General features: G+C 38.7%; 1 protein-coding gene across 1 annotated transcript; it reads right to left on the reverse strand.

Annotated features, from left to right (window-relative positions):
* Nucleotides 1-6,704: 6,704 nt before the first annotated feature.
* Nucleotides 6,705-55,634, reverse strand: pdzrn4 (PDZ domain containing ring finger 4). The gene is made up of 10 exons (XM_028451502.1): nucleotides 55,496-55,634; nucleotides 55,165-55,394; nucleotides 24,970-25,235; nucleotides 24,236-24,338; nucleotides 15,322-15,420; nucleotides 12,859-12,921; nucleotides 10,217-10,318; nucleotides 9,908-10,027; nucleotides 8,578-9,618; nucleotides 6,705-8,488 (listed from the first exon to the last, which is right to left on the reverse strand). Exons 2-10 carry the CDS (start codon nucleotides 55,231-55,233, stop codon nucleotides 7,916-7,918), a joined length of 2,436 nt encoding a protein of 811 aa, XP_028307303.1. The 5' UTR covers nucleotides 55,234-55,394; nucleotides 55,496-55,634; the 3' UTR covers nucleotides 6,705-7,915.
* Nucleotides 55,635-72,089: the final 16,455 nt, after the last annotated feature.

Raw genomic sequence — 72,089 nt, forward strand, 5'->3', positions numbered from 1 at the left:
ATTGTATATAATGAATAAATAATAGGCCTTAATTAAAAAAAGTAAACCATAAATAAACATGGTCCTGGTTTCATTTACATAGAAATAAGTGAGAAAAGGATCAAAACAACGAAAGGAGAGTTAACCGCTGTAGAAGTTGTGCTACCAGGTTGGCTTTAGAGTTTCTGAAGGAGGTGTTGCAGGCTAGATTTTTGTGGAGTTTTGACAGTTTATGTGTATAATTACTAGTTCTATCTGGCAACACAGGGCGGACTGGACTGTTTCATGTGTGAAGTACAGTACTTCAAACAAACCCCAATCACCAAAATAACTTCGCTAGTCAATTTAAGGGGTTGGAAATGCTAAATGAGTCCCCTGTTTTGATAGCTTTAGTAACATGGGCTACAAACCTGAGCTAATATTAAGCTCTAGTTAAATAAATCTATTCCTATTGTGTCCTAATGTATGAAGCTTTTACTTTGAGTTCTTGGCCTGAAAACACGTTATAGCATGTTTTTAGGCTACTTAAAAATATTGGACCTGAGACACTGACTATGCTCTGTATGAAACGCTACACTAAAACTAAAATATTTGAAGTCATGATTTGTTGAATTTTTAATATATGACGTTTGATACAGTATCGCAACTATCTTTTACTCCTAGTGTTGTTTTATGTCCTAAACCTGGTCCTACTTGTTGTGTTATCAAAATGGCCACCCTTTATACGAATAAGTAAAGCATCTCAGCAAAGAACACCTGATTTTCTCTAGCTCTGCTTCTTCCCCGCTGCTTCAAAGCCATCGTTAGATTAAAGAGAGCTGCCTTTTTCTTTTCTTTTTTCTCGGTGCTACAATGCAGCATAGCAAAAAGCTTGATATGCTGCTTTCACTTGTTGAAATCGATGAGAAGAAATGCAGGTTTATTAAAGTCTATTTGGGGCAAATTCTATGACATACTGTCATACAGTCATATTCAGCTGAATTTCAATCATCATTTCCTAAAATAACTGAAAAAGAACATATAGTCTATGTCCAATTCTGAAGAGAATGCTATACTTCAGTTTGACACAAAACAAACACTTATTAAACCCATTTCCAGCATCCTGAGGCTTTTATTACCATTACCATACAAATGCATTTAAGTCTGTATAAAAGCAATGAAGTGTCCACGTCTACATTTATGTAAGTGTGTCTGAGTGGGAAGCTAAATCAAAGAGTGTAGGCTAATGTAGGTGCAGTCCAATTTCCATTTGCTTTAAATGGATTTCACAGCTGAGGCGCTCTCCATTAGAAGAATTCAACTTTCACTTTACTGGGTTTTACATAGTGTCCTATAGTATTCTCTATACTAGGCATGAAGGGTTGTAAGATGTGGGTTGTTTGGTCATTTAAACTGACGCTTTTTAATCTCCAACAAAAACAACCTAGCTGGAAACATGAACTGTTTCTTGGCATTTCGTGTAGGCAGACCATACTGAGTCTGACCCGTTCTGTCTGTGGTGTCTTTTAATGCAGGGGTTCTCAACCTTGGAGTCGCAAGACTCTGGGAAAGGGTCGCTAGATGTCTTCAAAAAAATAAGAATATTTTCAAAACATTTTGATATTTGCTTATTCATTTTAAACCATTTTTATGCAACTAAACCAAACTGGCCATATTTTAACCTATTTTCCTCACTTTTTCTTGCCATATTTTTGCTCCTTTTTTTTTTTTTTTTAAAGGATTTTCTGGGCTCTCGTGGCCTTTATATGACAGTTGCTTGACAGGAAAGGGATCAGAAAGAGCAGGGAATGACACGCAGCAAAGGGTCCCAGGCCGGGAATCGAACCTGGACCGGCTGCAGGTGAGGAACTACAGCCTCCGTACATGGGCGCTCAACCCACTGAGCTACACACCACCCCAGTTTTGCTCCTTTTAATGCATTGCTGCTACATTACTACCATTTCAATGCATTTTTTGCACAATTTTCCCACTTCCAAGACACCACTTTTCCCACCTAATGTCACATATGTTGACCCATTATTGTCAGTTTGAACCTCTTTTCACCATATGTCATGCCCATTATTTGCCCGTTTAAACTAATTGTCATAATATTGACACTTTGAACCTTTTAACCACTTTTTCTGTCTGTTTTTGGCCACTCTAATGTGCAACTTTTAACCAATTTCTTTGGTTTTTAAAATCCCATTTCACCACCTTTTTCACCATTTTTGATCACTTTGAATTTTATTTCTGATTAAGACAAGGATTTACATCTTTAGGATGACTATATTTATTCTACGGCCCAAATAATAATAAACTTCCTGGATAACATCAATAGAACATCATTTTGCTGACTTTATGAATGTGCCCCAAAAAGCTCTCCCCTTATTCCCCCCTGTTTTAATGTATTATAACATATCTTATACAGTCTAATCAACAAGGCTACTAACTTCTCAATGCACAGAATTCAGCCCTTTAAACCTGATGCTTCCCAGTATTTGACTTGTCATAAACTCTAGTTTTTCCACAGCTTTTTTTTCACTCTATTGCAGCTTTCCCACTATTCACTATAGATCTATACATTGGACCGTCTTCAGCTCACAGGGTAACCCCCACTCCTTCAGCTTGACACTCTGAACCTCCAATGGATCCATTTATGTATGGTAAAACATCCCAGGGGAGGACTACTTCACTTGTATGCCTTTTCTTACTACACCATATCACCTCAGCCTCATCGATACCATCTTGTCTCTGTCATCGCAACCATATTTTCCTTATTCTTGGGTCTTTATTTGAAAGACATCCTGCTTCATCTTGTTTTCTCACCTGGTCATTTATATTTCGATTAGCATTGCAAATGTATAAATATGATTTAATCGTATTTAGCTTTTATGTTCTTTTTATCTATCATACCCATGTGCTACATTTAGCTAATTAGTCATAAGAATTATTACTATTATAATATTTTTATCCAAAGGGTGGGACTTTGTGTGAATCATAATGCACTATAAAACAATACACATTTTTTTTGGACGCAGTGTCCTTCATTATTCTCTCTGTGGCAGCTAACTTAAAAAAAAAAGATACCATTAAAGTGACATATCTGTCAAACTTTTCAAAGAAACATTAAAATGTCTGAGAATGTCAAACAATATTTTTAAGTTTTATGCACTGTATCGCTATGAAAATTCATGATGTGAATCTGTTAAGGATGTGACTTTATGTGATACTATTTCAGGCAATAAATGCTACAGTGGCTGCATCAACCATACATTTATCAGCATGATATGAAATTTACAACCCACGAGCCTGTCACGCATTTATCAACTAATTCATAAAAAAATGTAAGTGTTTTCTTTCCCAAGACAGCAATATGAAACTTTTCTCTTGTCATTTGATGCTAATGTTGGTAGGGTTCGCAACTCTTCTACACAGTCTGAAGATAGTGGCTTTTTGGCATGGACCCACAAGGGAATGGTTCTGTTGTTCTTCCTAGGCCTGTTTTCTTCAGCTGGTCTGATTTCCTGGTTATAATCAGTAACTATATGATAGGATTGACTGGGAGTCTGTAAATAAAATGGGCATAATCAATTATACATGATCGTATCTAAATTAATAAATTCACCTAAAACGAGTCTGTTTGACTTTTACAGTTTTCATTTGATCACACATTCCTAGTAAGCGGATCATCTCCCTGTGTACATTTAGTTAATTAATTCTACTTTCTCTCAGATTGCCTTGCAGAGTTAGGACATCTGATTACCATTACTGCACTTTTAGCACCACCTGAGTAGTTCCAAAGTGCTCACACACACACACACACACACACACACACACACACACACACACACACACACACACACACACACACACACACACACACACACACACACACAAGTGGTAGCAGAGTGACCATGCTAAGCTAAGCCGTTATTCTCAGTGACCCTCATGCAGCTACCAGAGCCTTAGTTGCGTCATTTGGTAATAATTGCATTCACTCTCCTTTATCACTCTCAGCCACCTTAGCGGAACAGTTTCTAGCTTTGTGAGGCCACCATTATGTTTGGGGCCCCCAGTTTGCCAAACTCCAAATCCATTAGGTGATCTTTGAACTGCAGTTACTCTTTACCAGTTAAACAGGCTAAAGTCATGACAAACTCTCTTTAAAATTAATCATTTTAAGTCGAGCAACTCAATCGAAGACAGTGAGTAGAGAGTAGTGATCAGTTTTTTCCAGTAACAATGGCTCTAGTGGTATTAGTGTTCAACCACAGTGATACCTCCAAGCATTAAATATTACAATATTTGTTTACAAACACTAGTATAAGAATTGGAGAAATAAATTGAGCTCCCTCTGTCCTTGTGTCTATCTTTAAGTTAAACAGAGCACATGTCCAATGGTGTATCCTTAAGGCTCAAACATACTCGGGCGGACACCGGCAAAGCTGAGTCCACTAGGCCAAATAAATGCGAAGCTCAGATTTTACTACCACAAGGACTTCTCCGTGTAGTTTGTGTCACACAAAACACTGCTCGGCATTGTATCGACTCGCATTAAATGTAACACCGACCTGTATTTCACCCGCCTGGTGAAACAGAGCAGGAGAGATGAACACAAGCTTAGAGGAGAGGCTGGCAGACGAGCTACGACAGTAGCGACACCTTTAAAACACGTCCCAGGAGTACAAGGACTACAGAGAAGCGCTAAGAATCATGGGACATGTAGGATTTTAATGGAAACTACTACGCGGCAGTGCACCCGGGTATGTAAACTCTGAGGAGAGTGGACAGTCCACGCAGTCTGTTATGTACAGGGTCCGCACGAGTATGTTTGAGCCTTTACTGTGCCCAGTGTCGTCTGAGATAAGCTTCAGCACCTCATGACATGAATCTAAAAGTTATTTCCATTAGTATTGCTGATACTCTTGTATCTTTCCAGCTTTAAACTTCCAATTTGACTAATCTCCGCACAGCGAATTTAAGCAATGTCTTTTGGTCATGGTATTGTGCTTTGTTGAGTAATTGAAATCCAAGCCTATTTCTGTTTAAGCTAGCTCAATGCCACTGGTGTGTAATACATCATCATTCAAATACATTCAATTATCTCTGCCATGCACATTGGGATTAACCATTGCAGTAACAAATTATTTTCCAATTTCTATGCCACTTCTGACACAGAGAAGGAACTGCTTAGTTATTATACGGCTAGCCTTGTGAAAAGAGGGTGCAGTGCTTACCTGATTTAATATCATGCACACCAACTGTGGTAATAGGGATGCAAGTCTCTCATTAATTCTTCAGTTCAGTGTGCTGGGGACACACAAAGCTGACTGACAAGTAAAGAAGAGACTTCAGCAGCGTCTCCCTCAATGCTTTGAAATGGGAGTATAGTTCAGCTTTGATGCCGATGACTAAATGGACACGCACACCCCCATTCACATGCACACACATCACCATGCACCCACTGTCAGTCAGTTAGTCATCACAGTATGAAAACATGAATACCTTAAAATGCAGTGACGGGATAAACTACGGCTTGCAGAACATTAAATCTCAGAATGCTTTAGGATGTTCTGTGCATATATGCATATCCAGAGATGAGACGGGGGAGGGAATTGTCAAGTTATGTATAAAAGAAAAGAAAAAAGAAAGAAAATATGACCCGATTATTGACAAATACAAGTTATTTTTCTCGAATTAAACTGAATACACAGTACCAGAGGTGAACAGTAACTAATTATATTTACTCAGGTTACTGTAATCAAATAGATTTTTTGTGCTTGTACTTTTACTTGAGTGTTGTCAAGTTATGTACTCCTGAAGGCTTGTGTAGAATCATTGTTGGTGATTTGGTAAATGTGTAACATACACACAGCATTTGTAAGAAAGTGGTATTAATCATTGAATAATACAAGGATATCAAGATGGATTCCAGGCTACATGAAGGCATGCTGATGGTTATTACAGGACTAGCAAATGTTGAAGAATTGGGGGGTTAAATACCCACCTCTGGACTCTGAACTGTAGGTGACAGAGTCAGACTGAAGAACAAGGGAATCAAATAGTCTTTAGCCTTTGGAGCAGTCTGCTGTAAATGAAGCAGAGAATCACGATTGTGCTTTTCTCTTCCTTTTTCAGCATCTTTATCTTGTACTCACATCAGCCCAAGTCTTGTCTTGATTGGTCCAGGGTAAGCTTGAGGTTGGAGATTTCCTCCATCTGGATTTTAAGGATGGAATCTGTTTCCATTTTCCTATTCAGACTCATTGTTCACTCCTCTTGTCATTGTTTTTTTCTGCTCATGTGTGACCACAAGGCTGTGGCAAAAATGAGCAAGTGTGAAGGATTTTACACTGGACAACACCCTTGTACCTGCCAATATGCAGGCAAGACATCCTAAATTGTCAACATCAGGAATAAACTGAACATCTATTGTTTTGGTTAAAGAGTGACTAAACCCCAAAATCATTTTTTTCTGCTGAAACCAAATGTATTTAGGTATGAAGTAATGTTGTTGATTGATTATTGTATAACACTTGACAAAAATGTTTTAAAAATGTAATTGAGTCACTGCTCTCTATGGGTTGCAAATGTAATGAAATCTTCCATTGACATAATCCAGACAAACACACATATAATAAACGCCAGTGAAAATAGAATGAAATAGAAATATCACATTTTTCTTTTTGCCAAAATCTTTTTTATTACAAACTTCACCATTAACAAATGCTGAGCTCAAACCTTTTGAAAGCAACAATAAACAATTTTACTCAAAGCCTGTTGAAAGGTATTTTTTCCAAGGCTAACCATTTAATGTAAAACATTTAATTGTTGAAATGTAAAAAATAATTTACAATAAATACAAATAAACAATATAAATAGAGATTTGTTTGACATTCAACATATTTCATACTATATTACTTCAAAGTAAGAATCAAGTGTCAGTAGAAATTAGATGCCAGTGATTTCACATATGTGAGAAGTGAGACCATGGGTGCACGCTGTCCTTCATAGACCTAGCATGTATGCCACCACCCCCACCATTCCACAATAATTATACATATCGCCCTTCCATTCCAAAATAAATAAAATCGTATAAATATTCGAATCCACCAATGTCCCTCACACATTTCTTACACCTCGAAAATGTTTATAGTTTAACAGCCATATAGTTATGACTTTTCCTCTCTGTGTATAATTGGAAGGAGAAAGATGGATTCACACCTGCACGTTTGGTTAACCAATCAATGTTACTATGCGGTGGGTAATAAAATGACCTTTCCATTGTGATCTACTGGTCAATTACGATATATAAAATGAACACCACTGATTCAGACAACAATTTGAGGCAAATGTCAGGCAAAACCACTGTTACTGAAATAAACCAACAAATGAGCTTCTTAAATGGCATTAGAATCATTTCTATACTTTGAAAATGAGGACTGTACTTATCGTACCTAACAATCAAACTGGCCATCACCTGGCATTGATGGTATTAGTTGTACAAAGATAACCAAGATACAATACAATGTTCATAGTCAATAACAATTCATCGTAGAAATCCCGCTTACAAAAGTTACTGGTTTAACAAAGTGTTAAAAATATTGTACTTTCCTCATTAAAAAAAAAGCCACTTGGAACGAGGCAAGAGAAGTTGCTTCAACTCCATTGTTCACATAGATACATATTTAACACGCACTTAATGTGTTAGCTCACCAGTCTTCTGTTTAAACCAACCTGCTACCTAAAGCCATTGTTCAAGTGTATAAGAGAGTTTCAGATGCTGAGGTTAGCTGATTGAAACATTGTTCAAGTGGTAGTAACAAAGTTACCTAAGGAGTGCTACAATAATCATCAGATAAATGCTTTAAAATGAGCTTTTTGAAACCAAGCAGTAGTTGCCTTAATCTGAGCCACCAGATATGAAAGTGTTCATTGATGGAGTTTTGTGTGTCTGCTAAACAGTTGTGACGGATAGGAAGGCATTGTGTACTTTGGAGCCCTCTGGGACTCTGGCTCCGTGACTCATCAGCTCCTGGATGGTCATCCAATTATCCAAAATCTTTTTATTTCTTTTCTTCATCATCTTTTTGTGACTAAGCTCTAAGATGTTGATCTCCTTCCTGCCCTCAGCGCCACTCGCTGGCCCCTCTTTTAGACACTCAAGCCGACTCTTCTGCATGAACTCCCTCCTCTTTCTCTGCTCTCTGGCCCGTGCTAAGTGTTGCTTCCTCTCCTCTTTGCTCCAGTAGCGACCCATCTTCATCTCACTCATAGCGTCGTCATCTGTTGTCATGCCTCCACTCCTCTCCTCTCTGATCCTGAGCGCTCGCTCCCTCAGTATACGATCCCGAGCAGGCCTTCGAGCAACGTAGCGTGTTCCATCTGCTCGAACTTTGACCTTCCATTCCAGGCGGGGCTCGCCAGGACGACCACTCTGGAGCATAGGATCCCGACATACGCTGAGGAGACTGAGCTGGCTCTGGGAATACTCCAAGGATGAGTGCTGTTGTAGAAGTTGCATGTAGCTCTGGAACACAAAAACACTTTTCAGTACAAATCTTAAGGGTATGGTGGTAGACGGACCTTACATTTTCTGCTCCTCTTGGAGGTACATACCTGGAATTGTCTTGATCCTCTTTGGCCATAATATGGAGTAGTCTGGTAAGGGGAAACATAAGGAAGTCCTCTGCTGGAGTCTCTAGTTCTTCCTTTTTTCTCACACCTCTCATCGTCCGCAGGCAATGCTGGGTCTGACTCTGATCGAGAAGGGTTGCTCTGATCTGGACTGCTGGAAATAACAGGGCCTGGATCTGCTGGTCTGCATCGGATGCTGGTGCCAGGGGGCTTGGGTATGGGAATTGGACTGGAAGACGTGGACGAAGCCAGTCTGAGGTTTTTCTGGTTGGTGATGCTGATGCGTCTCTGTAGAGAGTGATCAGGAGATCTCTCCATACCCAGTGGTGTTGACCTTGCACTCTCTGCTGTGTTGTAGGCACTGGAACTGTTATTTTCACGCATTTTGTCACTGTCCGACCGCTCCGGATACTCATGGATGTCGGCTAGCCTGCCATACCGCTTATGACCATCTTTGGGACTCCTTCCAGGCGAACAAGGTGTGGACAAGGAATGTTCATTCTGATGGGACTGGCGAAGCTGGTGGGCCTGCATAATGCTCTGGCACTCGAGCTCAATGCTGCGCAGTTCATCGTTTAACATTCTCAACTCCTGTTCCATCCCGCCCTCACTTTCTACTTCATCCATATTGTCCTCCTCCCGATCCCCTGACTCTGTGAGTTTACACTCTATGCTGTGTCTAATGGAATACACCCCACATTCACCACCATTTCTGATTTGACACTTTAACTCCAGGAGTTGCTGGAAGCGATTTTCCAAACCTAAAACTCCTCCACCACTATTTCGAATACTCATTACCCCTTCATGGCCTTGGTTGGTGGACAGGGATTTTGCACTGCTGTTTTCCTGTGTCCCAACAGCTCCTCGCCACCGATCCCTCAGGCAGTGAGCTGGGCTCCTCCTATGGAGTTTGACCAACAAGGGTTGGTGTTCAGGACTGTCTGTACTTCGTCCAAACCCACTGTCCTGATTGTTGGAGGAACAGGTGGCTGTGTCTGTTGTCATGTCTTCGTCACCTAGAAACTAGTGGAAGAGAAGAAATGAGATCTATTTCATAAAGGTTGTCTCATTTGTTTTAAAGACCAAAAACTAGAGGTGTAATGTTTGTTGTGATAAATTCTTGCAATCAAGGCAGTGTAACATTCACATGGTCCTTTGACCCATGCTCAGCTTAACCAAAACTCTGCCCTCAACATTTTTTTCTGCAAATATTGTAATGATGTTTATATGTCTGCTCTTTTGACATCGTCTGCCTGCTGAACAGATGATTTTTGTCAAGCTTTGACTTAATATACCCAACTCGCAGGCTTACCTCATCTTCTTCACCAAAGTTTTGCTCCCTCAGCTTCCGCTTTTCCTCCAGCATCTCCACCTTCAACTGTTCCACAAGCTCTTGTTGCTCCTCATCCAGCCATACACTGTCTTCCTCCAGCTGAAATCACAAACTCATGTTAGAAAACTCTTTTCCTCTGGTTTTCTATCTCCGTGTGGGTGCACGCGTGTCTGAGACCAACAATACCACTGACGGAAAGGCATCTTGTAGGCAGCATGTTTTCTTTGTTATGTTGTTGCTTGTCAAGATAGGGCAAGTAGGTGTGTGCGTGTGTGTGTGTGTGTTTACCTGTGTGTCTGGCCTTGTCACAAGCAGAATTATGCTTCGTGCTTCTTCACTTGATAACAAGGCAACGGCTTTCTCCCTGTCTTGCACTTCACAGCCATTTATCTATATATAGGACACAAATATAGGTGTCATGTTAATAGTGGCATAGGTAACAGTGGAAGGTTTAGTGATGTTATAAGTTATTGGATTAATACAGTTTCTAGTCACACAAACTTATCTATTCACACTTCAACAAAGGCAAAGCTGTAAGGCAATTTTTCTGTTCTTCCCTTATGGAAACTTAAGCCTCAGTGTTCTACTCAAGGAATCTTAGAGCAGTTGGAATACATTATTGCCTGTTGGCAACAGGTTTTCCAGGCCTTTCAGTAAAAAGATGATTCAGTGCTTCACCGAAGCTGCAGATCTCCTGATATCACACGTCTAATGATCCAAATTTTCTCCTTTCACCAGACTTAGTTCAGCATTTTTTTTTTTGAAACCTCTTATGTATCATCAATTAGCTTTGTTACTATCTGCCAACACCTTGTCCAACATTGCACACCCAAAGGAATAGGGCAGGGATGACACCCCTCTGGTGAAAGGTTGGCAATTGCAAGCGCGTATAGTCCGACTGCTCTCACTTCACCATCGAGACATACAATTAACTGTTCTCTGACAGGCAGCGTTCATCTTTTCCTCACTAGAGTAATGGGGCTGTCAGACGAAGATAATAGGGCCTGGAATACAGCTGGGCCTGCTACCCACTATCATTCATAGAACAGCAGAACAGAAACACTATCTTGAGACAAGGCAGGGCAGTATACAAAAAATATGAAGAGGAGGAGGTAATGTTGGTACACTCCTCTTCAGACAGAGGACATCAATATTTTTAATATGGTCCTTATCTTTAAATGTCATACACATAGCAATCACATTGTTAACTTTGGCATGTTAAAAACTCACTTAGCAACAAAACATGACAATATGTACATTTTCTAACATAATAAGTAACCTTGAAGCCATTATAAATGCATCTATTGCATAGGATAAGTGCAAGCACGTATCCTACCACACTAAATATTGATGTTTTTGTGTCGCATTTCCCTGTTAAAGATGCGATTAAGTGAATGAACAGACGTATATTGTCACTGCAACCCCCCGCCACCACCTCCAACAAACAAGAACACTCAAATCTCCCTAACAATCTACCCTTCGGGCAGGAGAAATAAAATGTGAACACTAATAACTAAAGCTTTGGAGGCAAATATATCTGAAAGCAATCAGGACATCTTACAGACTGAGTGGCTCTGCAGGCTTTAATGGACTGCTAGCTAAAGCCCATCATGGGGGAGACTCTAGAGGTGAAACTGGTGAGCGGAAATATGAATAGATGCACACAACAAGTAAATGTCACATGATTGAGCTCTTATGGGTGTAAAGTGATTACATATGAGGCATAAAACCTGCGACATACAAGGGATGTTTACCATAGAGCAGACATAGGAAACTGGCAGTCCGGGGGCCACATGTGGCCCTCAGTTGAATTTTAGTACACAAATGCACAAAGTACACAAGAACACTTAAAAAAATAGACAAAATGATTGACAACAGCAAAGACAGACACAACAACCACCTAAACAAATTAGATGACTACAAAAACAGAGTAGCTCCAAAGACACACAGACTGTTAACAAAATTACACAAAATGAGAGGAAAATACAAAAAACAACAACAACAAATGACCCCAAAATCGACAACAAAAATGCAGAAAAATACACCCAATTACACCAAGAACACCAAAATGAAAAAAAAAACACAAAAATTCCAAAAATACACAAAATGATTCATAAAACAGACACACAAAAAGTAACCCCAAAGATGCACAAATCGACAACAAAAATGCAGAAAAATACACCCAATTACACCAAGAACACCAAAATGAAAAAAAAACACAAAAATTCCAAAAATACACAAAATGATTCATAAAACAGACACACAAAAAGTAACCCCAAAGATGCACAAATCGACAACAAAAATGCAGAAAATGACAGAAAAATACACACAATTACACAGAGACAAAAAAAAAAAAAAATACAAAACCCTTTTTGTTAATGCTGACATGAATATTGAACATGTGGCCCTCGGATCAGATACAATCACGTTTGTGGCCCCCGCTGTGATAGAGTTTCCCATCCCTGCTATATAAGTATAAAAGTCTAACACTTTCTATCATGTCTACATGTTTGGCTGCTCTTGTGTGCAGAACTTTAATGTTCTATTTTTAATGTAGGTGTAATTTATGGTGAAAATGGAGCTTCCTCACAATCTTGAACACCATACGTGTTTCCACATAATGAAAGAAAGAAGCTGGGGAGCAGAGAGTGGATTCCTGCAGATGATGTACTGCCTTTCGTAACCGCAACTAAGGACTTTAATTTCCCTTTTAAAACGAGGTGATTAAATATACATATTATTGCACGGACTGGAGGCATGTGCTGCCTGGATGTTCCCCAGTAGAAGCCAAAGGGTCTACTTTGTCAATTGTTTTAGGAAAAATACAAATTATGGTATTTTCTGAGCAAATTTGAGAAGATTCTGTTATTTTAACATAATGTGTCCAGTCTAAGAAAGTATATTTGGGAAAAATGGTTGTATTTCATCACCTGTAGAATACGATCTCCTTCCCTGATGTGTCCATTTCTCGCTGCTATGCTGTTTGGCTCCACCTGCACAAAAAAGACATGGGAATTGATGTTGACAGCTTGTCATTATGCAAAAAAAAAAATCTAATGTCAGGATGTTTTTACAGCTGCTGTGAGTAGAACTACCAGTAGTCAGCTTCAGAACAAAATGAAAGATGCTTACCTTCCTGCCTGGAAAAGAAGCATCTTTCATTTTGTTTTGAAGGTGACTAGCTGAACAATCACGCTAATCATTACAATAATCAACATGTGAGCGACTTAGCTATGGTGTGAGATAGCGTGAAGTCATGAGGATGAATAAACACATTTTTTAGATGCATCCCAGTGGATGTGCATACTAGGATATGCATGAGTACAGCACTCAAAGGCTCTACAATCATTCTGTAAAACTTTTTTGTTCTTGCATTAAAGATCAAAAGACTCATGTGGGAACTCGGTGGAAAACGAGGTAAAACGAGATGCATTTCCCTAGAAGCACCAATCTGCTCCATACATGCATTTTAATGAGCCGGATTAGCATTTTCATCCTTTTATTAGACATACAAAAATAGATGTGCTTTATCAGCGGGAGACCCTTTCCCCAATCTTTTAAGGTTTGGCAGGTGCAGATGTTGTCAACATTTTTTGTGTCTGGTTCAAGAGAAACAAGTGAAAAAACAAGTGACATCGCACTAGTTGGCAGGATGTGTCTGTAATCCTGTTATTAATGTCGTTCTGGTGGCAGGATCATCCTCGAGGAAGCCTGAGCTTTCACTGGCGTCTCTTTGTGTTCACTCATATAATTTTTATAGTTCTGTATGGAAATGCTCTGAAAGCTCATAATTAAGGTTAGTCTGGCAGTGTGAGAGAATGTATTTCAATTCTTCTCTGTCGTTGGTATTTTATCAGCCATAATTCCTGCAGTGTGTAGAAATACACTGGTGATATGTGTCTGCTTTGCTCTTTACGTTTGGTAAATGGGTTTCAATGAATGTGCAATCTATCACATTGTGAGGAAATGCTGGATCTCTGCTCAGAGCTAATTACAAGCTTCAATTAAAACATGTTAAAGGAGGAGGAATGTTAATAGCTTTTTAGAGCTGACTTCTTCTTTGGCGATGCGTGTCTCACTCTGAGGTTTTTGACTAGCAAACATGTCAGTCCTTCCTAACTCGGATCCACTTATTTTCTGCTTCAGTGTAAGCGCAAGGTTGTATGTGATTCCTTATTGCTGCAAATAAAACCAACTTCACCTAAATAAATCACCCATTTTATCATGAGCCAGTCCTTACAACTTTACGTTGTAGGCGTAGGCAGAGTTTGAGTGAAGCAATGCTTCCCCTGTCCCCGCAAACTCTGCATATGGTTGTTGGGAAAGTGTCTAGATATACGTTAAATGTAGCCATAGCCCCCGGGACTATGGGTACGTTTCCGGACCTTTTCTACATAAGCGTAGTGTGCATTTGTTTTCACCGTGTCAGGATGGCCGAGTGGTCTAAGGTGCAGCACTCAACGATTCTTCTTCTACTAATGTAGGTTCGAATCCCACTTTTGACATATAATTTTTTTTTTTTTTTTTGGTAAAGGATTTTTTTGGCTCTAGTGGCCTTTATATGACAGTTGCTTGACAGGAGGGGGGTGAGAGAGAGCAGGGAATGACACGCAGGAAAGGGTCCCAGGCCGGGAATCGAACCTGGACCCGCTGCAGGTGAGGAACTACAGCCTCCGTACATGGGGCGGGCGCTCAAACCACTGAGCTACACACCGCCCCATATAATTTTTTTTTAACATATTTAACACGTTAAATTTCACTTTTAAAAATACATATCTGACAAAAATAAACAGTTTATGGTATTTTATGGGTTAGGGTTTGGGTAAGGGATAGGGTTAGGGATGGGATAGGGGTAAGGTTAGGTAAGGGAATGTGTTTTCTCGATGAGACCCCCCGGAGGGATTCAGGAACCCCCCCCCCCCCAATTTAGTAGGGAATCAAAGGCAGGCACGGGCCTATGCTTGTTATTCGTGTTCCTCTCTTCCTTGTGGCACTGATCAAACAGGTTTTGTGAGTTTGTATCAGTATAATGCAGTGTTGTAAATATGGGACAAGGCCCAGAGTGGGGGGATGGTTGCACCCTCTCCATTCATGTGTCATCTGGTATGGTATGAGGGTTCACAGAACTGTTAGCCGTTGGGTTAGGGATAAGGCTAAAATAAAAGGGTTAGCAGGGTAGCTAAAAATAAATATGAGCTAAAATACAACTGGCAGAACTTTAAGTCATGTGGTATACCTATCACGTGACCTAAACTGGCCAATGAGGGGCGCTGCGTATGCATGTATTATTACCCACAACTGGCCGTGGCTATGGATACGTTAGCCACGGGGGTTGTGGGTAATAATAAAATGAGTATTTTGATACAGTAAATCTTTGACAGTCTTTTTCTTACCTGGCTGACATATATTCCGATGTCCTCCTCATCGTCCGTCCTGTAGCACAAAGTCAGACCAAGCTTTTCCTGACTGTTTTGCCGACACAGCTCCACTTCCTGTTGTAAACACACAAAAAACCCAAACCGTCAATTAATTTCTTATTACCGGTAATAGCGATTGAATGGAAAATTATCATTATTTAATTAGTATTTACCTTCTAGTTAAATTGTTGTCAGATCATTTATACAAATAGATTTTTGTGTGGGGGCACCATATAGCATAATTGTATATTGTAATTTATAAGGAGGTAAAATTTACACCTGCTTTTATAGCATTATGTCAAAAGTACTTAATGGATTTTGTCAAAATTTTAACCAAATATAGACCTTTTGCAATGGAAGCTTCCATCATTTTTTGGAGGGTGTCTGTATCAGTTAAAACAATCAGAAAAACCTCCTCAGAAAAATATCTCCTCTTGGGTGACATTTCAAAAAAATCATATCTCTGTTCGTAATTGACCAATCTAAATTTGACTCACTTATACTTATATAGGACACTATTCAAATCTGTGCACGCACACAGCTCAAGAGCGAGTCGTTTTGTTTTTTAACATTATTTATTCATTTTCCAGAGGCCAACCATCGATTCAACTCCTCAGCATCCATTTGTGCATTTTGCTCATGCGTTTCAAAACACATCACCTGATTACTAATTTAAAATGATAGAAAGTAAGACTGAAACTGGCCGGGCCTGTTGGGTCTTCAGCTCTACCTCCATTACCCCAACGAGTTAAATTTGGATCGGATCCGAATTGCTATTTAAAAAAAAAAAAAAAATGTTGGTGTCCATACATTTGGACCTACTGTATCGTTATTAATTGGGTTATAAATTTCTTCCAAGCCTTTAAAGTGTGAATGATAATGGTACCATTATCAGGATCACTGATGCAGATAACTGCCAATATCTGGCGAAGAGGATATTGGATGCTTGGCGAAGGTTTGCGCTCTCTGAGAGCTCATTTATCCTTTTGTTGTGGAAAAAAAAGTCCTGTGGTGCAAAAAAGCTTAAAAGCCACTAATTTAAAGTGTGGTTAGACAAAGACAATTATCTCTTCTGAGACAAAGAATCATTTCGATGTGTGGCAGCACTAAGACTTTGCTGTACATGTTTTAGAAAGCTGGTACCAGGTTTTGGTAGCTTTTGAGAACAAAAGGTAATGAGCGCATAACGGTATAATCATTCAAAACACCAGAAACATTCTGTTTTATCTAGGAGCAAAGTAATCTAAGGTCCTGAATATCTACCACTGTTGTATGACAAACAAAGATAAAATGTTACTAATTTCTCTTATTTCATGAATTTGAAAATAAATTCCACCAACTCTGTTGTGTGGCCATTAATAAGTGATTCTGATTCAGATTTTTTTAGTCAGAGATGCAAATGGTACTGATCTGTATATCCTACTCAAGTAGAAGTACTGTTACTTGATTGAAATTGTACTCAAGTACAAGTAAGTCATACATACAATACTCAAATACAAGTAAAAAGTAGCTCAATTAAGTACTCAAAGTAAAAGTTACTACCATAGTTCCTTTCACCCCCGACATCTCATGTATAAACTTAAAAAGGAAGAGACAATCTTGCACAATTGGAACATAATTTATTATCAACAAAAGGCATCTGTATAAAATAAAAGGTTTGTCAAAATGCACAATTCTTCTTTTTAATTAAATAACACCAATGAATTCAATTCAAAATAAAACCAATTCTCAGGCTCTAATTTATGAGCTCTGAAACTCAAAACAGTCTGGTTGGTCGGCTACGATGTGATGCATTTGATTGTTGTCTGGTCATTTCATTTATTGTAGTTTCACATTGACCACGGTTACATGATGTTTTTTTTAAATTCAGAATTATTTATTCCGAATTAAATCATTCGGAATTGAAGTGTTCTGCTTCGTCTTTACATGGAAATAGTAATTCCCGAACTGAGGTTTACATGGAAAACTGGTTTATTCGGCTTTAGATAATTCCGCTGTAGGTCTGGGTGTTGGGAAGGCTCTGATTGGACAGGGGGACAACATGACATATCGGGAGAACCACACAACAAACCTTTTATTGTCGGCTGTAACACAGAAGACTACATGAGAACTGTTTTCACCTTTATTTTGATTGTAGTTTTGAAGCAATAGCTCGAAAATAACGCACTGAAGAGAGATATGAACTAATCACCATTAAAAAAGCCCAGTAAAACTCCAGACAACAATAAAGAGTTGCTTCCTGGTAAAGATAGTAGCTCTATCAACCGTTACAATGATTAACTTGGTGATATTACAGCCTGTGCAGCAGTACGGGAACGGATTTACTCCGCCTCCGGGTCTTAGTATCACCCGTCCGATGCAGCCGTTCCATTTGGTGATCTCCGTGTGTCCATGTTTATGTCTCTTTTCATTATATCCATGTCTTTTGAGACTCTTTTTAAATAGTGTCGGCTCTATTCCGGGCTGCCATGTTGAATTATGTCGTCACAAACGCGTCATCGTCGCAAGTCGCACATGCGCAAAATGACTGGAATTAACTTAAAGTGGCTTTAAGTGTTGTTAACTGTTTGCAAGAAAGAGGAATTATTTAATTCGGAATTAAAAACGGAATAAACCAGCCACCTAATTCGGAATTGAATTTAATTTGGAATTAAATTAGCATTAGGAGTTAGGTGTTTGCAAAGTCAGGTTAAAGAGGAATTACATTTTATTCTGAGGAATTAAAGCTCCCATGTAAACGATGCTAATGTCCGTTGATCATTTAAAAACAAAATAAATAAGAAATGTAGAAATGTAACTAATTACTTTACTTCTCTTAAAACTTACTTAAGTACAAGTAAAATTACCGATTTAGGAATATACTCATAAAAGTACATGTACACAGAAAAGCAACTCAATTACAGGAACGTGAGTACTTGTAATCTGTTACTTTCACCTCTGCTTCAAACTACAGTTTTGTGATAACTTTGCACTTCTGTCAGATGAGACAATTTACTGTCCTAAAACCAATATCAGTCAACATATATGAAATGGACCTGTTAATTGATTTTTAAATAAAAGCCAGTCAGTTGAAAGTGAACCCAGAAAGCTGGCCCCTTCCCACAGGAAACCATTCTAATTTCCCCTTTCCCGCCATGAGTTCATTTCATCTCTGCTGTTTATAAATGTAATCACATAAAGATAACACGAGGGGTAATCTTTATTAACCCCACTCTGCCCAATTCATTTCACTGCTGTGATTTTATGAAAGAAGGGGTGTAAAGGGGAGCGGGGAGGTATAAAGTGGACAGAGAGGAGGGTGGGAGGTAGAAATTAATGCAGAGCCATGGAAACTCCAACACACACACACACACACACACGCACACACGTGCTCTCTGGTGCCAGGGAGCTCAACGATAGCAGAGATTGACAGGGGGAGAAATTAATTTCTGTGGCATTTAACCCCCTGTGCAAACAGCCTCGACCTTCAAAGGAATGGTCTGTGTAAGGGTTTTGTTCAGTACGTATTCTGGTCCTGACTGCTCACACACACCTTGCCAGTTCACTACACTTCCCAATTTGTCCAAACACTGACAGCTGCTCACAGCGGGATCAGGGAGCCCCCACTGCCTTAACGTCAGTGTATATTGTGTGCTTTGCAAAGTTCCTGTAGATGATTGATTGAGTGAAGCCGTAGCCATATAGAGAAGCTCAATCGGAGATGATTGGATGCTAATCTGTGCTAATGTGGAGTATGAAATACTGCACAGCCATGACTTATTATTGACTTATTATTAACTCATTTAATCTAGCTCACACTACGTGGGAAATAGAAGGAATTTATCGTTGCACTGAGTGGATTTCTAAAAAAAAAAAAAAAATAAATTAAAAAAAACACATCAAGACACATTACCAATGGATATTCCTATCATTTAGAAACACATTGAACATCTGGTTATGGCGTTTCATTGTATTCTGCACTTAACGGTTACTTCATGTTTCATTCAAAGGAAATAACTGCCGACTCTAATGTTCCCTGGCTCATTGTTTCCTCGAGGTAGATGATGATATCCTCTCAGCTGTGACTACTTCACCACAGCTGCCTTTCACAGTGATAACAACTCAATCATAGGAAAAGGAAAAAGCTGACAGCTCACTCTACACTGGTATATTTAGGGTTCAGGGTGTTTTCATGATAGCATGAAAAAGAAATGTTTAAACCACTCGTTCTTCCTTAAAGTACTCCTTACTGGAGTCACGGCTGCTTATCAGGGGCTAATAATCAATATGAACCCAGACCAGTTGAGAACCACTGATAAAGAGACTTGCTTTGGGATTATTGTTTTCTCTCTAACATTTACCATGAGTCACCCCATTAGCTGAACTGGTAACTCTGATGAGCCTCATTTGGCTCGCAAGCCATATATTTATATTCATGCTCCATTGTTTTAGTGCTCACTGCTGACCAGTGTTCATGACTTCCTCCAACATCAATAAAAAAGTGGAGTCAGTGTACCACTAGAGTAATTAAATGGTATAATATATACATTTTAATGCCTTTTGTGTGTTTTCAGACCATCAGAAGTTTAATTTGTTCCATACTTTAGTTCAGGGGTTCTCAACTTTGAGGTTGTGACTCACAAGACACTGGGAGGGCCATCAATGAACTACAAATATTTTAAATTTTTACCCTTTTTCTGCAACTACACCAAACTTGCCAGTTTTGAATCTATTTTCATCACTTTTTCTTACCATATTTATGCTCCTTGTAATTCATTTCTGCCACTGTTCCATGAAATTTCAATGCCTTTTCTGCACATTATTTCCACTTTCAAGACATTTTCAGCACTTTTAAACCCTTTCCACCACTTTTACCACCTAATGGTGCATATGTTGACCCATTATTGTCACTTTTAACCTCTTTTAAAAATAATAATGATAATAATAATAATTCATTTTATTTAAGAAGCGCCTTTCAGGCCACCCAAGGGCACTTTACAATAAAAATAGAATAATAAAAACAGTGCAATAATAATAATACAAAGAAGTGAAAATAAAATCATGTAAGTATACTTTTTACCATATTCCATGCTTATTTTTTTTTGCCAATTTAACAACACTATTCACTATTTGTCATGCCCATTATTTACTAGTTTAAACTAATTGTTCCAATATTGACACTTTGAACAGTTTTTACTACTCTTTCTGTCTGTTTTTGGCCACTCTAATTTGCAACTTTTAAACAAATTCTGTGGTTTTTAAAATTCCATTTCTTTTGGTCACTTTTAACCCATTTTATTTCTGATTAAAACAAGGACTTACATCTTTAACATGACTATATACTATGGCACAAATAATAATAAACTTCTTGGATAACAGTGGATATTATACAGATAAATAAATACATGTGGTTATCACAGATTCATAGAACAATGGACCATCATTTTGCTGACTTTATGGATGGACCCCAAAAATCTCTCCCCTTTATTACCCCTTATAGATGACCCTGTCTCCACATGACTGTTCTTCATTGTACATGTCTGTGTTCAACCACCTTCAGGTGCACTGGGGGGTCTCTGGCACCTTTATTTTGGGGTCGCGGGCTGAAAAGGTTGAAAACCACTGCTTTAGTGGATCAATAGCTGTTTAAAATATATTAATTAATTATCACTACACATGGTCGTAAATGTTGTCTTAATTTTCATACAATGTGAATGAAATTCTTTGAAAAATTAACATTTATTGTCTGAAAATAAGAGCATAGGAGATGATGTTTTAATTCTCTGATCAGAGAATCTCATCAGGCTTCCTTTAGCGTAAAGTGGTTTGCTCCGCTTGGAAACTTTAGGATCCACCGTTATCTCTGGCTCATTAAAAGGTAAAGGAGTGCATTTTACAACCGGATTCAAGTCTCCCTACAGTTGGGACAATGCAATAATAAAATGAGGCATTCATTCTTAATTGCCTTTTTAATGAGCTACTTCTTAATACATAAACTTTTGCTTTATTGTGTCTTGCCTTCTGAACATCTCTGAATTTGTTCTTCTCATTGTCAGAGAGGACAGCTTAAAGTGTGTCCTTTTTTTTAATGTAAAAAAGGGTGAATTTAGGAAACTTTTGCTTAAAGCTGCAGTATGTAAGTTTTTTTTTTCTTTTTTTTTTTTTTTTCTCACGTCATTTGGTCAAAAATTCATAATCACCTTTAAGCATATTGTAATCCAAAGTGTTGTGAGTAGACACCAAAACTTTTCTCCTTCTCTTGGCCCTGTAAATCAGCTTTACAAATCCAGGAGCATGATGGATTTCAGCCAATCTGAGATCTTTCTACAAACAGAGTGCTCCATGAGCAGTTTTGGGCTTTACTATTGGCTGCTCGACTGAAGTCAATGAGCATTCACGTACCATTGATGGTAAAAATCTACATTGCGGCACAGCGGTTACATGACAAAGCAAGCGGCAAAAAGAAAAGACAGATGTGGAGAAGTAACAGTCTAAAGATCTAACATGTTCGGGCGGAAAGGAGTCCGCGTAGGTCCCTCTGACTCTGTGTGTTGGGCGGACTGTGCGCAATCTCCTTTGTGGCAGAGTAGCAGCTCTGAGGCTCCTACTGTCCTAACAGCAGCTAGTGACATGTGCTTTTATGTCTCTCAAACATCAGAAAACTTCAATAACACAAGATAAAGTCCCTACATTTGTCACTAGTCTTTATTGAGAAGTCGCTAAGAGCTCCACAGTTGTGCGCGTTCATTAGGATACCGGAAAGGGACGATAGGTTTTGAAACAGTGAGGGAAGGGGACAGTGTGCTTGTCTCACGATTCTACATACTGCAGCTTTAATCTTCTTTTGGTTGAACTTTTATTCTTAAAGATTATACTAACCGTTGTGAGAAAAAGGAAAGAATGTGCAATATCCCTCGTGAAGGGTTTAAAAAAACTTAATAGTGACAACTCAAGGTAAATGCTAATTTTTATGGCACAGAGAATCCCCTGAGTACAATCATTTTGCAGTGAAGCTGAACTTGTCAGTCAGAAGTAATGTTCCTGGGAATAGCAGCCCTATTTGTGTTCATCCAAGAAGAAAGCCATCCATGCTTCCGTTAGATACACATGGATGGAGAGTGAAAAGTGTGGACAGCTGATTTAGGACGTGTACAGGTGTGGCTTGTTGTACGTGTGTGTTGGCCTTGCTCTAATCCCACTGCTGACACACACACACACGTGCACCCTCTGCGATAACTCCAACCCTGACAGAAGACTCTTTCACCCAGGAGATGCTGAAAGGTAAAGCCACAGCTGGCATCAGAGGAAGCCTAATGACCCACAATGCAGCTCACTGAACCAGAAAGTGTCTATTAAGCCAAAGAGCATCACAGACAGTAGCAAATGTCAGCCATTATTGTCACCTGGCCTGACCTCGAGGTGCACTGACTCACAAGCATCGTGCATCCATAACAATGGACACTCTTGTGGCTTCAGACCAGGAAAACTCGTCAGTGCAGAAGAATTTGTTAATGGATTTTCAGAGACAAGGAAGGTACGGGATATTCAAAGCCTTCAACATCTAGAAAACTTCACATGTTGCTTTGCTCCATCTGAAGCCTTAGACTTTTTAACCTCCTCAGAGTATTTGTGGAAGACACTGCTTTTATAGCAATTTTCTGGCATTGTTTTGCTGCAGTCTTTCTTGTATTGTTGTGAATTTTGTCACAGTCATAAATCAGGTGGGTTTTTGTATTATCCTTTGGGATTGTGAATTACACAATGGAGCCCATTTGATCCACTGCATTTAGGAGACAAAAGAAAATCAATGTTTCCATTCTTTATTCTGCATGCATGTTTTTTTTCCCTATTCTGTATCTAGCACTTTATCCACAACCCTACTGTTCTGGTGACAGGAATATCAGTTACGGTACTTGATGCTTTGTCGTGAACTGATACATTCATACTGCAAGGATAGCAAATATACTACACACATGTTAATGTCCAAAAGTTTACAACACTTTGATGTAAATACAGCTCAAAGTTTAGAAGAACCAATTATTACATGATTTAACTTCACCCTATATGCTTCAAATGCAAAACTCTGGCCCTGGGACTTCTAATTAGTTGCACAAGATCATCATAAGTATACTTTGTTGATAGCCATCAAAGGAAATATGATCAAAGCTAATATGGTATATGATTAGTGTACAGAATTTGGGGTTCATCATGCATTTTTCTCATTTCTCCATCCTTAAAGAGTAACTAAACCCTGAGGCTGTGTCTTGACTGGATTATTATTATTCAATTTTTTTTTAAGTCTTGATTATGGGCGGGACTCCTGGAGAGGAGTTAACACCCTCCAGTCTTTTCTATAAAATCTCCAAAGAACAATTTATGCAATGCTAACTACCTACTCAGTACTCACTGTACCTCTCTATTCATGATTCTCTCAATCCAACCTACTGTCCAGAGATTGCAGAGCATAGTTTTTGTAGAAGGAGCGGGGCCAACAGTGGCGGTTGGTGATGTAAGAAGCCACCAAAATGTCAAAAACCACCATTCTAGTCCAATAGCAAAATTTGATTGTAATAGCCGGGTTATGCCATATTGAAATACTTTGACTAAAATGTCAAGAGTTGGACAAGAATCAATCGACAACATAAATTTATACATTAAAATGTTTGTTTTCAGCAGAAAGAAAACAGTTTTAGAGGGTTTAGTTACTCTTTAAGGAAGAAAAGAACAAAATACATGGTTTTATTGATCACAACCTCTTAAATGGCTATAACATTCTCTATGACTGGAGTTTGTTGACCAAATCAACAAAAAATGGATTGGAAAAGAAAAACTCAATAACATTTTGTTTTGTTTTTTCAATCATAAAGGATGGTTTGTTGTTGAAATGATTGTGGATAAAAAGAGGTCCTACCTCATATTCATACTCTTCCGTCCTGTCCACCTCTGCTGGGGTATTGGAGAGATACTCTGGACATTCGTAAAACTCGTGTTCCATTGTATGGATGGAGTGACAGCTGCAGAGGACAGAAAGAGGGAGAAGACGTTAAAGTTTATGTCCGCCTAACTTCCAAGTGCCTAAGTGTTCTCTAACTCTGCCTATAAAGTGTGTAATGTTGCAGCCCTTACAAAAATAATGGATCGATTTGAAGAGCAGGATTTACCGTTTATATTTTATTGTTTCTAATGATTTTTATTTAAAGGTAACAGTAGGTCTAGACATCAGCTAAGCAATTTTTTTCAATACCTGACTAAATACTTGTGACAAATTATAATTATTTGCTTCCCAGGACAGCTCTATAAACAGCTATCAAATGACTGCAGCATTATGGGCTGCTCTATGCACCCGGTAGCTTTTAATTGTCCTGCAAAGGCTTGCATTTAAAGAAATGGATGTAGGACAACAAAGCAATTACTACACACAGGGTTGGCTTTGCATAATGATATCACATTAATCAGCTTTACTTGGAGTTTTAACACAATAACTTCTTCATAGCTGTAATGGAAAGAGAGGATAACCTTGGGGAGATTTAGTCTCGATTACTGATTACCTCGCTGTGGTTAACAAGATTTTGAAGAAAAATATTCCAGGGTATTATTTTAGAAAGTCCCCTCAAGCTAATTCAGTGAGTCAGGACTTGGCCTTACCTATCTGACAGCAGGAACGGACAGATGTCAGGGACAGGTGGGGTGGCCGGTCGAAGCTTCGCGAGTGCCATGATATGCTCGAAAGTGATGTCGGTTTGTGTGCAAACATCAACCACACACACATCCTGCGGTGAACTACTTTGGCCCACAGCGGCTGCGGCTCTGGTGGGCGTGCGCCGGAGAACCTGGACTACAATTGGATCTCGTCTGATGGCTTCCACCACTGCCTCATCGTGTTCAACCTTGGAGAAGTCGCGTCCGTTCACCTGAGGGAGTGAGATTAGAGCAATGAGTCTCCTGGGACACTAGTGCATTGTAGCACTACAGCAACTGTGTAAAGAAGTTAATTGTTTGTAAGAAAGAGGAAAACAAGTTAGCGGGAAGAGACCAAGTAAGATTACATAAAATCCCCATAGTCTTTTTAACCTTTATTTGTCTATGGTGCATTTTACAATCCCCTGTGCTCACAGTTAAGTGCTAATCTCATGATGGAGAAACAACAGTACTTTTTTCTTCGTGCTTGCACTGTTCACTTTCCCACTGGGCACAGACACAAACTGCTGACCAGTTTCTCTGAAAATGAGACTTTACGCCGTGAACAAATTTACATGGGCAATACAATGGATTAGACTGCAACGTTTGCTAAGGGAGGGGAAAACCCTTTAATGGGCCAGTTTATGATGCATTATTTACATCAAATACCTAAACCCTCACGCCCATTAAATGCAGAATAATGCTCCAGATTGAGGGAAACGAGCTGTAAAGTGGAGAACAGCAATGGATGGAAATGACTCCTATGGGAAAGATTTCATACCTTTTAAAAAGTAGTGTCTATTTAATACCCATGACCCAAAATGCAGTGGAACAGTGACCAATATAAAAACAACTATCAAAGTAAAACCACAGTTTTGCAAGCCAGGATGAAGATGAAAATGCATTCTAATATTAGCGTTATAATTGGTCACATAACCCTAAAACACAAAGTTATGGCTGTTACGACATACTTAGTCTACTAGCGCTCTGTTTTCACGTAAGATGTCAGGACTCATTTAACAGAATCTTTTTCTGAGGGGAGAATATTGTAAACTGTTTTTCAGTAGATTGGTGGGTTTACAACCCAGCGAGCTCTGACAGCTAATGTTCAAATCAAAAATATAGGAATTATACATAATGTATAAGCAAAATTCATTGACAACTAAAATCGACGCTAAAAAGTAGAGATGGCAAAAGTACTAGTCTTCAGTACTCAAGTCAAAGTATAGACACTGGAATAAAAAACAACTGTGGTAAAAGTATTGAAGTTGCTCCCTTACTCGAGTAGAAGTATAAAAAGTAAAACAAATGACAGGGTTTTTAAATCAGAAAATTACATATATTTTATTTTTTAAGAACTTGTAGAAAACTGGTGCAGGAAAATAAATGAAATCTGTTGCCCTTTATGAACACCTGGAGAATTTAACACTCATTAGAGATAACATTTGTAAATACAATGTTTTAAGAAAAAATGCAAATGCTCAATTAAATGTTGTAAATAGTGAGGAGTAGAAAGTACATATATTTAAGTAAGTAAGGAGTAAAGGTATAAAGTCACAAAAAAAACCAAACAGAAGTAAAGTACAGTTACCAGAAAAAAGTACAGTCACAAAACTATTTGTACTTCATTACTTGTCATCTCTGCTAAAAAGTGTTTTGTTGTATTTTATTGTAAAACCAAACATCCTTATGCTACCATTTATTAAGATCAGGCTCTAATTGCACATTAAGATTTCTCGTAGCAAGAACTTAAAGATTTACTGGAAACAAACTGCACTACTGCTAAAACATAGAAAAGCAGACATTACTATTATTATTACTTAAAAGAATGGCTACTTCTCACACATTAATCTTTTTCGTTCTCCTCCAAACTTCATATCTCGGCATTAATTTAACAAACTTCCCCAACATTTGGAGTTATGCAAAGGTCCAGATGGACACATTAATTTCCAATCAGTGGGAATGGTCTGGGAGGCAAGAAATCATTGCGTAAGTACACTTGCCAACGTGTTTACCTGCTGTTGTTCCTCCATTCAAGCTGCCTGTTGATCAACTAACTGGAAGCTGATTAATGGCCAGCAGATGCGACAAAGGCTCTGGTGTCTCTGAACGTGCTTTATTTATGTACGTGTGTGTGTGCACAGAGGTTTGTGTGCATCGTGCCCAGTTCGGAATATTTGCTGGACTTAAAGTGCAGCAGTTAATTAAATGGCACATGAGGAGCTTGAGATTGTTGGAGAAGTTGGAAATATACAGTATTTCTAAGCCTTATGTAATGTTTTATATATATATATATATATATATATGTAATATTATAATTTGTATTGCAGTTGGTCTTACTGACTTTTTATTATTTACTCCAGGTGTGTTTTCTTTTCCACACGGAATGTAATTTCATATAAGTATTTACTATATGACACGTCTCTCTCGATTCCTGGTTTGAATAAGTTGTGTAAGTGAAGTTGAAGCACAGCTGTGTAAATTCCATCAATATCAGGCTATAATTCCATTTTGATGACAAGATGCTTTTCTTATCACTCAAATGCTCCTGAGGTGACACAGACATAAAAATCACCTGATTACATCCAATATTACCCACCAAAGAACACCAAAAATAGTCCGAGCTCACAGCTGCTCTTGGGAGAAGATGTAATGAACCAACAATCCAGTGCGCCTTTCATATCCTGCTCAAGCTAAAGGTTATCATTGCCAATAAAAATGGTTCCCAATAGTCCTAAACCAAACCTTCTTGTGGGTCCAAGTACTCTCTCCTAAAGGTCAAGGTTCAAAGTGATGCGCTACACTTAGTGAGGAGTGGATACAGTGTGTCTCGTGTGTGTGTGTGTGTGTGTGTGTGTGTGTGTGTGTGTGTGTGTCCGTGTCCACACAAAGTGTTCACTAAGTGTAGTGTGTAGGCTACCATTGATTTGCAGTCTTAAGTGAAAATGTCAATTTCTTTATGTTGGACATGTCTTTGTGTCCATTGTTTTCATATTTTGAACAGAGCAGAATTTATCTACAAAGGACCAAATAGCTGACATTGGAAATTAAAAAGTATTAGTATTAATCTAAACCTTAAAACGGAGGTGGGCAACTGGGGATGAAATAAAGTGATTGTCAGGGGACCACAACATAAACATTCATGTCAGTAATAGGAATAATGACCAATCTAAGCATTAGTACAAGAAAAAACATTTTTTTGTTTTTTGTTTTTGTAATTATGTTGTGTCATTTTGTGTATTTTCTTCCTCATTTTGTGCATTTTTGGAGTAATGCTTGTGTATATGTTGTCATTTTGTGTTTTCTTGTTGTCTAGTGTATTTTTCTCAAAGCTTAAATGTTTTTTGTTGTCATTTTGTGTTATTTTGTTGAATTTTTTGTGGTATTGCTGTCCTATTGAGTGTTTTTTTGCTGTCCTATTGTGTTATTTTTGTTGTCATTTTGTGTATTTTTGTTGTCATTTTGTATATTCTTGTTGTCTAGTGTATTTTTCTCACATCATTATTTTTTTGTATTCATATTGTGGGTTTACTTTGAGGGTCGCACAAAATTCCACCAATTTCCCACTACTTGCCTTAAAAACACATCATATATAGTACTTGATAAGTGCACTCGAATAAGCTTATTATATTACACTTCTGGTAGAGAAATTGTCTTTTTGTGAAACTTCTTCAAATTTCATTAAATACACCATATTGCCAAACGACAACCCTGGAATGTCTCTGTGCACAAAGTAAGGTTATTAAATGTATGAATGAGCTGTCCTGAAAGAGTCCTGATAGAACACGCTTGAGGACAATCTCCAATTCATCATGAGCGACCCTTGGAATGAATTATGGTGAAGACAGTAAAGCAGGCCTTTTTGTCCACCATCAATGCCTGACATCACAAAAACCCCTTCCATAATAATGGTCATAAATTCCCATAAGTACTCTTATCAACCCTGAGGAAAGGCTTTCCATTGTAGTTGAAGCTGAAGTGGAGGCGGAGCGAGACGGCATTTCATGGGGCTTCATTTCATAGACTGAATAACTGCTGAAAATTGGTAACTTTTTTTAAGGTGCAAGGTATGAAAGATACATGGATATTAATTGGAAACCAGTATTTGGTGCACGTTATGTATGGGACGCCAGTTGTAAAGTTGTGCACACTGCATGCTAAAATAAACAGCAAGTTTTTGCAACATTAAGCAACAAATGTATGTGATTTTTTTTTTTTAAATGTTACTTTTGACATGATTTACAGCAAATTTTGTGAAATGTACTTTTCTTGTGAAAATAGTGTCAGTGTTAAATCTAAATGTTTAATATTAAATATAAATGTTAAATCTAATTATAAATGTTAAATCTAAATGTCACAGGTGAAACTAAATATTTAGCTAATATGCAAGTTCACCGAAGTACCAAAATAAAAGCTCACCCATGACATTTAGATTTAACATTTGGATTTAGATGTAACATTTAGAGTTAGATATAATATTTAGATTTAGATTAAACATTTAGGGCCTTTGAGACTGCGTCAGTGTGGTGATAAAGCGCTATATAAATCAAGTCCATTTTTTTTACCATTTACACTACGAAGCTGTATTTCCTCTTATTGTGCTAACTTCCGGGATTTAATTGGTGTGTGCTGTCCTACGATGCTGGCTAACGTCTTACGGGGCTAAATCACCATGGTAACATAGGCTGAACGACTAACCTGGTCGGGACCAGGTTTTGTTCTGGGTAAGATCTGAGCGAGTACTAAAGCCCCACCTCCTGACCAATCAGTTCTGTTAGAAAACGACCTGGCCAATAAAAGGAGGATCATTGTGAACACATCTCTGTCAGCTGACAGGTGAGAGAATATGTAGACATCAGTCAATTTTTTCATTTACCCTTGACATCCTATAGGAAATAGAGAGATTTTTATCTGATTCACGGACCTACATTAGTCAGCTGATAAAGGCTGCGTGCGTTGGACGCTTTCAGACCAAATGAATTAGGACCATGAATTACACTGAACAAAAATATAAACGCAACACTTTTGTTTTTGCTCCCATTTTTCATCAGCTGAACTCAAAGATCTAAAACATTTTCTATAAACACAAAAGACGTGTTTCTCTCAAATATTGTTCACAAATGTGTCTAAATCTGTGTTAGTGAGCAATTCTCCTTTGCAGAGATAATCTACCCCACCTCACAGGTGTGGCATATCAAGATGCTGATTAGACAGCTTCTGTATGTTTGGTTTGGCGAAGCCAACTAACGGAGATAAATCCAGTATATAATTATCTAGCGTTATATAGGCCCTTAGATTTAACATTTAGATTTGGATTTAATATTTAACATTTAAATTCAACATTCACATTATATTTTTTACAAGAAAAGCACATTTCACAAATATTGCCGTAAATCTGGGTCAACCATAAAAAATACCTTTTTTAAACGGGGTTTGTTGCAAAATGGTGCAAAAAAGTTGCTGTTTATTTTAACATACGCAACTTTACAATCGGCGTCCCATACCGTACATAACGACACCATATGTGTGTAGACCTGCTGCCACAGTTATAGCCCTCAGTGTTGGCCCTGATGTCTTCAGTCCAGGACAATGTGCTGACCTTTAAAAGCGTGACAGGGATTTATCAGTTGGCCTCAAAGATGCTTAAATGTTTCCACTTTTAAATACAAACTGGAACGATAAGGAAAACGCTGGAGATAAGAGTGTGTGTGTGTGTGTGTGTGTGTGTGTGGTGGCTGTTGATAAATGAGTGTTTTCTGCCTCAGAGATAAAACGTGATGGAAACCACTCAACCTGACAGCTATGGTGTCACTCTGACACCCAAATAAACACACTTTTAGCATGACATCAGACACAAAAGATGCTCAATGCAGACCGACACAAAATGTGGGGCTTTCTTAACACAATATAGTGCTTTCTTTTACACAATAATAGCTTTGTTTCGCACTGAAGAGGCTAACAATGGACTGTACACAGGAGACACGCATGCACCAGCCCCCAATCCATCCATTCAAACACTGCCCTTGTGTGTCATTCTTACACCCCCACCCCAAATCCTCAGATCATAATTTTTGTAGACTTCAGATCAATTCAAGTAAGACTACTTTTACATTCATAGAAAAGGATGTTCAGTGAGGAATGAGGAAAACGCAGGTGGTGAGATTCAGTAATCTGCCAAATCTCATTTCTATTCCTTCTTTCAGTGCGTTGATGTGATCGAATCAGCCTCACTGTCATAAATGTCTCATTTTAATAATCAAAATCTTTGACATGCAATATCAGCCGTGCAGCAGAAGCAGTGGTGTCTGTGTGTGTGTGTGTGTGGGGGGGGGGTTCATAGGTTTGAGTGGCAGGCTGGGCAACTGGTGTTCTCTACGCCTGATCAACTGAATCCCATCCTATTCAGGATGAAATATATTGTGACGAATGAATAACAAGCAACCAGGGAAAACACACAGGACTAAACAAAGGACTAAAATATTCCTTTAACCACGTTACTCGTTTACCACAGTCTCTCTGAAGCATCAGCACCAGGTACGCCTTGATTTAACTAGACATGTCGCCGCCAAGGGTCAGGAGAGGATTTCAGTAATTACACAGCTTTGACTAAATCCAATTAATTAGATACGTTTAACACCATTGTTTAACGCTGCGTTGTATCATTATGTTAAAGCTAATGCTAAGCAATGTTTAGAATTGAATTAGGATTAACAATGCAGTTCATCATGGTTAATCAAATACTGAATACAATCAATGAATGTATTCCTCCAATAAAGTTCTGCACCTGCTTTATTGTGGACTGGGTTAAGTGAATTTTCTACTAACAATCCTACAACCAATAAACACAACTTCACAACAATAGAAATTTTGTAGTCACTCAGTCTTGTATGCATATTTTGGAATTGTGGGGAAGCGGAATACCCTTAAGAAAACCCATGCAAACACAAAGAGACCATGCAAACTCCACACAGAGAAGTCAACCAGGGATTAAAACTTAGGACCTTCTGAGAGTGAAAGTATACTGGTTTCTATGACATCATGCTAGGCCAAAGCGTTGATGTTAAATACTCTTTCAAGGCAAAATCAGAGCCCAAATTTTGATTTTATTATCATTTTTTTATATTCATAATAATAATGATTGTGCATGGGTTCTCATTCTCTCCATTCACAACCCAGTTTGGATGTGTACGAATTGGCGAGTGTGTATACAAGGGTAAGGCAAATGCAAATTCAAGGCATTTTCAATGTGATTTAAAGTTGACATGATCAAAAATGCAACAGAAAACAATCAACAGCCTAAAAATCAACGAGAACATTAAAATCAGCAGTAAAAACATTGAGTAAACAATAACATGATTTAGATGGTAGAAGGCTGCTTTTGTAATTGATTTAATCTGACTGCTGAATGTCAGATCTGAGTCAATCAGAACACCAAGGTTTTGTTTTTTAAGTTTTAAGGATAGAGACTCAAGATACTCGCTGACAGCAGACCTCGTTTCCCTGTTACCAAAAACCATCACTTCCATCTTGTCGTGATTTAGATGAAAGAAGTTTTCACTCATCCAGCAGTTTACTTTTTCTAAGTAGTCACACAACACCTCAACGAGACCATAGTCATCTGGGTTCAGTGATAGATATAGTTGTGTGTCATCTGCGTAGCTCTGATAATCAACCTTAAAGTTCTGTAAAATGTATTCTAAAGGAAGCATATAAAGGCTAAACAGAAGGGGTCCAAGAACAGAGCCCTGAGGAACCCCGCAGATAATTGGTAATCTATAAGAGTCAACGTTTCCAATGCTTACAAAATAACTTCGCTCCTCCAAGTATGACTTAAATCAATGCATTACTTTTCCATTTAGTCCCACCAATGTTTGCAATCTGTGCAACAAAATGTTATAGTCTACAGTGTCAAATGCAGCCCTGAGATCCAATAGAATGAGAACTGACACTTTTCCTGAATCTGTGTTCAACAGTACAGTGTGAGATTGCAATACTTTATATAAAGTAATTTGATTAAATCACAGACAATTTGAAGTTTGATAGAGTGTGATGAGTGTGTTCTACTTCCTGTTGTTATTCCTTTATGTTTTGTACACTCAGAGGTTTGACTGACTCTGGTCCTCCGCTGCATGCTGCCAACTCAGCCTCTGTGTTGTCCTTAGGGCATAATTGCTGGAGCAGCTGGAGATGGAATCAAAGACATCTTAGCATTCCTGTAAACACTTTGGTAGCCGTTTCCATGGGAATGAACGTTTGATGTTGCAATGATTCATACATTATGGCAAGATTTAAGCCAGTTTCCTGCTTTGAGATAATGTTTCACTGAAACTCCTAACACACACACACACACACACACACACACACACACACACACACACACACACACACACACACACACACACACACACACACACACACACAGGGCCACGGTGACATGGAATGCTCTTCCAGGACAAACTATTCAAGAAAATAACAAATTTAGATTTAAAAAACTGCTGAAAGAAAATGTATTAACAAAACAGCTCCATGTGTCTAATGATGTATAATCAAAGCTACAGAATACAATTAATTACAGTAAGTTTGATTTTATGTGATCTATAAATGTATATGTATATTGATAAATAACTGTAAATGTACATTCATATATTTAAATGTATATTGATAAATAGCTAATCAGAAGTCAGGAATTCTTAATTGAAACTAGGTCTGACTGCATGTATGTTGTTTTTGTTTTGTAAATTGTTCTAGTCGTTGTTTATGTTGCTTTGTTGTGTGATATGTAGTTGTGTTATATGTAACTGTGTCTTGCAGTGATTCTCAAATGGGGGTATGTGATGGCACTACAGGGGGTACTTGAGAGAGAGAGAGTGGAAAATTAACAAATAAAGTCAGTCCAAATGATAAAAACTATAGAAATCTATCTATTCAGTAGCCACTAAATCAGTGTTTTTCAACCTTGGTGTCAAGACCCAAGCCTGGAGTTTAAATGGGTCGCCTGAAATTTATGAGAAATGAAAATAGATTTTTAAAATGAAAAAAGAGCTCAAAATTGATCAAAAACTAATTCTAGAAAAAAATGTCTTTGGGATCTAAATACTGTTTCTTTCCACTTATTTACAAAAGAAGGATTCTTTCAAATGTGTGTTCCATCATTATGATCTATAGTTTTTTTTAAATAGTTTTCTAAAAGCAAAATGTAGTCGGAAAAAGGGGGTACTTGAATTCAGAAATAAGAAAAAGGGGGTACTTGAATTCAGAAATAAGAAAAAGGGGGTACTTGAATTCAGAAATAAGAAAAAGGGGGTACTTAAGCCAAAAAGTTTGAGAACCACTGGTGTATTGCACTAACAAGACAATTGTATTGCGTGTGGACCCCAGGAATAATAGCAATGGCTCTAGTCAAAGTTAATGGAGATCCAAATAAAGAAGAAAAGAAAAGAAGATGAATTTCCAAGGAATGATTATACACTCACATTTAGTCTTATTTATGTCTTTTTTTTTTACATGCAAAAGGACATGTTTCACCTCTATTTTGCATTATTTACTCAGGCTTGTTGGTCTTTTCCAATCAGTAACTGCTCACCGTGCATTGTAATGCTCTTCTGTTTTACATTTCTGCATCACACCAATTAATCAAAGTGACAAGGTATTTAATGAGAGGCAATTAGAGTGTTAACCAAAATGCAAATCAGACGTGGAGAGAGTGCGGAAGGGGGAGTGCTCGTCTTCAGTGTGTGTGTGTGCATTTTAGCCTGTGATAAGTTACGGCAAAGGGTTCAAGGAGATCTCACCTCATGCTCTCGCTACAGCAGAACAGCCCCCATTACTGCTCCAACTGCCTTCAACTCTTCCTGTACTCATCTGCACTGCTGATTGCATCTCAGCAGTGTGTGTGTGTGTGTGTGTGCAGGTGTGTGCACATGTTGCTCTGAGTGCCCTTCATTTCTTTTTTCATCTTTTTTAGAAATTGGCTACTGCACAACAGGCAAAAACAGCTCATTAGTTCTGCACGGCGAGGACGGCGTGACAACATGAAATGTGGATTAAATATCTGCTGTAGGGAGTGGATGCCATAAGTAGCCTGCTTAGGTCAATCTCTCTGACATCACATGATATCTGCGTGTGGTAGATTAGACTGGGTCTCCCCCCCCCGCCCGAAATGGCTGTTCACAGCAGTGGCTTTACTTTAGCTGTTAGATCGCACATTCAGACTCAGAGGATGGGAATATTTGAACTGCCAGCCAAATTTAAGTAAAGCTTCCAGTGGACTTACTGTTTCAGCAGATCCTTCATGTTCCTGTTCAATGATACTAGCACTGACCTCCAACTGGTTATCCAGCGTTCATGCATGTGCTCTGCTGAAGTGTCCTTCAGCAAAATCGACTTTCCTGCTCTGCTGCTCATTCCCTTGTACCTTGTTATAGAAACAAAGGCCTGAAAAATCACTTGTCCTGTATTTTTACAGCATACATACAGATCTTTTTTCTAAACATAGATTGGGATCACATTTCTAGGTTTTCTGTAACGTATTTTCACTGCTTGTGAGACTCTTATAAGGATTCCTAGTCCTGCCAGCATATTTTTTTTTAGCTATTATCTCATTTCTTGCTGCAAAATGCAGAAAGGAGAATCCTCCGTGTACCCTTCATTCTTTGGTTATTCCGTTTTAAAACCAAATGAAAATAACAAATAAACAGTCTGGTTATTTTGTTTTACTGATTTAAATCCAAAACAGAAATACAGAAAAAAAAAAAGATGATTTTCTTTTTTTTTAATTTCTTTTTTTTTTGTTTCTCTTTGTGTGATATTTGGATATTTACGGGGAAATTAGAGCAAGAATTGAAGGACCTTCTTTTCCTTTATACATCTTTGGCATCTCCTCAGTGAGCTGGATTGAAATACATATTCATTAGCGACCAAACAAAACTGTACAGATCATTGATCCACCACTTTACCAATGTTGTGTTTGCATCTATTGTTTATTGGATTAAGGCTCTTTTTACACAGGGATACTGCTGGACCATCTTTGGTGAGCCGATATTGTGAAGCGATTTGGGACTACCTTGGTGGTTGTAAAGCGTTATATAAATCAAGTCCATTTACCATTTGGCACTTTTTGCGTTATCAATTTGGAATCGTACCAGACGGTGTCAATTACTGGAGCTGATTGTTTTTGTTTCTCTATATTTCAAATTGTAGCATTGGTATGATTTACAACAGTAAAAGCTAGTAGGGTGACCTTGCTTAAGTGAACGTGTTTATATCTTGCTTTGTAGGACAGGGGCTCTCTGACGGAGAATGTTTGGTTAGGTGAAGCCCGCTAACGGAGAGATATCACGGATATACTTATCCAGCTACGTAGTACAGGCCCCCTGTGTCACAGAGCCTTATGTGTCTGTGCTTTCCTTGCACTAATAAATCCATAGCTGTCTTCTTGCTGCTAAACATGTTAAAACCGGGTTATTCCAGTCCGTTTTTACAAACGTGCACACACGTATATAACTCCTGCATCATGTCAGCATGTGAGCCATTTGGTTTTTTTTAAATAGAAGAAAATGATGGTGGTCTTTTTCTGTATTTTTTATGGAATTGCTGCTGTCCGTCAGTCATCTCTACATCAGAGATGAGAAACAAGCCAAGTTGGTTTGCAATCACCCTGAGGTAACAGTTTTCATCAAGTCTAGGTTCTTATTTTTTTGTTCCGCTCCAGAATCCATTGCCTTTTCACACAAGGCCAAACAAAGTGAGGTGACATTCCACGTCCCTAAAGCTAGCTTCTGTAGCCAGGGATGGGATCGCCAAAGCTCCCTCTTTGGACTACCGCCCGAACCACATCGCACCGGCCCCATGCAAACCCTCCTGCAGGTGGTGAGCCTACGGAAGAGCCCACGTCATCTTTTCAGGCTCTGGGGTTGGGCGGAGACCCGGCCACCAGACGCTCGCTCTCGAGCCCCAACCCCAGGCCTGGCTCCAGGGTGGGGCTCCGGTAGCGCCAATCAGGGAAACGTGAACGTTCTTTGTTGTTTTAACATTACTTGTGGCTTTGGCAAATAAATCCTGGAGCAGAAAAAGCAAACCAAGACTCTACGGTATACTATATCCTTGCTCCTGGTTAAACTCCCTGAAACCCAGGAGCCGTTTCACCTGGAAATGGTACTGAGACTCTAGAACCTGAGGCTGAACCCGCATAGTATCAGTCTGAAAGCTCCAGAGTAAAGACACTTTTCTTTCTTCAGTGTAATTCCAACCTTCTCCGCTCCAAAGATCTCCATAAACAAACCTTGCAAATCTCTTTGTTTCCGCCTGTTTTTGTTTGTCCTTAGGGTTTCATTCTCTCTCGCTCTTCACAAATCTGTGTCTCTTTACCCGAGTGTAAGAGCAGCAGCAGCAGCAGCAGTGAGGACACGCCGTGCACAGACATCAGAGACTACGGAACTGTGACTGTCATTCCAAGCAGCCCTTTCTGATGTAAGTGGAGGGAAATCAAAGGTTATCATCTGTCACTGAATGCATTAAGGATCCATCTCATTTCCTGCGCTTTGTAACACTTCTATATGCAAGGCAGGCTTCCTTTCAATTAGACTTTATGAATACAGATCCTTCAATGTAGACTCAGGATGAGGGATTTCTTTTGGATTCAGCTTTTTTCTTGACTTACAATGTTACAATTTTCTTTGAAAGACCGAACAATATGTTATAATGGCAATAACTATCACCCGTGTACCCTTCGTTTTTTGGTTATTCTGTTTTAGAACCAAATCAAACGGTGTGGTTATTTTGTTCTACTGACTTAAAGCCTAAACAGAAATACAGAAACCACAAAAACCAGAAAGCAGCATTTTGTAAAATTAAAATTTTACATCTTGTTCTGTTTGTGAGATATTTGGAAATTAACGGGGAAATTAGAGCGTCACATTCTGTCAGAGCGGACAGGACGGTCCTAATAGTATCCAAATAAACAGGTGACTGACTATCGACTCTGAGGCTGGTGTGAGGAACAATATATCTTATAAAGAACCCTTTGTTCTTTGGTTATGCCATTTTAAGTTTAAATCAAAATAACAAATAAACAGTGTGGTTATTTTTTTCAAAAGTCCACTACCGTCTGTGGGTCCTCTCTGTGTGGTGAGATTAAAACATTAATCTCTCATCCACAGTTATCCCGTAAACATCAAATTCAACAGAAAAATGCTGCTTTTCTGGTTTTTGTTGTTTTTGTATTTCTGTTTTGGTTTTAAGTCAGTAAAGCTAAATAACCACATCTTTTATTTTTTATTTTGATTTGGTTTTCAAATAGAATAACCAAAGAACAAAGGGTACATGGATTGTTTATGTACCCAGGCTTAATTTATCATCAACTTGTGAAATCCAAATTGGATTTCTCCGACTACTTCATTCACGCTTAACAACTTGATGCCAAAAATGAGTCCGCTTTGTGTCGGCCTAATTTATTTGAGGTTTCTGTTTAACTGTGACTGTAGGCTGGTTGGTGTCTCAGTATATGATTCATGCCATGTGTTTGGAGGACTCATACATCACAACAGGGCCAATATGTCTGTGTTTAACTAATAGTTTTTGTGTCCTCAAGCATCCATGGATGGCACGGGGTTATGACAAACTGCATCAACAAGACATTCATTACCCTCAACATCCTAGCAACCAAATCACAATTACCACCATCCAAGAATGAGCATCCATCCCCGCTGCCTCGCTCTTACTCTTTGCACACCGTGTCGCCAACGCATAAATTAGCCTCCTCTTGTCACATTGGGGGGTTGGTGGGTTTGAGATTTAGCACAGTTTGTTTTGCTTGAGATAAGAAGGGCGTGCTGATTGTTGGTGACGGCAAAATATTCTTTACAAGCCAATCCATAAATGCCCTTTTCACATTCACTGTCTCCTGCATTCCTGCATATGGTATAAACGTCTGCACATTAATTGGATGTTTTTCTGCATTTCACAAAGTATAGTGCCATTTATGCTGTTGCTTCTGTGACTGACCGATGTACTCCGTTTTGTGCCACTGCCGGGACTCTATTGTTGCTACATGTCCTCCCCACAGTCATTAGATCACCATTAATCTCTCATCTCCCATTAAAACAACAGCCAGTGCGCTGGTCTTAGCAACAAAGTGGCCCTTCTTCCATCCATACAACGCTAGCAATGTGTTTGAATTAGCCTCTCGGGATTAGACCCACATAACTCATCCAGATGTCCGAGTTCACAAAGAGGTTACATTTTACTGTCATTGAAGTGAAAACACATTCAACATCCAAACTTATTAGTCAGAAGCTTGAAACATTCTCATTGTTCGCAACATATTATACGTGTGTGTAAAGTGTAATGTAACTCATCAAGGTGCAATAGTATCACACCAGGTGATTGCAGCTGTCCCTTTATTACTATGAATGTGGGAACAGTAAATCTGTGCCGGCCTACACATTCCACCCTGCTGTCATCCAAATTAACCCGTACAGTTGGGATTAGCTACTGATTTCAAAAGGTTTCGAGTTGAAGTAATATCAAGTAAAACAAAAACTACCCTAGCTTAAGACAGATATTGAAGCCAACTAAAGGCTAGGAAAGTATTTTGTATTGTTTGAAGAGAGATTTATATAAAATATAGAATCAGCTCCTTCACCTATCAAATGGCCAAAGGTTCCATTGGTGTTCCGGTGGAGGTTTGTGCCGCCAATAATCTCCTTAGCTCTTGGTCTCTTGCTGTGCAAAGCTGAAGTCTCTTCACTCTGATGTTATCCATTCAGACTTTTTCTGTCAACCACATCACATTTACCTTCTCCTGGGCCCAGCAGGAGGCTTTTTGACTGAACCGTATGCCTCGTAGGAGACCAAAATGCAGCAGCTCAGAGTATGGTTGTTTATCTTAGTGCTCCAGATGATATCAAGGTGTTTTACAAAATCTGTTGTTTAGTGCTTAGAAACCGCTTGTTTGAGCATTTTCAAAGGGTAAGAATAAATGTGACGTAATTTAGATCAGATGAGAGTTATCCCCTAACTAAATGAAATGTTAGCGTAGGCCTAACAGTCCAATGAATCAAACATTATTTAGCACAAAAATAAAGAAAATAAGTCAAAATTGCCGTTGAAAGTGCCGTAATCACATTTTTGCTTGATTCTGATATTACAGGAAATACCAAGAACAAACTAGAACAAAAATGGTGTCAAGAGAATTATTGTCCTCCTTGTCTAGCGAAGAAAAAACAGAAATCTGGGTATGAATGAAGTAAAAACACTTCCATGCATCCGTTTACGGGACTCCACATCCCACAGTGCAATGCTTAAAAATGTCAACAAACAAAGATAAAAACAAACTTTCAAGCAGCATATTTAACCCATGTTTCAGCCATTGATCTATGAGGCCTAGACTATGAATTTATGTAATAAATCAAAAATATCACGGGCAGCAGCTTTAAGTTTTTGATTGGACATTATATTTATTTATTAATTTTATTTATTTAACAGGGACAATACAGTCAAACATAGGACAAAAGTGCATACATAGTCCACCTCATCTAGTAAATTATACCAAGCTAGTTAAATCTATATTAAGATGAACTGTTTTCTATCCTAAGTTTAGTTTAGTTTAGTTTATTGCTGCACCGCTAAAATGTTAATACTTTCCGGGTTTTAAAACATGTTACAATTCAAACTTTGCCTGACATTTAAGTTTTTTAACATGGCATTTTAAAATCCAAACCCATTCCATAAACCTCTGTTTGAGAGGGAATAAAAGTCTGTTTTTGTGGTTTTGATTTAGCTTTGCATTTAATGCTGACTTTCAGATGAGCCCGCGGTGCCTTCACACACCCATTCAGTAATAGACGCCTTTGTTTTCATTGTTCTGGGTCCAAGCAACCGCACTGCTGTAGGGAAACTATACGGCAGACCTTTAACAGTGTCATGAAAGTGACACCACATATAAATGTCAGTGAGGAGACACAGCAATCAAAGGCTGCCTGACACTGAATAAAATGAATATATCAGAGAGAATTTCAATAGCTTGTTGTTGGTTGAAGCACTGAGGCAAACGGAGGAAAAACAGGCTCATAGGTTGCATTTTTATATCTTTTGGCTGTAAATCAGGACAGCTTAGAAAAAATGAAGTGATAAAATGAAATAGGTTGTAAAAGTGATATTGTGACTTTGCTATGCATTGGCTTCCATATGTTTATTCAATTCTCAAAAGGTGAGGTATAGAAAAAAAGCCATTTTTACTGAGTCTGTAGTGCTAGTTTGGTTAAAGGCAAAACGAGTGCAGGGTTCTAGTTAGAAAAAGTCTTAAAACATCAAAAGGGAAAACATTTTTAAAAGGTGCTGGAGAAACGGTTAATGTGCAGCTTTTTTTTGTGCATAAAATTAGACGTGGAGTCCCATTCCCCCTCCTCCCAGCAAACTTTAACCATTCATTTTAAAGTGATGCATGTTTATGCTAACTGGAAGCACTGAGGGCATTAGCATTATTCATAACGCCGAGCCTCCACAGTCCGCCCTTTGGTGAGGAAGAAAAACGACTTTAGACTTCACTAACTGGGAGCAAGAGGAGTTTTCCCAAGATATAAAAAAAAAAACCCTTCATCTAAAAGCTCTGCTGCTTAGTAGACTGAGAAATATACTGTAGTGAAATGTACGTCCTCACATGCTCAAGCTTAATCAGAACTCTCAGGCTAAAGGAGAATTTCATTGAGTGTAAGTGAATGGCTAATCACGTCTGCTGCTAACACATCATAGGTTCGATGATGATAAATGTCTGGGCTGCAGTAGATTTCAGACTTTATAACAAACTGACCTCAATTTGACTCGTCTATAGAAAAAGATTCAGAGAATTCGAGCATTTGGCAAAAGAAAGAACGGATTTCTTGACACTGTTCATCGTATCAGGACTGGAGTGGATGAAAAATCAGGTTTCACAAAATAGAACTATCAAGCATTAATTGTGCCTGAAATTATCATGATTTTGTCTTGATATGGACTTGTATATGATGTAAAATTCTGACGGTGCTAATCACATTCCTTTCAGTCTTTACTCGCTCGACCTCTTCTGGAACATTGCATTTTCCTGGGCAAAGATTGAAAATCACCATTAAATTGTGAGAGGCTGTGAGAGAGTCACTGCTTGAAGAAACTGATTTGAACAATTGAGGCAGCGAATGTCAAATGGGATTTTTGATTGTTTAAAGGTGTGACCAGATCCAATTTGCCTCTAATAATCGCAGCCTGTGCTAGAATCAGAAAGTGGTCCCAGCAAGCTACGGGATAAACTAATCCCGTTATAGGAGTGTTTCAATCATAATTGTGGTGTAAAATTCTCTAAATCAGGGGTTACCAGCCTTTCTGAAACTGCGAGCAACTTCAAAGTTACTGATTAATCTAAAGCGCTACCAGTTTCACTGAATTACTAAGATTTCACTGATTTACTTTAATCAGAGGGAAAGATAACAAAGCATGACTAGCAAAAAACTTAAAAAGGTAAGAAATAACTTAAGTTTGAAAATGCAACACTTTATTCATCGTCATGTTTGTATTTTACCAGCCACTAACTGCTTTAAACGAATTCATACATGTTTCTACAATTCAACAATTATGTAAGATTTAATAAAACTTTTTAAAAACATCAAAATCTAAACAACAGATTTGCACCATTTTTAACAAAAGCCTATCTGTGATACTCAATCCCATTTGTCACAATGTTTAGGTGAAAATAAACATTTAAAGATGGTTAATGTATTATGTAGTGCAGCAGCATTTAACTCTACTAACACTGACTACATCTGTCATCTGTAGCTATCATTGTGAGTTTCAAGCCTGGCAAGTAAATTACATTTTAGATTGAGCTCATTGGTGACCGACTAGTACTCTTAAAACCGGCCTGAGGGCCCCTCTAGTGGTCCATGTGGGCTACCTGGTGCCCACGGGCACTGTGTTGGTGACCCGTGCACTAAATCAATCAGAAACCCATCTTTTTTTATCTTTAGGGATCACTGCACCATGAGGCCCATAACGTCCTGTCCAAGATGATAGATATTCTTCAATACAGGCGTTGATGCAAGAATATGACAGCTGATCAGCTGTTCCCAGAAACTCACATTTTTATTCCAATTATTTTCTTATAATCTCACAAGGATTTTAAATCTATTATGATCTTGAGTGATGATTAAAAGGATATTTTGGTAAACCCTCAAGTTAATAATTGATTAGAAGTAAATTTTGTCTACCTATAACTCACCTTGTTAGTTTTAAGGTGCGATCAATGTTGTGCGACTTACTCCAATTTAAAACTAGCATTACACCAAGGGTGTTTCGAACATGGCTCACATGGTAATATGGTGTACTGTAGGTTTGATTGTGAACTCGTAAAAAAAAAAGAGAAAAGCCACTATCTGGGAGGGAGGAAATTATTTCTAGAGCAAATACATGTACAACTGCTCAGAAGTTATCCTTAGATCCCTAATTTAACATCTTCGTTAGCCATCCTTTCACAGGCAAGTGTGTATCCCTATCTTATTGACGATGATATAAAGTCATCAGATGAGTTTCTTAATTGTGTTTGCGCATCAGATGAAGTAGAGTTTACGAGAAAAGATCTAGAAAAGTCTCATATAATTTGTTAGTTGTTCGTCTACGCACCCATTTGGCAACACAAAGCATTGGTGCAGCAGCAATTTTAAAGTGAGGAGGTAATCTGAGGAAGGTAAATGAAGACACACACGAATGGATATATTTGTGAAATTATTGTGTAGTTATGGAAGCAGTAATTAGCAGGTGGTTTATGTAGACCAAAATTATCCTCTTGACATTAATTTGCAAGAATATTGTCAGTCTCAGGGTTGCCAGATTGAATTTTAAATCATGAGAGCTTGTTTTCTTTTTTAGGGAAAAAAAAAAAGAGTAATTTGAGGTGGAAGAACAGCCGCTGTATTTTTGGAACAGTTTGGTGTCAGGAAATGATCAGCTGCATGAGGTCGTCTATGTTCCACAAATCCATGTGTGTATTATAATAAACTTGTTTTTTATAGTCGAAATGAAAGGGAAATGTGGTCATTGTGTCTGGTATTTGTTATGATATTATTTTTCAACCACTCTGTCCTACAATTAGCTATGAATGCCAAGGTAGTCTGATGTGGAACAAATTGTTGCAAAATAAAAGTAGTGGACCAGTTTACATCCCTAAGACATTTCCCATATCAGCACTGGGCTTATGGTTACACCCCGCTCTAAATGGAATCGCCCCCTACTATGCAGATGGTTCAGTGTTATTCTATCTGTAACTGGACTCGATGCCAAGCTCTGAGTGGGCCTAATGACTCCTAAACCCAAGTTGGTTAAGTGGGAATTCAACACCAGCTCCCTGCTGTAAACTAATCTCCCCTCAGACCACCTGGACCCAGATTACACCCCGAGGCTTCAAAAACTCATGACACTAGCAAGACCATGAACAGTTTGCATATTTAAGCATTTTGTTCACAGCGATATTGGGACACTTATGCATGCGGCAATAGTCTGCTTTGACAACATGCTGTAAAGCACATGCCACAGTGTAAGTCAGAACGAAAACATATTAAATCACTGTTCTTGTCCCTGCAAACAATAATCCAAGACAATAAAGAGAGAAAAACTGGGGTTTGCCTTTTATAGCGTAACTGGCAATAAGGTCTCAGATGAGAATTGAAGCTTTGCTGCCAAAGAGCTCATCTAAAGATTTGGATAGAAGATATTTTATGCTAATCAGAAGGTTACTGGGGATTTTTATGCTTTATAAGTTGTGTTTTAACATTTTCCCCACCCTGGAACGCATAAATACCTGGAGGAAAGCCCTGTGCATATTTTATGTGAGTGTGTACCTAATGTAGTTGCAGCATGTAGCAGAAAAAATGTCTGTATATATCCATAACAGCTCCAGATGGTTTGCTGTAACATCTGTCTAACCTGACAAAACATAGCCAGCAGCATGTGGCCATAAGGTGTATTATTGGGTTATTGTGGCTTAAGGTTGGCTTCAAACCTCATAATAGTCACTGACTGACATCACTGCAGAAAATCACAAGCCACCTCTGCTGAGGGTGCATCCTCATAGCCCCCCGTTGGTATCATTTCCTTTCTTTCTCTTCAACACACTGCCAAAATCTGGGGCACCCTGAAAGGTGGGGTCACGCCAAAGAGTATTAATGAGTGGAACAGACACTGACAAACAGGCAGGGAGACGGACAGGGGCAGTGAAATAGAACGGAATTGAAAGTGTGCGGTGACTGATAAGTGGTGGAAAGGGCGGTGGAGGAGGAAAAGACGTTGTATTTTAAAGAGAGCGATGGTACGAAAAGATAAATCAGTAGCTTTGACGCTCAAAGAGACTCTTTAATGGTGCTAGACTGGTTCTTGCTCCTCTTTTGCTTTACGTTTGTTTTGTCTAATTTTTATTACTTTTCACCAGAGGTGAAAGTAACAGATTACAAGTGTTCATGTTACTGTAATTGAGTGGCTTTTATGGGTACTTGTACTTTTTTGAGTATATTTCTACATCAGTAACTTAACTACATTTTAAAAGAAGTAATTTGTTTTATTTCTCAGTGGCTTTGACGCGCAAAGAAGCTGCGTTTCCATTACCCTTGGAAATGCGCAAAATCTAAATAGCGCAATAAAAATTGGTAATGGGAACACCTCAATTTTGGAAAAACATTCAAATATTGCTAAAAAAGTTTTTACGCTTTCATGAGGAGGAATTTCAGACGTTTTGATATTGGAATGTATTGCAAAAGCGCTATGGAAACACTTTTCCCGCAAATGCATGTCACAGAACGTGACGTACATGGTCACATGACCGCTTCTCTTCGAGAAAACATGACGCGGTACATGTGGATGGAAGAGAAGACCGAGACATTTCTTAGCATTTTACTTAAAAATTATTCCTGCCTGATATATGATTACAGAATTTCTCCTGGTCAGACTGCCCTAAGTAGGCCAGATAATCGTATACTGATAGCATTTACCAAGGTCTCTTCTCTGAGGCTCTGTCATTGTCATGACTACCACTATGAGGAACATACAAGACCCTGAGAGCACAGAACAATGGCAGATTAATTGAGACACAAACATTGAAACCTCTGAGACCCAAACCGGTCTGCTTCTAAAACACATTGACTAAATAAACCCTGTTCATAAACCCTGTCTGACCAGCAACCCTAAAACTTGACTCCGTCTCATTTAATCCAAAACCGTCACAATACTAGCACATTAGTGTTGAAACAACAAAGGAATACAAAGTGTTATAAGGAAGTTTGGAGCGTCCATCGTCCTACAGCGAAGTATCGCTGGATGAGATTTCATTGGAATTATGAGGCTCCTGCCCAAAACAATGTTCAATGGAAACACGTTCAAAGCAAAAATTTCTAGTGAAACACAGCTTGTTTTGTCTCTTTTTTCTTACTTTTCACCTCATGCAACTCCACTTCCTCCCTCCCTTCCTTCTCTTTTCCATTTCTCACCTGCTTTGTATCATACTGCGCAGGCCACTTGGCTGATCAGTGAGTATGGTAATGAGGTAGGAGCTGATAACAACCGATACGTCCTCTCATCAGGTGCTAAGAGCTCGAATGACATTTTTACACAGTCGTAAAATGAGGGTAAAATGCCGTAAAGCTGATGAATGGACAGACCCTGTGTGGCTCCCCTTTCTGTGTGGGACATGAATGTACATAGTGTGCGCAAAGAGGCATATCTACTCCTCAACATGGTCGTGTAGCTGTGCGCACATGTATCATATGTGGATCCTTCGGAGGGAGGGAGGGAGGGAGATGAGAGGGGGGTGGGAGAGGTGTGTCTCCCTACCCACAGAATAGGCTTTCATCCCGGGCTTATCAGGGCCAACACAGGGGGAGATTGTTGGCTAGTGGGGCGAAACGGTGACTGCTCCAACTAACCCACAAATACACAAACATACACACACATATACTGGACGTGTCTACCCCTGACTTTGTGACCTGCCACCTCACAATCAGCAGTGAGTGTGTGTTTGCTCCCCACCAAGCAGACACAAAGAAAAACACATCAGCAAACATCCAGTCTCCCACCAAATCCCACCCATACACAATATGAATTCATAATCAAGGATACATACACTATTGCATGTGTTTTTCTAGCACAAAATTAGAATTCAATAAAGCAAACACTACCACCAGACTACCCAAGGCACCATAGCCCATATGCGTCTTTAAATCATGTATTATCACCACACTGAGCACCGATGAGCAGCCATAATCATGATGGAAGACTTTTTCTAATGCTAAATATCACTGTTAGAAAGGAAAAATAAACCCATAAAAATCATCCAAAGATTTATGGTTTCTCCTCCTCAAACTAACAAATAACTACACTCCAGTACTGTGTGTGTATGAGTGAAAGCCTTGTCAAGTGGACTTAGAACCACAGGTGAAAAGGTCTAATCCACTGACCCACACCCACACAGGCAGACAAGCTGTTGGACTGGAAATGCAGGGGGAAAATGGAAAGGTCATTTTGTTCAACGCTTGGTGAGAAGTCTAAATCGCGTCAGAGAAAGACAGAAACAAAAACATAAGTGTAGGTGTTGGGCTTGTCTGATAAGCTGACAGTTTTGTTCATCTGTTGCAAAAATGTATGGCACAAACACGTCAATCAGAGGTGAGACCTGCGAGCACAAGATTGCAGTTGTCCATGTCCTGAGTGCTCAGTAAATTACAAGAACTTTTCACACAGTCTTGATCTTTCACCTGGGAATCTCTCTTGTTTTCTACAAAACACCTAACCTGTCACACTGATAGAGGTAAGTGTTAAATCCATGCAATCTCTGTCATCGGTGAATGGTCAAGCTTGGTTTTTAACCATATGGAGGTGACGGCTGTGTGAGTGGGACCACAGCTTCGTCGGCTCTGCATGGGTCTTATTGGAGCTCACAGGTGGCATCTGAACGGGTGTCTGTCTGGCCTCCTTCATGCTGTCTAACAGGCTGGACATGAAGCCTGGCATCTGTCTTCAGAGGGCATGCCCAAACTACCCATTATCCACATATAATATATTCCTGCATGTTTTAATCGTCAAAAATGTATTATTCTGATGTTTTTTCTTTATCAGATACTTATAGTATTGTCCTCATTGATCAATAAATCCAAGATAATTTGCTCGAAAATAGGTTGAAATTCCCGCTTGAATAGTTGTTTCGATCTGCACCATGAACATGCAGTTTGTTGCCTTTTTTACGCATTGCATTGTTAGATGTGGAGTCGCGTCAACGGATACATGGAAGTGTTTTTACTTCATTCAGATATCGCGGGGAATACCGGGAACAAACTAACAAAAATGGTGTCAATCGAATCACTGTCCTCCTTGTCTGGCAAAGAAACACAAAATCACAGTTAGAAAGAAGAAAAAAATACTTCGATGTATCCATCTAAGGGACTCCACATCCCACAATGCATAGCTGTTGAAAACACATATTTAATCTTTTAATCTATATATTTTCCTGTGCAACATTTCACAGCATGACTGTTAAAAGAAAAGTTTCCTTCAAAATTAATGACAAGTCCAACATTAGAGACATTAAGTATATATTTATTTTTGACCAGGTGTCCTACCAGGTGAAAATTGCTGCACTAGACACTATAATATAAAAATGGAGATTTCATGAATATTGTATCAGCCATACAAAATTAAAATACAGTATAAGTAAAAATCATCAGTCTAATTCTGTTCCTGCTTTGCTAGATTGTCCAAGTTTAGATTGCTTAATGACAGGAAGTTGCAGTGGGGACACTTCTGATTTCAAAATATAGATAAATGGAGATAAACTCTGATCTGATCAAGTATGTTGCTGAAAGGGAGTTTTTTCTCCCCACTGTTGCTGATGCATGTTCATGTGAATTTGTTGGGCTTTTTACGCTGGACTACCGGACTGAAAACGCCACTCTCGTTGTAGGTATAATATATGGATGTGTACTCATCAACGCTCGGAGCCTGATTTTCGATTTAGGGGCCAGGGGGGCCTCAAAGGGCCCCGAGAGAAAAAAAAAATAAACAGAAAGTCGATTTCTCATATATTTGCAACTCAAATATTACGACGGTTGGTGGTACCGAATAATTGCCACATACCAATATATAAACGGGGAGCATTACCCCGTACGTGTCACGGGGGTGCCAGGGATCAGAATGCAGTTTGGTATGAATACTATGTGATGAAACGCTCAGAGCCCTTTTTTGAAATGGGGCCCATTTTAAAGCTAATTCAACGTAGATTACGATTATGCCTTGCATAGATCAATTAGGGCCCCTTTCTTTGGTAATTTTCATTAAAGTCATTTTCTCATTAATTTGCGAGTCAAATATTGCGACATTGGTGGTACCGAATCATTGACACATATGAATGGGGCCCATTACTTCATATATGTGCCACAGGGGCGCCAGGGGGCCCCATTTTTCAAATGACTAACATCTTTGACATATTGTTTCAAAGGCAATTCAATGAAGATTATGATTTTATGTCGCACAATTTTATTTGCTTTACTCGGTGGAACCGAGTCATTTCACTGAATTCTCGGGAACGTGCTACGTTCAGCAGAACTTGTTCTTAAGAATTTTATATTTTGATAAGTGCTACGAGATTACGATTGTTGTAATTTGAGCTATATAAATACAGCTGAATTGCGTTGATCTGTGGAGGATCTCTGCTAAAAGGCTTAAAAGCCTTACCTCACAATCTCATGTTGGAGCAAGCTAGCTATTGTTGTGAATTAGCATTTGCATGTTTGTAAAGTATTGCATAGTGAAAGAAACTGCTGACTATTGTAACTAAACTAAAAACATTCAAACGTAGGTTTCTGTGAGGCTGTAAAGGCCAGACGCTGTGGGACAATTGGACACAGTTACAAGAAAAGAACCGGTAATAGCATTTTTTTTAACACTCTCGATGGTGCCCCATGGTGCAAGTGTTCCGTGGTACACGTACACACACAAAATCACAAGTGAAACGCTCGATGTAAATGGTCTGACAAGAGCAATAAATCTTTCAGCGGCCGCTGGGCAGCTGGAGTCAAGCAGCCAGAAGTCAGAGCATGCAGCTGTGTGAACAGAGATAGCCATTGCTACGGCAAACAGCGGGACAAGCCTGCAGGCTACCGGCTATAATTGGCCTTGGCAATGCTCCGTTACTTTGTCCAAATGAAAGGTGCTGAAGTCATCTGTTGCAAAAAAGCTTGATGTCCTTTCTGGGAAAAAAAAAAACTATTAGCAATATTGCCCATTTTGTCATTGTTTCATCAATGGAAAGCATTCCGTATCGCTAATAGAAGGAGAAAAAAAAAAATCACCCTTCAGGCCTGTTAGCATAAAATAGCACAAAACTCATCTGAACCTCACAGGAAATGTATTATATTCAGTAGCTAAGAAAAAAGATAATAGATTATAACAGAAAAGTGAAAACATTCACTTAAAAAGTGGTGATTTATCATCTATGTATTAAGTCTGTTTGGAAATGTTCAAAAGTTTGTCTAATCAACCTAACTTTATGTCATTTAGAAATAGGAGTGAACAAACCAGTGATTTGAAGACAGAGGAGACATAAAAACTAGTTTTAAAGTTTTCTCTAAGTTTCATGTGGATGTGAGCAATCTAATGTATCCCATGGTTCCTGATGTAGACTGAGCAGTTAGCAAGTAGCTAATCAAAGTAGCAGCAGTTATTTTAATAGGCACATTGAGCGCACTGCGTTGCCTTGTGTATGAAATTTGCTATACAAATGAAATAGCCTTTAGCTAGTGATCAGTTTACCTGCAAATGGAGGTTGGTCGAGACATTTCTTCTGTTGTGGTTCAAGAAGCACTAAGCAACACCAAACACCAACTGGAGCCAAACCCATAGAAGATCATGAGGGCTTGTTGAGTTTCATCAAAGTTGTTGGGTATTTGGTACACCGTTGTAGACCGTGTCCATTACCAGCCCCGTCTCACAGAGTTTGTGAAACTATCACGAAAATGACTTCATGTATAATTTTGTGCACAAGACAGTTTCCTCATATTTTTCATGCTGCTGGGCACAAAATGTTTCCGTGCTTTGTGACACAAATGTTTTTCTTGCTGCAAGGCACAGATGTATGCAGAGCTGCTGATATATGACCTTAAGTATAACCCAAACCATGAGTGAAATGTTTTGACAAGATGTACTCGAATGAAACAAAACACATGAGTTTGAGGGTCAAACAAAATGCAGAAATTATGTTTGCACCCACGACAATAGAAACATTCCTTTTTGTGACTGTATCATGTTTTCCTGTGAGATCATGTCGAACAGACACAAGTTTCTAGGGGTGTGTATTGCCTGGCATCTTTGTATGCTGATACATTGGTCGCGATAAATATAAATATATGACTTAAGAAACAACTAATCTGTAAATGTGTACACCTTCATGAGAACGTTATGTATGAAATATATTTTATTTGCATATTTTACCGTCAAAACATTGGCTTTAACATGCCATGTGCCAACAACTTCAAATAAAAAAATACACATACAGTCTGCCTGTGGCTTTGTAATATTGCGATATATCGCCAAAATGATTTTTTTCAACACCCCTACAAGTGTCCCTTCTAACTCTCGATGTGGAAACTCAAACTATCCAAACATACGTGTATTTGTACAGCTTGTGGAGTCTTGGAAACCAACTTAAGTAGAGAAGTAAACCTTTATTCCTTAACAATTAACACAGTCACATTTTAAGCCAACAACAATAAAATAACCTCAATCTTGCTAATTTGAGTCCGTCAACAGGTCATTGGAGGGATCTTTCAACAGGAAAAGCTACAAGAAGACCCCGAAGAATCTGAGTAGAACTACAGGGAAAATGCAGGTTTAAAAATGAATAAATGAATTAAGTTTATCTAATTATACCATCATATTCATCTGTCGGTGAACTGTTTGAGGTTAATTAACAATCTCTTTTGTTTCTAAACTAAAAATAATGAGCAAGTGGTGTCCTATTGTGTCCCGAAGTAGGTCCAAAAATAAACCCAAAACTCATTTAAAATCCTCAGTGTTGTGTGAATGCCAAGTGTGAATGGCAGAAACAGATTGCAGAGAGGGAGACAGACGGAGCGATAGCAGGACTAATGAAGGTTGTAAAGGAGACACTACGAATAAGGAAAGGAGTCAGAACGAGTGGGAAAGGAAAATAGTCGGAGGGATTTCTGACGAGTCTCACCGGATTTGCAGGATCCCCCGTCATCCTCAAGTTTGGGGACAAAGTCACACTGACACACTTTCTCTCCTTTTCTGCTTTCTTTCACACTGATAATGAGAGCTGTAGGTGTCCACCGGCTGCCGCGTACACACCACAGAGCGTTTAACAGTAAGCGGATGCTCTGACACACATGTGCACACTTTTCTTGGATTTCTGCCATGGTGCCAGGACACCTGCCGTGTGATGTATAAAAAGGAGACCTCATAAGGGTCATTTTTGTGATAGTTAGCCAAGATTCATATAAAGCCCTACATCTGTTACTGGATGAAGACTCTGAGCTGAAAGTGTATCCTGTCCTTTATTTGCAACAGTGTAATTAAGTTTAGCTTTATATGAAGTAAAGCCCAACCGATATGGGATTAAAAAGCTGATATCCAACGTATCTGTCGATATATTGTCTATCGACCAATATATCAGCTGAAATATGAAATAAGAACATTAATATACACAGGATTTACATATACTGTGAACACTAATTGTTATAATTCCCAATATATGATTCAAGACAAAGAAGCAAAACACTACTAATGTAAAATAAGAAACTTTAATTAGTAACAATGTCAACATAAGGACTGTAAAGCCACTTTTTCCACAATTATGGAAAACACAGCAAAAAGTTACATATAACAGCCCGACCGATTAATCGGCTAGTTCAGTGTTTCTCAAATGGGGGTACGGTAACATGTGGTGGTGGTGATGCCGGAGAAGTGATCTTGCCATTGACGTGTGCTGCTGGATAGCAACATGAGCAAGACTTCTACATTTCCACACAGTTCTTAATTATTCTATAATAGAAATATGCCTGTTTCCCCACTCGTAACAATAAAAGAGCACATTGGACCGAGTACACACCCGCCGATGTTCACGACAAGAAGAAGAACCTATTGACCATACTAAATAAAAGAGGCGCCACCCTGTAGTGTTATATTCTCAAAAGTGACTGTACGTGTATCCCTAGGGGTACACCATGGCACTACAGGGGGTACTGTAGAGAGTGTTGAAAATAAACAAATGAAAGAATCAAAAATATGGGGTTATAATGTTCATTTTTGGTTACAAATAATAATCGAAAAATGATGATGGAAATGATCTTGATAAGAACATGAACTGAAAATACCAGGGTCAGTCTTGGCAGGAGATGACCAGAAATTATAAAAACTATAGAAACAAATATATTCAGGAGGCACTAAATTCTGTTTCTTTCAATTATTTACAAAATAAAGTTCTTTGAAATGTGTGTTATCACTTATTCATTCCATCATTATGCCCAATTTTTTCATAGTATTTTGAGCAAAACGTTGTAGTTGGACAAAAAAGGGGTAGTTGGATTAAAAAATAAGAGGTTTGAGAACCACTGGGCTAGGTTATTGACCAATGTTGATTAATCGGTGATTGCTAAAATCAACCCGTTTACGTTATCGGTCAGACTTTAATACAAAGTGTACTGCATACCCATGTGTACTTGTGCATCTACTTATAGATGAATATAAGCCACCCTCCACAATATTGATCAGGTAAAACAATGTCGTATAAACATGGACTTATTATTATTTTGGTGCCTTTGTTTGGCTGCTACATTTTAGTCCCATCAACAACTGAAAATGAGCCCTCGCCTCCTAGAGTTCCCTTTAATTGACGAGACTAATTTTCCTGCACTCCACCCAGAGAGACAACGCAGACACCCAGTGTCTCATTAATGCATGGGGGCATGTAGTCTGAGAGCATAATGAGCCCGAGATTGCCGCACTGTGAATAAGGTTCATAAAAGTGTCATAAAAGTGCCGTCAAGTCATGATGGAGTATTATAGCAAAGGTAATATATTTGTTATATTTTTCCAAAGCTCATAAAAATGTATCATGCAGAATTTCAGTATGCACCAATAGCACAAATCATTATATATATTTTTGTCCAATGCAGTATGCTTTACATTATAAAACCAAGCCGAATTCATCAGCATTGCTCAGCCCTAATCACAGTGTATCACGTTTCCTTGTAGCCTGTAACACTGTACACCACTAAATGATGAATGAATCCCAGCCTGGCTGCACTGTATTCCACAATAAAGAACACGCTGAGCACATGTTCGCACACATTTAGCACGGCACATAATAACTACTCTAAAACTCTGAGCCTGGCTGTGTAGTTTAAGAGAGGAAACAATATGTCACTTTTTCACACTTCTTAACACTTTGTATCTAATCAACACGTCCAAGCGAAACCCAGTGTAACACAAGAAGTCATCCATTTACAGTTTTTTATTGCTTGCAATGACAACTTGAGTGTTTTCAAGTAAAAAAAAAACAAAAAATGAATGCATAATGTTTTTCTTCTGTCCACTTTTGGCAAACGACAATACGTATACACATCAAGATTTCCACAGCTGAATTCCTATTTTCCCACAGTAGCAGCAGGAGACATATTACACGTTAGGTCAGGCTATCCAAGTTTTGACAAACAACACAAAGGGAAACAGCAGAACGCATTTGCCGGCTGTCCTTTGAACTATGATTCTTCCAGACAGTCGCAGGCAGAGAGGAGATGTGATGAATTCCCCTGGAGCCAGCATGGAAAAGAAGAGCTGAACTCACATCTCCTGCTACTGAGGAGAAATAACTAGCTCCACTCACTTTGATGGAGAGTGGAGTGCACACACACTCATATATACACTCACACAGCACCCTTGGCTGTCAGCTTGGAAATAACTCATTTTGTGCCTTTCTCTCATGTCCTTCTTTCCCACTCCATGTGTTATTTCTTAATTTAGTGACTATATCATGTGTGGGTCTTGCAGGATTGAACCCAGTCTTTCAACAACACCGATTCAGCACCAACTTCATTTCTAGAACAACCAAAACAGCCTCCATCCCTTTCTCTGTGTCTCACTCACCTGTGCAATCTCATAAAGCAGTTTGTAGTGTTCCTCCCGTTTCTGCAAGGTGCACAAATTGCAGCCCATTCTAGTTGTCAGGGAAACAGAGCCGAGAGCCCGCTGGAGTGTGTGCGCTGTCTGTGGAGTGTGTGAGCTCCCCTTGGGCGATACACACTCGGGCTCCTTTTCCGTGGCTCCCCCCACACCTCTTTCTCATCCGTGTATCCTCAGAGATCCCCACTGTTGGTCTGAGAACAGTACACCCACGTTTCAGTTACACATGCTACAGCGGAGCTGGTGCGCGTATTGTTGTGGTGTTTGTGTCAGTTATCGGATGAGTGGTACCCACCTGGCTTCTCTGTCCTGTCACTCCTTCCCTTGACTCCCACTTGCATGCCTTCATACACTCCCACTCCCTTCTTCACTCTCCTTTACGCCACCACCTCCTCTCTCACTGTGAGCACACTCTCGTACAACACACACACTTTTGGCTCGCAGAGACACACCTCCTGCCTACACATGCCTGCTCCTACACCAGCTCATGAATAGAAGTCATCCTCATTGGCTGTTTGAAGGAAGAGCCAGGGAAAGAAGGGAGGAGACTAGTCCTATTTGGAGAGGATTCAGTATCAGAAGAACATCAGTTCAGTTGTGGGCATGCCGAGTAAAGGACGAGCAGGACGAGAGTAATGGTAAATGGACTCGATTTATATAGCGCTTTATCCCCACACTGAAGTATTCTCAAAGCGTTTTACAATATCAGCTCATTCACACATTCACAATCACATTCACAATCACATTCACACACCAATGGGACAGAGCTGCCATGCAAGGTGCTTGTCGATCACTGAAAGCAACTTAGGGTTCAGTGTCTTGCCTAAGGACATTTCGACAGGTATAGACTGGAATCAAACATCTCGATCAGAAGATGACCCCTCTACCACCTGATCCACGGTCGCCTTGCAAATGTTTGCGTATGTGGATGACACTGGAGTCTGCATCAGCGTTCATTTTACCTGCAAATTTTGATACATTTTGGTCAAAGTCTTTTGACTGAAATACCACTTAGGTTTAGTCAAAATGTAGTCTTAAGGACTATTTCAGTTATAGTCTAGTTTTACTCAACCAAATGATATTAAGAGTTTGGTTGACTAAATCAGTTACAGATCGTCAACTAAAACGTAAAGCATAAGAGTTTATGCTCCTTTTGAAGATTCAGTTACAATTTTTCAACCTGATAGGGGATGGTAATGTTTCATGTTGTGCCGATACCGATACTAGTATCATGAGGGGCCCCGATAGAGCACGAAAAGGCTGGCATTGGTATCGGCAAGTCCTAACTATTAACGCAGATGCCATTTACAGCATAAAACTCTTTTTTAAATGCAACGCTTTATGTTTTCTCTCTCCCGACTCTCACTGCTGCCCTCACTTCTGATCACAGAAACATGTATTGTTACGTGTTCAGTGCAGGCAAGCTATCGCTATTGGCCCGGAGCTGCCGCTCTGAGCCACGCGTTTTCATGTTGCCAAAAAAACAAACAAATGTCCTTACACATGAGAAATAATGTTGTCGATTTCGCAGACTTCATTTTTGGCCAAAAACAGGCGATATGCCTTTTTAAACACAGCAGTATTGGCATGTATCGGTATTGGTCGATACTATGCAACTGGGTATCGGAAATCAGCATGGAACAGAAAAAGGGTATCGGAACAACACTAGTAATAACGTACACAAAAACAATTAACTTACTACTTGATCGCTTCCAAGCCTGTCCCGCCTTCCACGCAACAAAAGTAGCTATGAGTGAATACCTTCCAAAAATGTAACTTAGATCTGATTGGATTTCATCTCACATTTTTATTACTGAATGAAAATATCAATTCGTTTTTTGTGTTTTTTTTTTATGTAGTCATAATCTTGTTATAATGGAAACATGACAAAAAAAAAATTAATAAAAAAAATTAACACTGGTCTGCATTTATTTGGTCAAAACGTGCAGATACTCTTTCGTGCACCACACCAGCCAGTAAGTGCCAGTTTTAGCAGAACACACTTTCAAAGATAAATGATACTTCATCAAGTTACCAGAGACCTCTTTGAGACACCACACATAAAGACACTGGATTTGGTCAAAAAGTCAATCTCATTGGGATTCAATCAGATCACCTTTTGCACTCAGGACAATGAGCGCAGAAGTAGTGTTTAGTGACTGCCATAGATTTACAGTCGGAGGGCGTTAGTCACCACACAGATGCACCTTTTCTCCTCTAGATGTTAGACAAGGACACTGGACTCAGCCAGCGCACAGGAAGAAACACAGACTCCTATTGATTAGTTCCAAATTAGCTTCCAGCTCAACTGGTCTGTCTCTACTAGGGCTGATGGGACGGGAGTGGGAGTGAAAGAGAGAGAAGGTGGCAGAACAAAGAGGGGGAATGTTAGACACTGACCAAAGGCGTTTGAAAAACGGTTGATTGATTTGCGACTGCTATCTGTAAATTTTGCTAACATGCTATTGATTTAGTGCAGCAAAAATGTTCTGAAAGAGGCTTTGATGAGCCTAATTAATGATACCAAACATTGAAAATAAATGAGAACTAGATATGTTGTAGACCTATTGCATATTCCTAATGATTTGCCACAACTTTGTTTTGGTTCTTGAAAACAAGGAGAGAGAAAGTGTCTCTGTATCGTCCTGTTAGATGTAAACATAAGAGTGACAAAATAAAAGACTGAATAGTCAATTCATCACCCATTAACATCCTTAATACATCTTTAATCCTAATATGACAAAAGGAGGATGTTACTCTAGTGCAAACAAACAAAGCAATGGCCAAATGGCTGTTGGGATTGATTATCATCAAGCTTGCACCTGATTACTTTATGTATCTGACTAAAAATGATACATTCATTATTTTGTAGATGTATCTTAACTGAAGCAGATGAAGTGAGTTGTCTTGGTTAAAAACGACATAGAATCTTGTCTTGGTTAAAAGCGACATAGAATCTTCAGGTTCTCAACAATTTTCATAATTTTCATTTGTAAATAGCTAGCATAGCGCCCTGTCAGATTGTTTCTACTGATTACTGATATGAGAAATGTCTGTTCTGACGCTGTTCTAAATATAAATAGCATATTGAAGGATCTCCATTATACAATTTGAAATAACAGTTTTCATATTCTCTGTGGTGAGTGAGTAGTAAATGTTTTATCCAATGGACCCATTTCATGTGACATATGCATACTAAACCAGAGTACTGCATTGTACTAGCATCGGCATGTGATTGAAACACTTTTGTTTTCAAATAAAAACAACACGATGCCATCGTGTTGCGTTGTTGATTGCACAAATAGGAGTACCAACAAGGACTTAAATTATACAACATACCAGCTGGTGGGCACCCTTTTCAGAAGAATAGGCGAGACTTATGGTTGCGTGCTATTAAACAGAGGCTAACAGCTGACTTAGCTGGAGAGAGAAAGAGAGAGCTGAAACATCCTGCATGAAGTAAAAAATTAGCCAGTTTATGATAGAAATAAACAGCATAAAAACCACATTACGTGGAAAGCTGTAAATGGACTGATATACAGACATGGGACAGTGAGGAGGAGACTTAATGTAGAGATGGAAACTCATCCATTGAAACTGATCAAAATATCCTTCATTAGCAGCTGTACAGCACCACGTCTACCTGCCCGTTCATAACAAGTCGTTATAAACATCTAGAGACTTAATGCTTTTAGGTTTTCTTTTGTATATACACTGGGTTTTTCTATCAGATATGTATAAATATCTGGCTATTGAACATCGGGCCAGGAGCGCACATCAGATGACCACTCGTTTTCGGGAATGCTGCATGGGTCACACAACCGTTCACCTGGACTCAAAGTGAGTTTCCTTAAATAAGCGGCCGCGTCCTCAGATGACAAGCTTTCTACATACTTCGAACTATTTACGAGCCTTAACAACGGTTCATTCATTGCCATTCAAGCGTCACATATGTAAATAACATGTAACAGTATGTGCGCACACGTCAGTCACGTGTCTCATGTTTGTCCACATTGAAATGGGTCTATAGTCCTCCCTGCAGTCACACGTGAGACTCCACATGGGAGAGGAACTATTCGTTTGTGATGTTGGTAAATGTTTTAACAAAAAGTCATATTTGAACAAAATTGCTACTTGGGCATCAAACGTTTCTATAGGTTGGGATGTGGCCACAGCATAACTTATCAGTATTCCAGGTGAGGGTTTTTGGACAGAAAGACAAATAAAGCCACTCTGGTAAACCTTTACCAATATTGTTGTGTTTCCAATGAGGTCACTACCTTTTTCAGTCTTCTGAAGGTGACTTCGATCATCAACAAATTAGGATTCACGGCAATTTCTTTTGAGCTTTGTTTCAGGTTGAACGTTGATGTTCATGGTTGGGGTATATGGGATTACTAAAATTGTCTGATTACAGTTAAATTGTAGCTTTAATGTATCATGTACAAACATTATTTGTTGTTTTATGCAAACAGGATCCAATCTAAGAGGCTACAGTTTTAGATCAATTCTTGATCAAATTAAGCTTTAAATTTCTCTGCATTCATTTCGTGTGAATGAAGAGAAATTATTTTCATTCTCCTCCGAATGCAGTAAGAACCTGAGGCCTTGCTTATTCCTCTAAAAAAGTAAGATCTGGATGAGAAATGTTACAGGTCGTATTTGCAGGCTTTCACAAACAAAATGGACCTTTGAGTTTGATGTATGAGAACTGGAGTGGAAATTCACTTGCAACAGTATGCCCACATGCTTCTTTGACAGGTAGTTAACTTTACGGAGGAGAGGGGGCGAGGAAGCTTCAAACAGCTGGTGCTGGACATTTTGTATTTTATAGGTAAAGTCTGCCGGGGAGATCTTGCATTCTGTCAAAGGTTAACCAGACATAGTTTGCTGGAGAGGGAAAGTGTTGCACTTCAAAAGGAGTGCGCAACATCACATTAGCATAATGTCCAGGTTCCGTCACCGTAATGGAAAGAAAACCCTCCTTTGCCACATTCCTACCTTAAAATTTATACTTTTTAGGTAAGCTTTGAGTTATATCAATTTTGAATTGCCTGTATGTTTGAGAGTTACCGTAAATGAAAGATGAGTTTTTTAGACTAGCTTAATCCAAATGCCTGAATATTATATTTCATGTATATTCATAAACCTGTTGCACTCCTGCAATATTTGTGTCCACTGTGGTAATGCAGGGAAATTTGAACTTTGGAAACGGATAACTGGCATTTAAATATGAAAGATGTTTTTTCTTTCTCTATTTGTGATTCAAAAATGTGTCACAGGCTACAACAAACTTGTTCCTACTGTGGAGCTTGTTATGTTTGCCCAAAGCAGTTTTTCAGAACCACATACCTTCTGTAGAGGAGATTGTCTCTACATGTCCAACCTTTTCAGGAAACCTTGAAACATAAAGAAACGTTTTTCTCCTCCTGAAATAATGCTGTGATGTATGGTGATGTCGGACTCTCATTCCGCTGCAGCCTTCTTTTTGTGTCCACTTTATTGCCGGGGGCTTTAGTTATTATAATGGAGGGATAGCGTGAACTGTGAAAGCAGAAGTTTGCAGGTGTAATAATATTTCAGCAGTCTTTTTCAAAATTTCCCAATAGCTACAGTATCTGTTGCTTAAAGCTCCACAACTGTATAAATACTCTGATGGCTCTGATGTGGTACTATGTCTGTTTTAAATGTTTAATATTCCAGTTCTATGAATGAAAAATGACAGTATTTCACATTTTTTTCTTTCTTAAAATCACCAAACAAAATTACAAGTTTTTAGAAATGTAGGTAATATGTAATAAAGGATTAACCCTCCTATTATCCTTGGGGTCAATTTGACCCCATTCAATGTTTATCATTCAAAAATATTATTAGACTTTATTATTATTTTTGCTTCATATTTGATGACTTTTCCTAATTTGATGGGTACAACTGATTAAGCATTCAATTATCATGATTTTTTTCAATGTGCATTGTTGTTCCTCTAGGGTCAATTTAGCCCCAAGCTGTTTTGGCTTTGTAAAACTGTTTGTGTGTGACCCATAGTGTCCTTACATCCCCACACCTAATGTGTGTGTATGTGTGATATTTCCCACGCTGTGGAGGGCGCGGTGTTCCCGTAAGGACATTGGTAGTTCATGCAAACTAAGGGAGGAGCAAACAAGTAAAAGCTTGACGGCAACCCTTTATCCAAATCATTTGTCATTGTGCTCTGTATGTATTGCAATCTTCACACACTCTCTCTCTCTCTTGAAAGTATCCTCTAGTAAAAGGTTTACTGTCAATGAGGTTTTGGAACAGCTCTTTTACAGTGAAAGTGACGTAGAGGAGAATGTTTCTGAGGCAGAGGATTGTATTGAGGAGGACCCTGATTTATATTTTTCAGCTGATGAGAATACTTATGTATTTCACAAATAAACAAAGTGCCTGACACAAAAAGTTGGTCAACAATTTTCTGAAAATCATTTTCTGGAAGCAAATATCCCTGGGGTCAGATTGACTACAAGGGTAAAATGTGTCAGTAATTTTTGAGGATAATAGGAGGATTCATTTGTTCTGTCCGTTTTCATACAATTTGTTGTAGTTTGTCCTATAGGCTTCGACATTTTTTAATTCTTACGGAGTGATAAGAAGTAAATATTGAGTATTCTGATAGGGTCCGTTTTTTACTTTCTCTTCATGTCTGTTTCATTGCAATATGCTTTTTTGTGATGTCGCTCATTATCTAGAAGGAATTTGGGACACCCAATAGTAAGCTTCAAGGTGGAAAACACATTTGGAGAGTCTTTAAATCATCTACCTTTTGGTCTGTAATTTCTGGCCGCACCCTGCATGTCTATCAAATCATGTCTCAGGTTACCTGTCGTGAAGGTTTTCTCTAATTTTCACTCCACGAATAGCCAGATCAATACAAAACATTGGCCATTCCACCTGCGCAGACAGCTGGGCGTCTCGACACCAACGCGTGAGAAGAGCCCAAGGGTGACCACACACGGATCTCAATTGCAATAACCCATACATTATTAACCATTCTGAAACATTCATCTAGATAGAAACACAATTAGAGTGGTACTTACTGTACCGTGACTGCAGGGACGTTGTGGTACACGACAATAAATGAAAAGCAACATCCTTTTTTTTGTTTAAGTAATTATGTTGTATGGGATTCATTAATGCTTAATTTCTTTACAGGAGTACAATGTTCATAATGGATCCACATAATGACAATTAGCCCTACATCATTGTCTCCTGATTCTGATTGTTGAAACAAAATGACTACCAAATGAGAAAGAGCTAAAGAGATGTTATCACGTTCCCAAGTCATGAATATAAAGAGGTAAACACCACAAAAGAGCTGAATGGATTGTCTGTCTTCATTTTTGCAGATAAACCTAAATAAGAAACAAATAATGATCATGTATGTTGTGGAAATAATTACATTAATTGTCCAAATGTAGTTATATTGTCTTTTCGTAATCATACATAAAATTAATGTGTAAAGATGTACACTGGAACAAAAACGCAGTGCTCACCATTAATAAATCTAAAGACTTCAAATAACCTTTTACCCACTGATCAAATTTAGGAAGAAAAGTGTGAGACAACAATGGAAACTCCTTGAACTTCAGGTACCAGATGCCGCCTCGCACTTGGTTTAGTTTCCTATTTAACACATGCAACAACATGCATCCACAAAGAGTAGCACAGCCAGGGGCAAAGTAAAACCATGACCAACCATCAGCCAAAGTGGCATCTGACCAGCTGACCTCACGCCACGTTAACCACGAAGGGTCAAAGAGTCTGTACGGGCAAAATTGTCCTCAGGCATTGGAGCACAGGGTCAGATTTCCAACAACAGCTTTACTTACACTGATGAGGAGCGCATACATGAACAACATTGAACCTATGATTGACAACCACATTGACGTTTAATTAAAACAAATATGACACACAGCAAAATTCATCAAGTGTTAATAAACGTAGTAATCTGATATTTAGATCCATACAAAGCATCAAGATGGATAACTTTTATTTTGAGAGTGATACCAGCCAGCAGTGGTATACAGACCGTAGGATAAGAAACGTATATTACACAATACCTTACATTTAAGTTGCTTCACCGATCAATAGAAACCAAAACCCTAACATTAAAATGTCTTTAAATACGTTTAAAATACATAATCAAACATCAGACAGAACCACTGATCAGCTGTCGTATTTGGTTAGTCAGCACTTCGCTATGATGGGCCTATAACCTTTAGTACACTGTGAGAAGGAAACACAGGAAGAAACACAATGAAAGGGAAAGAACTAGTAAGTCCCATATAGAAAACAAGGCAGTGTCTTGCTCACATATGTCAAACTCAAGGCCCGTGGGCCAAGTTCGGCCCACCAGAGCATCTAGCCTGGCCTAAAATTACAGTAAAAACAGGACTTTTTGTAAAATACCAAATAACTTGTACATGAAATACATTGGGGGTTGCAGTACTACTTTATTTACAGTAATAAAAAATTGTGCAAATTATCCCAAGAAATTCTGGCAAATTACATTGCAAATTTTGCTAACTTTTTTTGCAAAGTCAAGAAATTTTCACCAATTGTTTAATATTCAGGATTGATTTGGATTTGTGCTTTTTCCTTCACAAAAACATGGATTTTTCTGATGTGGCCCACTTGAGGTCAAACTGGGTTGTATGTAGCCCTTGAACTAAAATGAGCTTGACACCCCTGATCTAGATACTCTTTGAATAATTATCTCTGTCTTAAGATATGTGTGCTATCCGTAATTTAATTAAAAAAAAAAAAAAAGTTCCCTGAGCCTTTAAATAGCCACATTTACATGAGAGCTTTAATTCCCTTCCTGCTTCCTGCCTGTGTTCTTTTATTCTTGACTTTTCTGTAACAATAGTGTTGTTTTTGGTCTGAATTAAGGATTTTAATCATTCATCATTTTAAACCCAAGCTGGCCACCTAACCTGGCCGGGTCGGGCCCAGGTTATGAAGTGGATGATGCCCGGTATGCCAGAGGGCCAGTCCATCATTGGAGTGGAGGTAGAGTACTGTCTTCTGCCATTGAGATTAAACCTCAATTCGGAATCACTAATATTAATACTTTAATTCAAATTATTTAATTCTGAATAACTAATTCCAATATAAAAAACATCATGTAACAGTGACTATGACGATGAAAGAGAAGCAATTTGCGTGGCACATTTGTCATCACTGCTATATACATGTATCGTTTTTTTTCCAGAATATTAATCTTGATTAATGATCTTGACATTAATAATTGTTTGTATACTCAGACTTTGGCTTTCCTACAAAGAATAATAAAGTATCTTTACACAAACAAATAGGCCTGTGTTAGTAATTCATTCTGATCTAAAGCATTTATTTGAATTCAGCAGCGTAGCCATATGTACCATCACAAACCACATAATTTTACACTGACATTGGTGTTTTCTTACAGAGCTTATAAAGAGACATAGTAGGCAGACAGACATTACTCTCCGTGCTACAGCCCAAGGGTGTAAACATACACATTTATCCCCCGTGTATGTACACGCGCGTTTGCACTGGAGTGCCACTGGGCTTTCGGCCTGACCCTGTTGTGTTAACCCAATAGCATAGCACCAATAAAACTGATTAGAGAAGTCTTCCCCTGCTGCTCCCAGGCCCTACAGCCGGACTAATTGCACAAGCGGGCCCCTTAAACTTTCTACAACATCTGCGCCACCGCTGGCCTGTGAGGATGGATGGAGCATCACACGGTCACTGGAGCGCCACTGGCTACCAATGGCAAGGTGGACGACAACAAAAGATGGATAGAAAGAGATATAGAGATAAATGGTCAGACGGTAGACAGTATAGCTGTAAGATGAATCAATAGATAGATCAATAACCAGCCAGATCTTGTCCATCCATCCGACATCCTGCTTTCTCTAGTCCTCCATTTGAATTCAATGCACATCCTTCTCTGCTCTGCTCCAGTTCATGCTGCAAAGAGAAGGATGACCAAGCCAGCTGTTCCTCTATTGTCCAGGTGCTTAACAGGATTACTGAGGGGCATTGGGTCACACTCTTTCACACACACACACACAAACATACACGTACACACGCACACGTACGCACGCAGGCGCTACCATTCACAGACTTGACCTAAAACTTCAGAGACAGATCGGAAAGCACAAGGACACATTATCCCTTGGCTTTATGGATAGACTGGAGCCGTGCTCGAGCAAGCATTCAGCGTAAAACGTAACACAACACAATATTTGCATTATGCACTGTATTTGAACCTGACTTAATTACAACAATTATATTTTACATAATTGGTATAAAAGCATGGTTTTTATTTAGTTTGGCTACTACAGTGGGGCAAAAAAGTATTTGACAACCACCGATTGTGCAAGTTGTCCGACTTAAAATGTAACTAAACCCCAAAACCACTTTTTCTGTTGAATACAAATATATTTGGGTATGAAGTAGTGCTGTTGAGTGATCCTGGTCCAACCCTCAACATTTTGGTCAAAATATTTGAATTTGGCATATTTTGGTGTAAAATGTCAGAGTGACTGACCTCTATGGGTTGAAACCCGGCTATTACAATAGACGTTTGCTATTGGCTGAGGACAAGATCATGTGATGTTTTGGGACCATCTTGCATCATAAACAAGCACTTTTAGCCTTGCCATTTTTATAAAAACTAGCACCTGTGGGCTCTACAATCTGTGGTGAGTGGTTGGATTGAGAGAATAGTGAATAAAGAGGTATACTGTATTGAGTAATGAGTTAACATAGCATTGATTGTTCATCAGAGATTTTATAGAGGTTTTGCACTGACATCACTGATCTTAGATGGCATCAGCATGTCAGCAGACCAAAGTTCAAGTTGTGTGACTGTGATCGTCGTCTATAAATGAAGCCACATTTAACAGGGTTTATACTTTTAAGTTATACTAGATCCACCTCTGAATGCCTAATTGACCAATTCAAGCAACATTAGTTACACTTTAATCACTGTTAATACTGTTTGAAGTACTCCTGCTAATTTTAGCACAATGCACGTTCAAAGCTGTCAAGTCTCACACATTGGGCGTGAGACATGTATTTCAACCTGTTCACACGCCACGCTGTGTTTTATTTAGTAAAATACAGTGATCTCTGTGCCACGAGCCCAATCCGTCCAAGCCAAGTGCCATCCAAGATGGCTGATGAACAAAAATCACATGACCTGTGACGTCAGCTGCAAAACCTCTACAGTACAGACTGGGCGTGTCTTAACTGCTCCAGGAGCCCCGCCCATAATCAATGCTTTTTTAAATTTCCCTCCTAGTGTCAGGTCAGGAGAAAGCAGGGGTTTTGTTACTCTTTAAAAAGATGAGAGGTCTGTAATTTTCATCATATGTACACCAACGGTGAGAGACAGATTGTGAAAAAAAATTCCAGGAAATGGTATTGTATAATTTTTTCAAAGAATTTAATTTTAAATTCTTGCACAAAATAAGTATTTGGCACGTAGAAACAAGTAAGAATTTTGGCTTTCACAGACCTGTTATTACTTCTTTAAGAAGCTCTTCTATCCTTTCTCGTTACCTGTATTAACGAATGAATAACAAGTATTGTGTTGTGGATAAACGTGCCTCTATCTTCTACGATGGTAACAACACAGCTTTTCTGAAAAATATAAGTTTTCTATTGAGCTGTTTGAAACCCATTTTTTTCCCCCTCCCCTCATTGCGTTATTATTTCTTGTGGTTTTGCCGGAAGGTTGTGCTTCTCTGGAGATCCTTTGATCCATTTCACTCCACACCATATCAATAGTGTATTGTATGTGTGTATCCATAAAATGAAGAGTCCGTCCTTAAGACTGCTCTACTGTAAAGTGCCTTGAGATACCATTGGTTATGATTTGGCGCTATACAAATAAAGATTGATTGATTGATTGAATAGGCTGGGAAATAATTTTACGAGCTCATATATTTTTGGCCCAAAGTTAATAAATGTCCAAATTTCAGTTTTTTCTTTGAGCCTCATGTGGAGTAATAATAAAAGAAATTGGGCGTTGGTTTCCTGAAAGCTGCTCGGTTTAAAATGAACATGGGATGGTTTTATAGTCCATTGTGTTATGCTATATGCCAAAGAGGTGTAATTTTCTTTTCATTTAATAAGCAGAAAAACCTGTAAGTAGCTTACCATAATCACATTAATACTGGGAAATATTTCGCCTACTGGGAGGCAGAAGATTTGGAAAAATAGGATTTAAAGATCTCACGACTTGAGCCTGTGACTCCTCTGCTTTCATGTCGTCTACATGCACATCCTCCCACTGCGACGCACAGGCCTTTCGATTTTTATCAGTGCCCTGGCTGCTTTTAAAAGGGCTTCCCTGGTGTGAATTAATGTGGCCTTAATCTGGCTCCCCACACACGGTGATAAAGCAGTGCACGAGACGGAGCATGTTCATTCAGAAGACACCAGATTAGTCATCCACCGCTAAACTCAAAGTGGGGTCCGCAGCGTCACGTGCCATCTCACTTCCTGATCCCAGCTGTTGTTTCCTTTTTTTGTCAGATCTGGACAGGAGGACAAACCCCTGCCTGTCAGGAAGATAAGAAAGTGGCTATTGTTTCTCTGGGCTTTTTTGTGGCTGTAGATTAAGGTACGGATGTTGTCATCACTTGAGGTGGAGGAGAGCAAACGGCTATGAGACCAAGAAAAGACACACTTACGATTCCAACTACTTGGAAAACCAGGTTTATCCCACCTAGCAAAATATGGTTGAAAAGACACATCGAAATAACCGTCAAAATATGGTAGAAAAGTGAAAGGTGAAACGCTGTCGTTTTCTGGTCTAAAGACGTCTAAAGTCTTTCTTTAGACGTCTTGTTATGGTATAGATATGGTTGAAAAGCGAACGTAAAAAGACATCTTTTTCTGGTTGTAGTACTATACACTCAAGATGAATTTTGATAATTAATTGAAAGTGTCATACCTTACCTTCCCAAAATTTAACTTTTGTAGTAAACTTGTTCCAGGATCAGATTTGTATTTGTGGTTAATGTTTGTGGGTTTTTATGTTTGAAGTTGTTACAACACCTTTTCTTCCTTCTTTTATTTTCTATTTTTTTTGAAAAGGGTTAAAATTGTTGAACTTTTTACCCCAAATGAGAAGTCCTCTTTCCAATGACTATATTTGGGTTACAATTAGACCAAATTTGCTAAATTTCGACCAAGTTGGAATTTCCAATGACAACTAAATTTCAATTACTCTATTGGGGCTAATTTTGGACCAATTGTGACAGTACAAAAAAACCTAATTTTCAACGACTATTTTTGAACTAAATTGAGGCTAAGACGGACCAACCAGATTTAGCCCAAAAAACTAAGTCTAAATGGCACTGGGTGTTTGGTGGTATTAATAAAGCTACAAGTTGAAGATAATCAGATGAGACACTTGTGAGCGCTTTATAGGTCTAAATCTACTCAGTTTACATCCAAATTCTCTGTGAATGCAGTGTTACCTCCATCACAGCAGAGACTAGAGCACGTCTCTATTGATCTGGTGCTGTAGTGTGGTGGGCTAACTGGGAACGGTTGGCCTTCCAGTCAATAAGCTCACTCAGGTGTCAGTTTTAGAACGTACAGTAATTTGGCAAATCCCAAGGAACAGGATCTATGGTTGGCTAATCTATACGGCAGGTCAGCGGGGGATTTGTGTTACACAGACATAAACGTCCGTTCTTCACTCGATGGTTTGGTTCTTTAATTACAATCCAACTGAGAACCAATGGGACGCATCGTTCAGATCATGTGACACCAACACTGAACTATTATGTGAAAACTGTAAAATAGGGCTATAAACACAAAAATAATAAACTAATTCAAGAAGGATTAATGGTAACACTTAACAATAAGGGTTCCTTAATTAAATTTAGTTAAAGCATTATTACACATTAATTAACAGTTTAATAACGTCATTATATTGTATTAACTAACATACCAGCTAAAACATTAATATGCAGTTAATTAATGCTTGTAATTCAAACATTACTAAGCATTAATAAATGTTATATAATATCATTAGCTATTCTTATATAACATTAATTAACAGTTTCATAATATTATAATAATCACTTAATGTATTAGCTAACATTAACTAACATACCAGTTGATGCATTAATAAATTAATGCTTAGTAACTCAAACATTACTGGGTATTAATAAATGTTATATAACGTAATTAGCTATCTATAGATAACATTTGATAACGGTTTAATAATATTATAATAATCATTATAATGTATTAACTAACACACCAGAGAATGCATTAAAAGGCAGGTAATTAATGCTTTGTAATTCAAACATTGCTAAACATTAATAAATGTTATATAATGTCATTAGCTATCCTTATATAACATTAATTGACCATTTAATAATATTATAATAATCATTTAATGTGTTAGCTAACATTAACTAGCATACCAGTTAATGCATTAATAAGCAGTTAAAAAATGGTTGGTAATTAAAACGGGCATTGATAAATGTTATATCATCTAATTAGTTTTCCTTATAGAGGCATCACTTTATATTATATAATAATAAAATGCAATGTCCCTCATAATCATTTATTTACAGTGTTTATTTGGAGTGTGTATGTCAATGTCATCACCAGGTAGCGTTACCCTTAATTAAGGTATTGCGTAACATTAGTAACCTAAACACTAACACCAAACTAGTGATACTCACTGACAGTAAGATGTTCCCGTCAGATCAAACTCAGTGTGGCACCACTGTGTTATGAGAGCGGATAAACTACCTTAACTGTTCATTTTTCGTCATGGCAAAAGAAAGAATGACTTTTTTTTCTCGTGAACTTCTGTTAGAAACATTATCTGTATTTATCACCCCCCCCCCCCTAAAAACAACCATAATGACCAGATCAGTTCTTCAGCTAGACGGGTGTGGGTTCCAGCTCTGCACATTCTCACTCACTTTTATCCCGCAGTCAAATAATATTGTACGTGCAATGTGTGCGTGACTGATTGTGTCATTTTGTGTCAGCTCTGTGCTGAATGGGTAATACGTCCAGGATGTATCCGCCTTTAGCCGTAAGTAATCTATGATAGGCTCCGTTGCCCTGAGGCTCTCAACAGTATGCAGGTTTCGAAAGGTGAATGAATGAATGCACATGAAGAAAAGTGTGTGTGAAGGAAAATACACACACAAACACACACACACTGCACTCTGCAGGGAATCACTTCAAAGAATCTTGTTTTTCTATCTGACAGGTTGTGCCACTAATTTCTCCCTCTTTCTACCTGAAAACTGGCCAGAGGTAAAATAAATAAATAAAAATGCAGCAGAAAGAATAAACACGTTATCATCTTGTTGAGTCGATTAGTTTACGTCACATCTTAGACATCTTAGAGCAGGGGTGTCAAACTCATTTTAGTGCAGGGGCCAAATATGGACCAGTTTGAGCTGAAGTGGGCCACAGATTTTAGGTGGGAAAAACAGCAAATTCAACATTAATGTGCCCTGGTTGGCACATCCACGACATATAATGGGAGTTTGGGGAATTTTCATGGAATAATTTCAGGAAAATTTGCCAGATTTTGGAAAAATGTATTGGTGAATAAAAATGACTGCCGTCATTTGATTAAAAAAAACTGGAAAAATGAGCTCTACAAATATTGTTGATTTTAATTTATTTTTTGTATATTGGCGATATCTACACCTGAATTAGTTGGTCATTTACAAAATGTTGCATGTTTTTACTGTAATATTTACATTCTCGAGCGGGCCGAATTTAATGCTTTAAAGGGTCGAATTTGGCCCCCGGGCCTGCAAACCTTCACCAAGCACCAAATCTCCTCCTTGCCAGTTGTTGACAGTGATCTGAATCAGTGATCCTAATCATTGTGCTGTGATCATTCACACTTCAAAGACTTATAATACATTTTTATCCTCAAATATATCGATGTAGAAAGTCCAAATGTATGGACACGATGAAATGCGCAATTCCGGATTAAACTCAGTTGTGTGATTGAGGAACCAACCCGACATAACTGTGTCAAATTTATAAAGATCGGTCAATTACGAAACAAAATATAAATTTTTTTAAATTTTGCTAATGAGGATAAAAAGGGATTTTGGGATTTTCTAAACTGATCCAGAATCAGTACATCTGGGGATCCCCTTTAAAGTTTAATGGAATCTTCCATGGCGTAAGGTCTGTTGGAAATATTTTGTCAAAATCTGTTTTGTTTTGATGTAATCCTGCCAACAGACAAACATATATGACCTCCTTGGCAGAGATAAAGACTGTAAATGGTTCTTTACAACTTATTCACACAGTCACTGTTTGCACTATTCCTCTTCTCTCCTTGTATTTTATTTAGTGTTTTAATCTTTTTCTTTTGTTATGTCACCAGCTGGTCCCAAAGCACAAATTTGATTTTCATGAAGAAGCATACAAATGACAAAGACCTTCCACCTTCAACACAGCTGCCAGAGCCAAAATCATAAAGGTAAATCTTATCAATTGGACACTATATATTTTTATCTCCTACTGGGTAAAAAAGAGTAAAACAGCTTTCCCACCATGCCATTCTGGGGGACTGGCTCGGATCTGGTGTGGAAAGCCGTCCATCTTCACACGTTCATGGTCCAGTTTGGTTTTACACTTCTCTTTTATAACCATTTATAGCAGCTGCTCGGTTTAAGCAATATTTTGGATGATAACACCCCAATCTAGCTAGTGCTGTTCAAAAAAATAAAGCCCTTTTCTTGGCCACAATCATTCCACGGGCTAAGCAGGCAGGGAAGTTATGTTGAAGGTAACTACAAGAAGAGTGGTGGAGTATCCTAAAAGACACTGGCAGCCAA

The sequence above is a fragment of the Gouania willdenowi genome, chromosome 6, assembly GCF_900634775.1.
Source record: "Gouania willdenowi chromosome 6, fGouWil2.1, whole genome shotgun sequence".
In the NCBI taxonomy this organism is placed as follows: Eukaryota; Metazoa; Chordata; class Actinopteri; order Blenniiformes; family Gobiesocidae; genus Gouania; species Gouania willdenowi.

What these genes read in the sequence shown, in the direction of transcription:
- pdzrn4 (XM_028451502.1), bottom strand. Translation starts at nt 55,233, where the DNA reads ATGGGCTGCAATTTGTGCACCTTGCAGAAACGGGAGGAACACTACAAA. An exon ending in TCGGAATATATGTCAGCCAG is followed by an intron (nt 12,922 to 15,321) that starts GTAAGAAAAAGA and finishes TTTTTTGTGCAG; the next exon opens with GTGGAGCCAAACAGCATAGC. An exon ending in AAGGAGATCGTATTCTACAG is followed by an intron (nt 10,319 to 12,858) that starts GTGATGAAATAC and finishes TCCTATATATAG; the next exon opens with ATAAATGGCTGTGAAGTGCA.